General features: G+C 33.4%; 1 protein-coding gene across 2 annotated transcripts; it reads left to right on the plus strand.

Annotated features, from left to right (window-relative positions):
• Positions 1–20,298: 20,298 nt before the first annotated feature.
• LOC124356210 (coiled-coil-helix-coiled-coil-helix domain-containing protein 10, mitochondrial-like) lies at positions 20,299–24,478 on the plus strand. Of its 2 annotated transcripts, XM_046807396.1 has the most exons (3): positions 20,299–20,545; positions 21,404–21,730; positions 24,341–24,478. In XM_046807396.1, exons 1-2 carry the CDS (start codon positions 20,398–20,400, stop codon positions 21,718–21,720), a joined length of 465 nt encoding a protein of 154 aa, XP_046663352.1. In that variant the 5' UTR covers positions 20,299–20,397; the 3' UTR covers positions 21,721–21,730; positions 24,341–24,478. The 2 variants fall into 2 exon arrangements, with proteins under 2 accessions (XP_046663352.1, XP_046663351.1); XM_046807395.1 differs by lacking the exon at positions 24,341–24,478 and having other exon boundaries at positions 20,300–20,545; positions 21,404–21,781.
• The last annotated feature ends 47,611 nt before the right edge of the window (positions 24,479–72,089 follow it).

The raw sequence follows: 72,089 nt of genomic DNA on the forward strand, positions 1-72,089 counted from the left end.
AGAGAAGAGGAAACTAGAGCTTTCTATCTCAACCCAGAACAAAATTGCAGCTTATTAAACTTAATTAGGTTTTTAAAAACATGGATGGATCCTGCTCAACCTTCAATGGACAAAGATAGAAAAAACTCAGGACATCACTGTAGGAAAAAAGCGAACCATTTTTCCATAATGGGCTTTTTGGAAGGTCAGTTTTATAAATATAAAGTTACAGTAGTACTAGTAATTACAATTACGTTACGCAAAATATTGTTTAAATACTCGCGGACATGCAGGCCATAGTGTGGAGGTGCTTCGTCCTGCTGGTACCAAACTTCATTACAGTTGTTGGTTGCTACATGGATAGCTGGATTTACCTGATTTTGTAAAATGTCCTGGTATACCTTTCTATTAATGTTTCCATCAATAAAGAGGGCCCAACAAATCGATCCCTCACAAGGCAAGCCGAACGTTTAATTTTTCAGATTGTTCGATATGTTGCTCTCTCATTAAATGAGGGTTAACATCAACGTTAACCGTTTAACATGACAGTTGCTTTATCTGAGAAAACAATATTGTTTAATCAATTGTATTATTATTAATGTCCCGCATCATTATTTTAAAATATTCTACTTGACGATCATAATCATCCTCATTTAGCTCATAAAATGAAGGATTTTGTACGCTTTATAACCACTGTCATATAAAACCATCAAACTGATGTTTTGAGATATACCTAATATTATAGAAACATTTCTTGTAGAGGCATGAGAATATTCTACAGCAGACTGTAAAACCTCAAGTGTCAATTCTTCGTTTGTAGCCCATTTTGGTCATCTCGGTTAGGGGTGGTCTTTAAACGCTACCTGTTTCCTGTAAACGTTGGATTGTTTTTTTAAACTCCTGATTTAGATAAAGGGTTTTTATTAGGATAAGTGTCATTAAATAAATTACTTATCTCATCAAAAAATCTAACCTAGTCTCCGTAGCCTCGCATCGTCAGGATCATAATACGCTCTTGTTCACTTAAACACTCCATTTCAACGTAAATTATCACAAAAACACGCAGTAACTTTGTTAATTCCAACTATAAACTGAACATAATACTGAAGTTTCTCAAAACTGATAAGATAAGGGAGGCCCGCCCTTTAGCAGGTAATTACTGTAAAGCTTCAGTTTGTAAAGAAAGTGGTTGTCTATTGAAATTATTTACCCTCTGAATGTGGATGTTCATGTTTTTCCTCAATTAATTTTAAATTAATTTCAATGAGCTTACTCCATTTGTGAATGTTTTGAACTGGTTTAAAATAGAAAGCTCTAGCTTACTCTGTTCTTCTTTTTTATCAAGAACGTTCAAACAAGGTATTACTTAATGGATCTTTATATTTAAAAATTGTAACCCCCCCAAATTCCCATTTTAGGGAAATAGGAAAACGTTGTAACAGTTATTAAAAGTTTAATGCTATCACCTAGAAAGGTACCCCGGGTTCCATCCCTCTATCTTTATCCATCAAAAACTAAACAGGGTGTATTCCTACTTTTAACTCACTCTGTATAAACACTTTTACATTATGTCTGCTAACTTAAATGACGCTTTGGTTATAACAGTCATATATGTACGCTCTGATCAATAACTATACTATATAGACTAACATTTAAAACTTTGTAAAAGGATACGAATTCTTACTAGTGGTTGAAATTTCTATAAGTATTTGATCGACAGGTTGGACATGCTCCAAATATTTTTAGTGGGAAGTGTGAACAACATATTTGATGTAATTCAAACTTAATTTATCTTCGGCTTTGAGCTTCGAAACAAATGAAGTCATTCCATCTGAAAATCGTAGACTTGACCTCTGGCATCTAAGGTATACACCTACCTGAAGAGATACAAAAGATCAAAGATGAAAATAGTAATCTTTAGTGGTGTATATATTCTACACTTGTTACGAAAGTGAAACATAAAGGCGAATGGAGTATAAAATTAAATCAAACAAGATGATCAACCTTCCCTCTAAAGGCTTTGTGATATATCAAAACTATTAGTGGAAGTCTTTCACATCGTAGTCGACCTGACGAGATATAAAGATAAGATCAGTTTTGATATTTGTACTGGCAGCAGTAGAGAACTGCAGAGCTTGCATACAGACAGAAACTCGTATCTGACATCGAAACGATTTTGCATTTGATCCTACTTCTAAAACTTCACACAAGTGATCAGAGTGACTTGATATCTTGCCATTCAATGTGATTGGAAGTAAACGTATGTATACAGGAAGATGGGCACTTCGCTGAGGAGGGAGCGAAACCGGAGGGGGAATGAAAAAACCGAATCCTGGATTGCCCTGTGTTATATAATGGCTAAACTATTACGTTAGGCAGTTGGCGACCGTTCGTACAGCCTCATAAGTACAGTTTGGAAAACATGATTACTACTTTCATAATTTGTTGCAGAATGTATCGATCTTATGTATCTCTTGAGGTCCAGATGTATAATATACGACAGATCCAGGTGTAATGACCGGTTATTCCAAAGCTCAAAGCCGAAGGTGAATAGATTGAGAACTACACGAACTATGTTGAATAGGTACCTTCTCACTAAAATATTTGTACCATATCCAACCTATCGATCCAATCCTTGTACAAATTTCAAGCAGTAGTGAAAATGGGTATTTTTATCCTTTTTCAAAGTTTTAATTATTACATAGATATATGACTGATGTAATTAAACATATCATTTATGCCAGCAGACATAATGTAGAAACTCTTATAAATAAATTTACAAAAGCTTTTATAATCCGGACTGGCCAGTAAGGAAATTGTTTTAGCAGATGAATTACTCTTGAAAGTGGGTTAAATTATCATACAGTTTAATACTTAAGAGCTTCCACAAAGAGATGGACCAATGCACCCCTTTGAAATGCTTTCCGTTAACTATTAATTATGCAAATGTCGCCCGGACTGCAAATTGTTTAATGTAGAAGAGACATCCATTTGGGAATCTCTAAAATGGTTTTAAATTTCTAACTTTCGGCGATATTGAAGTGTCCTGCAATTTCCATATAGTGAACTTTATTTATATTGCATATATCTCTTGAAGTAATATTACAATTTGCTCTTTTACATAGTTTTTTATCTATATACATGGTGTTTCAAAATTACATTAACATTTTTGTTAGATGGTTAATCATACTAAAACAAAAAAAATCAGTCCAACACATGTACTACAATTCATTGTCTTCTATCTGCATATATTTTTGTATTTTTACGTAAAAACTCATAACTAAAAATTTTATTAGGGTACAGAACTACACCAAGGAAATCCCCCACACTCCCATCTCTGGGAACTGTCCCAGTATTTCGCATTACTGTTTAGCTATTTCAGACGTAAAACTTTAAAAAGAGACGATTAAAATATGTTTACTAATTTCTTTTCAAATTATTAGTTTTTATACATTTTGCTACATTTCATAAATACCATCGTAAATAAGAGAACACTGTAAGAAACATAAAACAGCCTGCTCAGTGATGAACTGATCAAAAACCTCAATTGTTAGTTGAAGGTGTCAAATGTCTAAAATTAAAAAAAATGGTTTATGCCAAATTGCATTCATTGTAGCTTAAGGAACTTATGAGTTATGAGTGTTTACGTTAAAAATACAGACATGCAGAAAAGTATTTTAGGACATCTGTTTATAGAAGCTCTTTTTTTTGGTATGCGTAATCGTTTACTAAAACTAAAACGTAATTTTGAAACAACCTGTATATAAACAGAGATGTCCTGATTGACTAGCTGATTAAACAACATCCAGCCAAACCCTACGGAAGATAGAGACATGTAATTTGGTATGTAGGTTTATCTTTTGCCCTAGATGGGAACTCAGGAATGATTTTTCTCTCGTACCTAAGGGCTTCGCCCCGCTGGCCTCCAAAGTTACAAAAATTACCATAAAAACTCCATTTCAAAAAAAATATATTAAAGAGACTGTAATATTATAATCATCTCTTCTATGTAACCATTATTATGTAACAAACACTGTAATATTTTTAATTAATTTAATTATGATTTAAGTTTCTTTACATTTATTGTCATGCAAGCATATAATAAGGTTGAATGTCACAACACTTACTACAATCTTTACTATGATCAATGTTGGCCACAGAGGTTATCGAGATAAATAAAGTACAAGAATTAGTAAAACACATTTTTAATTGCAAATGTTATGCTGTGAGGTTTTTTACGTATACCAACACCTCACAGAGTTATAAATTACGTATTCTTTATAGAAATTATACGAGTGTGAATGTTCATAAATACAAATTGGACACGGTACCAGATTACTGTTGGATAGAACCTATAAAACTGTAAAAAAATAAATTATACTGTTTTAAGATGTTGAATTGTTTTCGTGTATTCATTAAATACTCATCCATCGGAATATTTGCAAATCCGTCTACAATACGACGGGTCAATGAGTCCCTTTGAAGTGCTTTCTGTAACCATTAATTATGAAATATAGCTTGCATTCCAAACCGCTTAATTTTGAATTGAAATCTCTTTGGTACTGGGGACAATGATGTGGTTTAAATGTTTTTTAACATTAATGTTTTTCCTAAATTTGTACGGTGTAAGTGGACATAACTACTACAGTGTAAAAAACCAGGACTATGTTGAAAAAACATTTATTCGTCACGAAGAAACTCTAGATATTAAAATATTGGTTCTATCGATAAATTCTGAGGTGTGTAATGATCCATGGGGTATACAATTCGCCAATAACAGAGCTTAAATTTCCAACAGGGGGTGCAGGATAATTCTGCATCATAAAATTCCTCATTGCTTTCAAAAGAGGGGCAAGAAGGATTACATAAGACCTTTAAAAACCCTTCTTGAAGCCGTGACTGCATGGCCAGCATAGCGGCTTCTCACACCACAGCCTCCGGTTGGAATCCCTTTTAGAATGTTTGCTTGCTAACAAATAATCAGATGGGACTACCCTGAAGCAAAGTGATGAACGGTTTGGGACGGAGTTAAATATCGACTGCAAAGAAAATTGTATTCCTAGAGTTTTTTTACAACCACATACGCTGCATAAGATAGCCGTGCTAATTTATTCTAGGAACAAAACATAAAAACGTAAGAAAACGAAACATAAATATACATCGGGTAAAAAAACAACAATAAACTTAAAAAAAGACAGTGTTGAATACGTCTCAAACAAAAAGAGAACTATTTAGCAACATAAGCAACGAGGGAATGAGAAAAAAAAGTTAAGGTTCAGGCGGCGTCTGAGACAGTCAATGGAGGCTCTTATCTCCGGTAGATCGATAAGTTAGTTTAGAAACTTGTATAGGGACAATATAAGAATTAATCTCCGCTGGCAGATAGTTGGAAGTCCAAGGAAGATTTGAAGATCATTAACTGGTACTTCAAAGTAACGGAAGCCCATGCTTGTCCCAACCAGTAGCACCAACCTCAACCGAATTATACCCAAACGATGAGTGTATACCCATGTAGGGACTCCAGGCATCATACGAGTATGCTTACTCCAGTTATGTGCTTACAACTGTCTTGTAGAGCGGTGATCAGAGTACAAGTTGAAGTAAAGTCTCTGGACGATCTGAATACGAACACCAGCTGTTGGTACGCTTTGTTGCAGATATAATGTATGTGTCCTGCAGGATCAAGGATGAGGACACCACAATACCAAGGTCCTTGATACTATCAACCTTGGCCATGCTGGAACCACGTAGGACATAGTCATGCGTGAATAATTTTGAGCCCGTGAGAATGTGAGCACAGCACATTTCCCGGTTGTGAGTACCAGACTGTTTACAGCTCTCCTCAACTCTACGGCAGCAAGGGAACTTTTCTACTGAGTACAATCATCTGCAGCGACGATTCCTGCACTCATACATTCCCTTTAGTATAAAACTGACACGACTTAATTTAAGTACGCTTATTCGGTAGAGCCGTATTACTCTTAGAATGGAGCTATGAAATATGTGATGAGAGTCGGACGCGTATATTATAAACCGGTGGTGCTAATCCACACAGAAAGTATTTTCAGAGATACGTATTATTTATATATAATATATATATATATATATATATATATATATATATATATATATATATATATATATATATTAAATTGTATAAATGGCAATTGCCTTGTTTAATTTCAATAAACATTGAATCGCAAAAATTACTTGCTCCGCCGGGAGTCGAACCCGGAATTGAATCGGAAAAAAGTAAGCGCTCTGTGGTGTAATGGTAGCACATTCACCCGGCAAGTGAGAGATCCGGGTTCGACTCCCGGCGGAGCAAGTAATTTTTGCGATTCAATGTTTATTGAAATTATATATATATACTCGCCTTCGGCTCGCTGGGGGCTACGCCCCCAGGCCCCCATGATGTGCGCTTGCAGATTCGGATTTAAGACAGATTTGGTGATTAGTAAAATTCAGACAAGGGGTCATCCCAGGTAATTCCCAGGGGGGATTTTAATGTTAACAGGGGTTAAGACATCAGGGGGTTATCTGGTCATACCAGGAACTTTCCAAGGGTGGGTAAAGAGATTTGGTGATTGTTAACATTCGTACATGAGGTCATACCAGGAACTTCCCTGGGGGGGGTTTAAGAGATTTGGTGATTGGTAAAATTCAGACATGAGGTCATCCCAGGAAATTCCCTGGGGGGATTTTAATGTTACAAGGGGTTAAGACATCAGGGGGTTATCTGTTAATACCAGTACTTCCCTAGGGGGGGGGTTAAGAGATTTGGTGATTGGTAAAATTCGGACATGAGGTCATCCCAGGAAATTCCCTAGGGGGGGGTTTATCCTAGCTTAAAACTTAAACACTTTATTAAATAGCCATTAATAGGATGTTACCAGGGGTTAAGACATCAGGGGGTTATTTGGTCATACCAGGAACTTCCCTAGGGGGGGGGATTAAGAGATTTGGTGATTGGTAAAATTCGGACATGAGGTCATCCCAGGAAATTCCCTGGGGGGGGTTTAATGTTACAAGGGGTTAAGACATCAGGGAGTTATCTGGTCATACCAGGAACTTCCCTAGGGGGGGGGGGAAGTTAAGAGATTTGGTGATTAGTAAAATTCGGACATGAGGTCATCCCAGGAAATTCCCTGGGGGGTTAATGTTACCAGGGGTTAAGACATCAGGGGGTTATTTGGTCATACTAGGAACTTCCCAAGGGGGTTAAGAGATTTGGTGATTGGTAAAATTCGAACATGAGGTCGTGCCAGGAAATTCCCTGGGGGGGTTTAATGTTACCGGGGGTTAATTCAGACATAGGTTTCCAAATTTCATGTATCCGTTTTCAAGAATTGTACGGGTCGTAATGCTTCGCTGACGCTCAGCCAATTGATGTGTAGTGTATAATATTAATCAATAGATATTATACACTTATATAGAACAGTTAAGTTATGTGTTTGCGAAATTAGAAGACAAGAAGAATTTGATGGTAACTAAAGTCAGAGATTATGTTTGTATATCATAGTTTAATTTTCTGGATTTACCGAAACTTTTGACTTTGAGAGCGTTTTACGGCTTAACCGTTAGAGATACGACAAAATGTGGACTGGACCTTTCTTGTATAAAATTTAAAATTGAAGGAGGATTGTGCTGTCGGATTTGATCTACGACCTCTGGTTTAGGCAGTAAAGAGGTTGGTAGAAAAGACTGCACTGGCAAGCTATAGTGAATTAATTAGTGTAAACAAAATTAAAACTACCGCTGTAAATCGCGTAGTTTAGTAAATCCCATTGAAAATTTGTTTTGAGCTGCGACCAACGGTTCGGCCGCTATCGAGCCTGGAAGGTAAATGATTAAGTGAAAATTACGAAAATTTTACACATAATTGCGTTTTGCGGCCAAACCAATAGAGATAGAGCAAAAATCCACTTGACCTTTTTTGTAGATCACTCCATTCCCGACTAACGATTTTTTCTCAGATCCGAGCTAGCTCTAACGATTCGCCCGCTATCGGGCTTCAAAGAAAAGGCTGCAAGAGTGAAAAGTGCGAAAGTTTGCCAATTTTTTTGAGGGGTTTAAAAGTAAAAATATCCGGTTTTCAGACTTTTCCCGGTGGTTTGAAGGTAAAAGCTACGTGCGTGCAAAATTTGGTGTTTCCAGCACTTCTAGAAGTGGGTTAGAATTTCGTATACCCTATCAGTCAGTGAGTTACATATGCGGCTGTATATAATAGGGATAAACAAGCTAGCACTGAGCTCGAAAGGCGATAAAATAATTGTTCTATAAAATAAGATTGATACAATACCGTATGGTTATAAAAAAGAAACAAAATCTGACATATTATATGAATTAAATAAACTGTTTAAAAATATTAAAAATAACCTTTGCTAACGCTCAGCCAATTCGCGATGTGCTCTCTTAGCCACTTACACTAGTCACTGGTTTACGAAATTAATATAAATTCAATATGAAACTGTTATTATAAATTGTACCAATTCTATTCGGAAAAAATAAAAAACCCTTAAAATTGCCAATTCACAATAAAGATTTTGCCATTGAGAGCGTATAACAGGCTTACGGAAAGGTATACGACAAAAAGCTACTGAACCTTTTTTGTAGATCTTATTAATGGCTATTTAATAAAGTGTTTTAAGTTTAAGCTAGGATAAACGGGTCAACCAATATCGTCTCCAGTAAAAACATTTCCACGTCAAAATGACAAAATATTAGCATTTATTGGCCAAACCGATAGAGATAGGGCAAAAAGTCACTGGACCTTTTTTGTAGATCGTCTTATTTTGTATTAAAATCCGCTTTTTAATTTACACACCCTAACTTTAAAGATTTTGCCGATATAGAACCCAGAAACAAAATTCTGAAGTAAAACTTGAAAAAAGCGACACATTTAAATGCGTTTTCCGGCCAAACCATAAAGGATAGGGTAAAATGTTACTAGACCTTTTTTGTAGATCGCGCCGTTTCCTAAATCCTATTGAAAATTTGTTTTGAGCTGCGACCAACGGTTCGGCCGCTATCGAGCCTGGAAGGTAAATGATTAAGTGAAAATTGCGAAAATTTTACACATAATTGCGTTTTGCGGCCAAACCATTGGGGATAGGGCAATAAGTTACTTGACCTTTTTTGTAGATCACGCGATTTACTAAATCCCATTGAAAATTTGTTTTGAGCTACGACCAACCGTTTAGCCGCTATCGAGCCCGAAAGGTAAATTTTTAGACGAAAAATTTCAAAATATTTTAATGTAATCGCGTTTTGCGGCCAAACCAATGGAGATATAGCAAAAAGTCACTGGACATTTTTTTGTAGTTCACTTCATTCCTGACCATGAATTTTTCGTCAGATCGAAGCTAACTCCAACGGTTAGCCCGCTACAGGGCTTCAAAGGAAAGCCTGAGGGGGCAAAACAGGGGTCCGTTCGGGAATTTTTTTGAGGAGTTCAAAAGTAAAAATATCCGGTTTTCAGACTTTTCCCCCGGAGGTTTGAAGATACGTGCGACGTATCTGCAAAATTTCACGTTTCTAGCACTTCTGGAACTATGTTAGAATTAGTATGATTATATGTCAGTGAGTGAGTGAGTTACACATGCGGCTGTATATATATAGGATATATATATATATATATATATATATATATATATATATATATATCTGTATTCTACATAATACCTCAGTTTTGATTTTGTGTTTTTAACACAAAGTAGGTTCCCTCAATGTAAAAATATGATTTAATGTCAAATTTTAGGTTGAAATTCACTGGGTCTACAGAGAGAGCCAACAGATTATCTCTCAGGGGTTTTAGCAATAGAGCTTATTGCATATTAATTTTTATTCTTTTATATTTTTTTATTATTTATTTAATATCCTATATAAAACATAATGGTTTGTTCAAGAATTTTCCTAAAAGAAAGAAGATATATTCTTATAAAGAAAGAGATCTGTTATTTACTATTCGCCATTTCTATTATTGTTCGGATTGTAATGTTGAATATGAAGTGTGTTTCACAAGAGCTTAGAAAAAAACAACAACAAGAGTTCCTTTCACAGCTTTGTTAAGCGTTATCTGTGTGTCTACCTTTCCCAGAAATATTGAACGTAATGTTGTTACACGTACAAAATATTTAATTAATTCTAATTGGTCTGATGTTATTGCTCATGCTTTGAACATGTGTGTTATCAATTAAAGCTTCAAAATGGCGCTTCTTAAAGTTTGGCATAATTGTTATTTTGAACATTTCAGGCATCGCAGTTTAAAAATGGTAAAAAAAATCCACGAATTGAGTTATATAGGTTTCTTTTCAATAATAACAGCATTTTACCCCTCTAGGACGACCTTTGTTCTATACCTGTTATTCGAGACCTGACTGTCCCGTATTACAGGAAATATGGTTTACAGTAAATAGGCTTACTGTACTGGCTTTCTGATCTTTATTAAAAGAGCGAAAAATATCAGTCCACCTTGAAACTGATTTAGACCTTGAGAGGAGAGGCGAGACGTGGGGACCTTGAACTCTACCCGCTTAAATTTGAGCTATCGTTATCTTTATCGTTATCAGCATCTGTTTACCCTCCCTGTTCAAGATTACCGCGTAGTAGGTTATTTCGGGTTTGACGCACAACTGTTCACTTCCTAAATAATATGCTGATTCTAAAGAACTTGGTCTAAAATTCCTTTCAGGTAATCCTTAAAACGCTGTGCTGTCTGGAGAACATAAAAATCTGACATATTTTGGAACTCACCAACAGATACTGTGTAAACAGAGATTTAGTCCTCTATATTTTTTTTTGTTTTGATTGATTTTTCGTAAAAAAAGATTTATTGGTCTGCCGTTGTATATGTGTACGTGATGCTGTTTCAATATTTGTTTCTGTATTCGGTATACCCGTACATAAACTACATCAAACTATTGTTTTTTTATAAATACAGTCTCATTACATCAACCTCTGTTGGCTTCACAGCGCTCAGCAAATAAAGCTTGTTAGATTTAGACCTTTAAAATTCACAATACCGTCCATATAAGAAGCATATAAACATTACGCAATAGAATATTCTCTAGGGAATTTTTGTTATTTACTTTGTTAACTTCCTATTTTATCTCACGCTATAACAGACAATCGACAAAATTAATTATTCCTTGTTTATATTTAGTTACCGTAAATTATGGAACTCTGGTGAATAAATTGTTGAGTCACGGAAACAAACTTCGCCGACGAAACTTTCTTATTTTCCTCCAGATAATCTTCTTTCTCTGTATCAGAATAACAACTTGAGAAACAATGGTCGAGAACTAAACTTAAATCATTGTTGACGGTGACAAAATATTATTTTTTATGTTTTGTCATTACGTTAAAACAAACGAACTTGCGTTGCGTTCTAACTGAAAGATCAATAGATTTGAAAAAATGTAATCGTAAAATTTTCTCTTCACAAGGTGGTATAATAACTTACTGTTACACTTCTGTATGTAGTTGGCTCTGGCCTAGGCAAGAACGCCACACTTACTTCACATCATGCCATGACACCACGAGTCTGTTTGTGGAAATCGGCAAAGCTGAAATATTAATTTTGAAATAATAGAAATTAGATTTCTTTACCATTAGTACATTTAACATTTATATATATATATATATATATATATATATATATATATATATATATATATATATATATAATATTTTTTTTCAAGCGGATATATTTAAATAAACGAAATTACGTTGTGCTCTAATTGAAAAATCGGTGAATTTGAATTGAAGAAATCGTAAAATTTTAATTCCATTTTTTATGTTCGGTATATCAGTAACAGTTGAAACTTGTACCGATCAGATAAATATACGCTCTCATAATTCATTCACTACAATGTAAAATTATAGTTGCAGTAGCTTGATCGAGCTAATTACCCAAATAATTATACGCTAAGTTTGTCCAATGGGCGTTCCCATGTCTAAAAACAATACGTGCATTGTAACTTTTCATTAACTTTTATAAGAATTCACGTCAAATAATCTTTTGGTGATGAGTTTAATTAAAGCAACTAGTCTGATTATTTAAAACAAAACTAGTGGAGCAAATTTGCCTTATGGAAAATATATTATTTGAGCCACCTATTTAAGTCATGATTTATTTCAATAATCACAATGATGCTAAGGGTTGCATATCTCGCGATATTCTGCAATTAATGGTATAAGATATCACAGCAGGTGAGGCGTGTTGTTCAAACTTCAATACCAAACTACTAATACGGTGCGGTCTCAGCAGCGATGAGGTTCAGCAATACAATAGTGCTGACGTCACACCACCTCAGCACAGAGCAATGCTGATCATCTCCTTGTATACCCGATCACTGAACTGATTCACCCCGTCCAACTGTTGTGTGTTATCACTGAATATGGGATTTGTTTTAGAGAAATAATTTCGACCAATCGGATTCAGTAAACCACCAGTTGTTAGTGCAACGATGTTTACATTTTGATTGACGCTTTTTAAGTGATGGCAGTTGTAAGATTTCCGAGAATATGAAAACTTTTGACTCAACAAAACTTTTGCAGGGGGTATTAAATTGATGATACCACTTCTTGGGGACATCCCTCCTGATGACGGTCACGTGGCATGATTATCCGATATATAACGAAGAAAGAGAACTGAGAATGATGATTTTTAAAATTGATCACTATTAATGTAAAGTGTACTTAAGCTAAAAGTGTACAGTGGTGATCATTGCTTATGGCTTTTAGGGTTTCAGCATTAAGGATGAATGCACCAAACAGAACCGTACTTTAATACTTCGTCTTTGTGGCACTGCGTTTCGCGACGGGATTGGAAACCGATAAATGTACTTTCACCATAGTCATAGATTTAGGGGTGTTTTGTAACACTTATCGTTCTTTAATACGTTTACGATATATTTTAGCTGTCGGAGGACTTCAAGCCCTGGTGCGGTAGTGAGGGAATTTCGGATGACGAGATCCTAAATTTGTGAAATGGTTGATTAAAATTACCACTTTATAATAGCATGTACAAGGTTTAAATTCATCATACTGTGCCTACTCTCATTGATGTGTGTCTTATCCACTATATACTGCCAAGAAAACATCCTAAACTGTGGTGCCCATTTTATGTTCCATGATCCTCAAGAATATACAAAATGCATACATGACTTTCTACTAAGAACTACAACTTATTTATAAGATGAAACAGCTAAATTCTGCTCAAATGTTTAACTTTGGATAAATGAACTTGTTGCTAAACATATTCCTTTAGGCACTCCGCTGAGATACTGATGGGAATTCATTATCACCGAACTCGGAAAATGTACGAAGATGCAGAGAGAAAATTGACGGTCCTCGAGAGGAAATTGTTCACGGAGGGGACGATATATGCTTCCTGCTCTTTATATATGCTTCCTGACAAAAAAGTCTTTACGTATACGTACTGGTCCCTATGAACGCCGTGTCAAAAGAAACACTAATAATAGTAAAAAAAATTGTTATCTTTACTATACAGATTTAATAAGACAAGAAACTACGTTTGGGTGTCCGTAGATCTATTGAAGTCTCGCACAGAATGGTTCCAAATTAGAACTTATTCACAGCCTATGTTTGAAGTAATCTGAGTTTACCTTGTATTTCCGGCTATGCAATTAGCAAAGATATCTATGGGCCAAGCGTCACTTGCTACAGACTTCGGTTTGCTGCAAATCTGGCTAGGCATTTGATCTTACAAATAATATTTTGGGCAAAACCACTTGTTTGCTGTTATAGAGCTGTTTTCCGGAATCTAGAATAATAATGGAAGGAAAATTTTAAGTTTTGGACAAAAAAAAAAAGCTTTAAAACATGACGCGATCTTTATCAGCGTATTTTAAAATTAGAGTAGTTATTACTTTCTTATTATAATTATAACTCCTGATTAGAAAAGAAACACTTAGCATGAGAAAATACTTAATTATGTTTGTTGGGAGAAATTTAAGGTTGATGTTTGGATGAAGTTAGTTGTAAAGTTTCCAAGATTACTCGATCTTGAGTTGTATTTGTAACAAGCAGAGTTACGCCGTCGGCAGAAACAACAGACTCCTGTTCCGTGCAATATTCTGCAGGAATTATTGTACAGAACTGTGCCGCGTGTCGACTGGTAACTATGTTCAACTCGATATACTCGTACACATGTCACAGATTTGAATCTTAGACAGATATATCTGTAAGTAAAATGTATACAAAGAAAGGTTCAAGCAAAATTTAACCTGTAATTAATAAAGCTGTGTTTGGTATCATTTTAGTTACATTAGGAAATATTTGATTTATCTTGTGCAATTTGTTTCAATAAAATAGTTTGAGAAATTTAAGAAGGTGGTTCAAAATGGTAGGAATTAGGTAAGGACGATATGAAAACTGATTCTTGTACCGGAAATAGTTTCATTGAACTTCTTTCGCATACACAAGAGTGATTAAGTAAAAGACGGTCCACATACGGACATGTGATATGTGGCAGAAAATGGGCAGGTCCTAACTTTTAGGTGGGTGCCAATAAACAAATTTTCTATACTTCTTTATGGTTAAACCTCGAAGGGATATTTTGCCAAATTCAATAACGTAATTGAGAAATGTTTTGCAACTTTAAGTAGATTTCCAATGTTTTTAATGCAGTGACTAAATGTAAACATATTCTGTGAACTTAACAGTAGACTAATATTGCTGCAACAATTCTAAAGTATATTTACGACAATTATTATAAACTTTCTTCAAGAAATGGTAACATTAGTTTGGAAGTTGTTTTCCGTCAGACAAAGGAGGTTGGACACCCAGAACCAAAATATTTTTCTAAGCAACTCATTTAGACACATTGTGGTTGTTTAAATTATGACTTTTATTAAAAATTAATTGAGATGCAAATTGCTAAGAGTGATTTACTGTTATACACTCTCACACTTTGTAACCATATTCTCAATAGTAGCTATTACTGTATAGTAACAACAATAACAACTTGTATGGAATACAGTAGGTCCATTGCAGTACCATTGATTGATTTTATTTTGCCGTTTGCTTAGAGTGATTTACTATTAATAGCTGTCAACTTTGTAACAGCGCTCTCTAGAAGCTTTTGCTGTATAGTAACATAACTTTGCTTTATATGAGTTACGACAGGTCAATTATAGTGCCATTGATTGGTTTTATATTGCAGGTTACAGAGTGATTTACTATTAATAGCTGTCAACTTTGTAACAGCGCTCTCTAGAAGGTTTTGCTGTATAGTAACATAACTTGGCTTTATATGAGTTACGACAGGTCAATTATAGTGCCATTGATTGGTTTTATATTGCAGGTCGTACAGTGATTTACTGCTAATAGCTGTCAACTTTGTAACAGCGCTCTCTAGAAGGTTTTGCTGTATAGTAACATAACTTGGCTTTATATGAGTTACGACAGGTCAATTATAGTGCCATTGATTGGTTTTATATTGCAGGTCGTACAATGATTTACTGCTAATAGCTGTCAACTTTGTTATAGCGCTCTCTAGAAGCTATTGCTGTATAGTAACATCACTTTGCTTTATATAAGTAACGACAGGTCAATTATAGTGCCATAGGTTGGTTTTATATTGCAGGTCACAGAGTGATTTACTATTAATAGCTGTCAACTTTGTTACAGCGCTCTCTAGAAGCTATTGCTGTATAGTAACATCACTTTGCTTTATATGAGTTACGACAGGTCAATTATAGTGCCATAGGTTGGTTTTATATTGCAGGTCACAGAGTGATTTACTATTAATAGCTGTCAACTTTGTTACAGCGCTCTCTAGAAGCTATTGCTGTATAGTAACATAACTTGGCTTTATATGAGTTACGACAGGTCAATTATAGTGCCATTTATTGGCTTTATATTGCAGGTCGCAGAGTGATTTACTATTAATAGCTGTCAACTTTCTTACAGCGCTCTCTAGAAGGTTTTGCTGTATAGTAACATAACTTGGCTTTATATGAGTTACGACAGGTCAATTATAGTGCCATTGATTGGTTTTATATTGCAGGTCGTACAGTGATTTACTGCTAATAGCTGTCAACTTTGTAACAGCGCTCTCTAGAAGGTTTTGCTGTATAGTAACGTAACTTTGCTTTATATGAGTTACGACAGGTCAATTATAGTGCCATAGATTGGATTTATATTGCAGGTCGCAGAGTGATTTACTATTAATAGCTGTCAACTTTGTTACAGCGCTCTCTAGAAGCTATTGCTGTATAGTAACATAACTTGGCTTTATATGACTTACGACAGGTCAATTATAGTGCCATAGATTGGTTTTATATTGCAGGTCGCAAAGTGATTTACTGTTAATAGCTGTCACGCTTGTAACAACGGTTAATAGTAGGTTTTTCTGTATAGTAAGGCTTATTGGCTGACTCTCTTTACAATATCAAAAATATAAATTATTTCAAAAACAATCTTAGGGTTAAAGACTCCTAATTCTTGCATATTCCCGTTATTATACTAATAACTCATCCATATCATTTACTATTTTTCAAGTTGGCTTATAATAATGGTGCATATAATATAATGTAATAATGGAAATATGTTGACATATATATAAATGTAAACGCAGGAATATTTAAAACCTGGAGGGAATAATTATTCCACGGTAAGGTCCTGTATGTTATCATAAACTTTAATCATAAATGTACGCCGTTTTTGTATCAGACTATATTATTAAACACATAATTTATTTCTAACATTCAGTGATGTGCTACCAGGTGATTTACTATGATGTGTGTATTTTAGCAACTGCAAGCCTGCCTGTGTTGTTTGATGGGCAGTAGCCTCGATAGAATTGAATTAATGTCAAAATACCAATTTTTAACATATTAGTCTAACTCTGCTGAACGTGGGGATATTTTGGGGGCGTATAATTTAAATAACTCTTATCAAATTTTTATGAACATGTCAAATGTCTTAAGGTATTCTTCCTTAGTGTAAATTTCTTACTGCTCGAATAAATGATTCTTACTCGAAATAATACTGACTGCAGGTATTGATAATATACTCAGGATTCTAGATACTTTTTATCTACCCACTAAGAATTAAATGATCATGAACTTATGCCATAAAATAAAATGTACAAATAAGAGTATGAGTACACTTCATTATAAATTGAAGTACACTTCATTATAAATTGAAGTTCACCATGCTTGAGTTACACTTTGTGAAAAATTAAACTTCCATATTTGAGATCTAATCCGCTTATTTTCATAAAGCCCCACGTAATTTACAAATGGAAGTTTACCATGCTCGAGTTACATTTTGTACAAAATTAAACTTCAATATCTGAGATCTATTCCGCTTATTTTCATAAAACCGCACGTCATTTATAAATTGAAGTTCACCATGCTCGACTTGCACTTTGTAAAAAATTAAACTTCCATATTTGAGATCTAATCCGCTTATTTTCATAAAGCCCCACGTAATTTACAAATGGAAGTTTACCATGCTCGAGTTACATTTTGTAAAAAATTAAACTTCAATATTTGAGATCTAATCCGCTTATTTTCATAAAACCCCACGTCATTTATAAAATTGAAGTTCACCATGCTCGACTTGCACTTTGTAAAAAATTAAACTTCAATATTTGAGATCTAATCCGCTTATTTTCATAAAGCCCCACGTAATTTACAAATTGAAGTTCACCATGCTCGAGTTACATTTTGTAAAAAATTAAACTTCAATATTTGAGATCTAATCCGCATATTTTCATAAAACCCCACGTCATTTACAAATTGAAGTTCACCATGCTCCAGTTACACTTTGTAAAAAATGAAACTTCAATATTTGAGATCTAATCTTCATATTTTCATAAAATCCCACGTCATTTACAAATTGAAGTTCACCATGCTCGAGTTACATTTTGTAACTGATGGAACTTGAATCTAGGTTAAATAAAGATTGGTTACACATATTCAACCTTCAAAGTGTACGAGAGTAAATTCTTGTTGTACGTTTTGTAATAGGATCTCATACATGTCGCGTACCCCGTCTGGACAAGCCTGCAGCAATTTTGCTGTCGTAACAATCGGTAGGTGATATAATCTCGTGGTCGAACTCCATCACTGTATTGACAGAAACAGCTTGTAAAGAGGACTCTCGTGTTTAGTTTTCAATTAACTGAGAAGTTCTGTCCGATATCTAGTTTTCGGGATACTGAGTTATAGACCTTGAAATAATTAATTATATTTCCAAAACTGATAACTACCATGATTCAATAATCCGAATCCGAGTTCAATCATTCAGTCGCAAATGTACTTAACCGCTAATACTCATGTTCTGGATATGGGTATAATCCGATTGTCTTAACGTGTACTTAATAATAAATCGATTTAAAATAACTGTTTTGGTTCATTAAAAATATATTGGTCCCTTAAATATTTTAAGAGGTAAGATCATTGTTTAGTGTAAACCTTTAAACATAAAACTGCATTAAGTTTTAATGCTTTAATGTTAAGGTACATGGTACTTTTCCATTTATAGACACTAAGACATTTTACAAGCTTATATTTTGACCATTGCTGATCTTAATCATATACAATGTTGAAGATCGAGCTTTTATTGGATTGTCTTAGTTTAATCACTACATTGAAAACACGCCAACCAAAACTTTTTATTCTGTGAAGCCTTTCGATATCAAAGCTTTCTTCTTCAGACAGATCACAAAGGGAAATACAAAAGGTAAATTGGTTTATTTTTAATAATAGTTATAAATATGTGATTTTAATATGAATTTGTCCTATTATGAGATTAAATTCAACACAGAAGAAAGGTCTGCAGTCGCACACCACTGTATTAATACTGGACACACCAAATCGAAATAAAACCTAAAATTATTACAACATTTACAACATACTTAGATACTAGTATTTTATATGCATGGGAATCCCATTATATAAATCAAGCAAACAAAGAAGGTTCATTAAATCAAGAAGATGGACCAATACAAGATTCAATATTACTGTCATGAAATTTACAAAAAATATTCCAGTAATAATTTATTTTTATTTTACATCATACGCCACACAGCAAAAATTTATGTTAAAATCGCATTTGTCTAAGTATTCTTAAAAATAAACAAATTTACTTTTGTGATGTGTCTGATGAAAATAAGCTTCATATCGAAAGGCCTCACAAAATAAAGTTACCAGTATTGGTTGGTGAGTTATCAATGTAGTGATTTAGTCTCAAATTTGATTTAGCAAGACAAATAGTCCTTTGTATAGGACTTACCAAATTATCATTGTTTACTGTACTAAAAACTAACTACCAAATACCTTACTACTAAACTTGGAAGCACTTTAGTATTTATCACCATATTATAACTGCTTACAAATGTTTTTAAGTCTGTCTGTTGAATAAGAAATTTATGAAGCCGTGAGTCTATATTCTGTCTTGGTTCTTTCCGTGAACGTAATTTTATTACTCAATTGTTAGTAGGTACAAGCTGAAAAAGAAAGAATTTTCACTACAAAAGCTTGACAACCTATAACGGTGTAGATAGGATTAACCAACTGTGAGACGAAACAAATGGTTACTTAAGGAAATAAGATTTTCAGGGCATTTACCATCGTTAAGTAATACAACATATTCAGTAACACTACGTTTCGAAATCTGTAATCTGATCTCTACCTCAGGTGAATAACTAACATAAAACACATTTCATATCTAGGATAAAGTAAAAAATCTAGGACAAGCATAAGTCAGGAACCACAACAGCAATGTTGTATCTACTCCATGAACACCAACTCTAACATGCACTCAATAAATTTATTTAAATTATTAATTAATAAATATTAAAACTGAGTTACGCGATGCAGGTCACAATACGTCTGCACTCACTGGCCAACTATATAGAACTAACCAGAAGCCATCAGTTTTACACTATGTTCTTTGGATATTGCAACATCTAAAATGTGTTTGTTAAATATATCTCACCGCTGCCGCAAACAACAATTGGCTCTATATATATCCCATAAAATCAATATGCTGCTACATTGTATTTAAACTTCTGCATGGCCGTTTACGAGGCTGTCAGTTCTGACGAGGTGAAGCATTATATTCTTGTTGGGTGACTTAAACCTACCTCACGTTGATTAGTTTGGTAATTCCGGATTTATTTATAGCTCCTCGCGTCTCATCATAAATATGGCTGCCGGAGTTATTTATTAATTAACCTTCCACAGTAATTTTTTTGTTATAAACATCATGTACAAGTAATTCTCATGATTTATTACTGAAAATGTTTCTTTTCAATAAAGTTTGATATTGTTTCGTAGCAACAGTACTAATTCTGTTGAATACTATACCGTTTATTGTAAAAAGCCTGCAAGTTGTATTGGTGAACAGGTAAAGATGTAAATTCAAAGTAAAACCTCAATGTCACGAAGATCAGGAGGAGGAAGATCCTCGGGGGGCAGAGGAGGGGGAGGCTCCAGCCGATCCATGAGTGGGGCCAGTCGCCCCCCTCCCCCTAGGCTACCTCAGAGGAGAGAGACACCTTCAGCCCCAAAACCAACGTCACCTGGTAAGGGTAATTTGTTTGGTTAATGTGCAAATTAATCATATTATCCAAGAAAATGGGTAATACACGTTTTCCACTTAGAATACGATAATGTAACTCCCGGATTGAATAGAATACTAAAAGTGAAATGGTAATAATCAACACTATCCGTGATGAACATTGATGATTCCTAATTGATATGTAACGTAATAGGTCAAGTGTAGACGTTTTAATATTAATCATACTCTCGCTTTGGCAATAATTACGAACTAATTCACTAGAATATGAATATTTTTGAGAGAGTTATGAAGATTTTGTGTTAAATATTTAGGTATCTTGCGTTAAGTGTTCACAGAGTTCTTGGTATTGAATATAATGTCTAGCAGGGTTCACTTGTGGCTGGTTTGTTACTTACAGTTGAACCTGCACTGGGTGGAGCCAACACCGATGTGTCACCTAAATCTGGGCAATCCTATAGATGTCTAGGAGCTGTACATCACTAAAAGCAAAGTATGGAGTACAAGGGTAGATTGATAGATCTAGTCTACTGCAGAGGATGACTGTTGGCTCCCTAAGTGTTAAAAGCAGTGCTAGCCTAGACATAAGGGCGTGTCATCCCCTGACTACTTTGACTGGACAGGAGGGTATAGAGCTGGCCACCCCTTCTTCCAAAGAGACATGACTGAGATAAATGCCCTATATCCTTCCTCATGGATCTTGACAAGAGACGTCCTCTACCAATAACCTTACTCACTCAGAAACATTTATTCCATTTGAACACGTGCTTAACTTAATTAGAAAATATATTCACGTAGGTCCATCTTTAACATAATAATATATAATATTCATGCTCGAGTATGACGAAACTGTGCAATATTTCAGGTGACAAGCAACCCGCCAAATCGCAACCCCGAGGGTCAGCTCCAGGGGGTAGCGCGGCGGGGACATTCGGGGCAGCAGCAGCAGGAGCAGCGGTAGGCACCATGGTTGGCTCAGCCCTAGGGTCGGCGATGGCTGGTCCGAGTTCAGCTGCAGACAGTAGCCGGGGCGACGATGGAGGTGGATACGGTCCTGAGATCTACGGAGCATGCGCAGATAAGCTTTACGCACTGTTGGACTGCGCAGACAAGAGGGGTGGGAACTTGGACGCTTGTGGAGCTGCAATGGATGACCTTACTAACTGCCACAAGGGTGGATAATAGCCATACAGTTATGATATATGAAGGCGTAAAAACAATTAAATTGACCTTAACTAGCAAACATTACACATTTAATTGGTATAAAAAACGAACTAAGTACATCATGACATTAGATTGTTTTAGTTTCACTATTTTATCTTTCCAACTATTAAATCATCCATATATTAATTTTTCAGAGTATATCTGAAAACCTATGTTAATTTTTCTAAACATAAAAAGATAGGTAGATGATTGTAATCTAATTAGAAATATATTTTATAGTTAAGTCTTGGTTACTACAGTTTCTTAACAATTGCTCAATTAATAAACTAAAAGCCCTAAAGCTAAGCATTCTTAGAATAGAAAAAAATAGAATAGAAAAATTATTAATTTTCTTGAAAATATGTACAATAGTAAAATTATATAAACATCATTTATACCTTAAGCACAAACACAAACATTGCTCCTTAGTTGTAGACACAATTGACATGAAAATAAAAATAAAACAATGTAACTTTTTGTTAAAGAAATATGAACATGTCTTTTTTTATATTAATACAGCTAAGGTACATCAATAAACAAAATTCAAGAAAACAAAATAGGACCTCAAAAGGCAAGGAACTGCCTGTGTAGAGGCTCCAACTTTCTTAGAAAAACAAAAGAAAACAACACTAAAGCAAATGAAATTAACAAATAAATTCAAATACGATAAATCTTCCCATTTAAACTAAGCTTTAATAAAACAAATTTGAATAAAAAACACATTATATAATTTTCAAAGTCTAAAGCTAATTCAGTACATAAAACGCCATAAATATAAATTATAACCATTTCCAGTTATTATATCTTCCATATAGACTTCATGTTTGTACAGACTTAACCAACAATAAACTTAAAATTAATTATCAACTATTTATATTTACTAGAAAATCAACACTTTCAAAAGACAATAACCACATTTTTAATTTTTTTGAAAATGATTTAGAATTATTACAATTTATTATTACACTTGGCAAAACGTTGTAAATTTTGGGTCCTAAAAAGATGTAACCTTTTTGAAAAAAAGTTAAATTAGGCTTGGGCACAGTAAATACAGGTTCATTTCTTAATTTAGAGATATAACTACAATTTTTTGTGGTAAATTCCCACTTCTTACATAAAACAGCTTTAGGATCTTGAAAACAAACAAATGCTTCAGAGGAAGAATTTTACTAGTTACGAATAGAGGATACGAAGCTTCTGTCTTCACCTTTCCTGTCATTAATCTTAAAAAAAACTTTTGCAAAAGAAAAATGGGTTTGATATTTGATTCATAATTCCCACCCCAACAAATTAAACCATATTCCAATCTACTATTAACTAATGAGAAATAAACCGTTCTTAAAACTTGTTCTCTACAAATTGTTTTCAAAAAGTAAAAACATCTCAATACATTAGTAAGTTTGACTTCAAATTTTATATATGTTTCTTCCAATTTAACTCATGATCTAATATAACTCCTAAATACTTCATAGTAGTTGTCTGACCTACTATAGCACATTCAATATTGCATTTGGATTGAAAACAAAGGCATTTAGCACATTTATAAACTATACAGTCTTGGAATTTCTTCTCAATCCTAAAATTAAAGTTTATATATTTTGTCTTGGCAGGACTTAGCAGCATATTATTACTAGAAAACCACCATTGAAGTGCATTCAAATCAAAACTAAGGGAATTTTTGACCGTTTCCCAATCATCTTCAACATAACATAAGGCTGTATCATCAGCAAAAGAAGTTATGTGACCGTGAGAACGTGCATCGCAAAGATCATTAATATAAATTAAAAATAAGATCGGACCAAGCACAGATCCTTGGGGTACACCGTGTTTTATTATGCCAAAGTCACTGATTGTTTTACAAACTTTTACACATTGTTTTCTATCTGTTAAATAGCTTTGAAACCATTTTAAAACTTTCAAAAATTTATCCTATGATCCACTGTATCTAAAGCTTTCTTAATATCCAAAAACAGACCAGTAACCTTTTTAGCTGAATTCAAACCAAAGTAAACATTTTCTAAAAAAATTCTTAAAGCATCTTCTGTATTTAAACCATTTCTAAATCCAAACTGGTTTTTACTAAAAAAAATTAATTTTTTCAAGAAATTTTATTAATTCTTCATTACTTTCTCATAAATCTTAGCAAATGTTGAAAGGAGCGATATAGGCCTAAAGTTATTGCAATCATTTTTTGAAATACTTTTATGCAAAGGAATCACTACAGCCTGTTTTAATTTATCAAGAAATATACCTTTATTAAAACTAAAATTAATTAAATAATATAAAACTTCGAATATTTCTTTCAGAATGGACTTAATTAAAGTAGAGTTGATACCATCGATGCCAGGTGATGTACTGTTTTTTAATGAATTAATTGCAATTGTTAGGTCTTCGACGTTTACTTCATCCAAAAACATTGATTTTAACGTAAATTTCTGGGAAAAATATTGTTTATACTCCAAGTTATTAAAGTTATTTGGCTTTTCACTAGAAATATTTAGTTTATCAACAACAGAGAGAAAAAAATTGTTAAACTCATTTGCCACAACATGTGGGTCACTAACTGTACTTCCATTTACAATTAAGGTTATTTTTCCAGGTTTTCGAGTTTTCTGACCAGTAACATCATTTATTACCCTCCAAGTAGACTTTGAATCACCTCGACAGTTTTCAAAAAGAAGACTATAATATGAATCACGCAATAAAAAAATGATATCTGACACAAGCTTATTCCTAAGTTTTTTAAAATAAATTTTCAACCTAACGTTCTCTGGATGCCTTTTAACTTTTTCAAACAGCTTATTTTTAAACTTAATTCGACGGCAAATAAAATCATTCATCCACGGCTTTAACTTACAAACTATAGCCCTATTTGCAGTCTCAAATTTACTTATAGAAATTGCATGAATTAAAACATTAAGAAAATCGTCAAAAGCATTAGAAGGGTTAGGCTGACAATAAACATCCGTCCAATCCGTGTTAGCAAGAACCGATCTAAGTGTTGCGTAATTAATGCGATAAGAACCGGTGGTAGCATGAGAGCAAAGGTCAGCTGCACCTGCCGCCTGCACACACACACGCACACGCACCACAATCATACAATGATCAGTTATGTTGTTTGCTTGTACAACAGTCTTCTAGAGAATGTGAGTTAGGAGAGTTACTGTTGAACATATTAATTTTTACGTTCGAAGGTTCTTAAATTACGTTTTAATTGTGTTGACGAGGAGACTATTCTTTTGTCAAAGTAATTTAAGTTCTCCAGACTAAATGCTTCACTCGGAGGAATCTTTTGTTGAACGTCAATATTTTCCACTGGGTAAGACAAAATAGTGACACAGGCATGTTATAACAAATATTTTAAATCTAACTTCATTAAATTCACCATATGTACCAGAAATATCAGTGGAGTTGGCTGAACCACGCACACAAGTCTTTGTAGAGCTTTCCGATGAGAATACAAAACGTGCACCAGATGGCGCGTCGAACATCAAAAACATATCAGCGTTTAGCAAACGTGTTCTGTTCTGTAAGTCTATTTTTGCTAGACTCTAAAGTTTGTAACATGGGCATACAGATTCTTCTACGAACTCTGACTAAGGTTTTTAAAGAAGGTAACAATTTTACAATTATTTTTTAGCACTTTCGTGACTAAGCGAATGTGTTCCATTTACACTTTTAAATATCCTTAGTAAAGCTTACTGGTTGCAGTATAATAAGCGTCCAACACTCGTGTGATCGATAATACCGAATCATCAATATTCGTGCGTAAAGAATCCTCGCTACTACTACTTATACCAAATTAAGTCATATTTTAATTGCGTTGCGTTTCAAATTAGAGATAAAAAAGTAAGAATGTTCGTGAAATAATAAATTTAGGATATATGTACTTTAATACTATAAAAATAGCGTCGTAATTTAAATCGACATTATTGTGTAAAGGAAAAGTTCATTACGCGATAGAAACAACATATTCACTGTCCAATCATTCTTCTTCATTCTTTGAAACCCATCTGAGAACCGTAGTCAGTAAGGATAAAGTTTGGATCGATGTACATGAAAAGATTTCAGGTTGGTAAAATAAAATGACAAAATCTCCCTATTATTTACTTGAAAGAGCGCTTTAATACTAAAAAGCGTTAAACATAAGAACTTGTATTGAGTTGAGATCGTGTGTTAAACTGATTTTATTACAAAGTGATTAACGAATAATGCAACTCTCTGTTGAGTTTTGGACGTTTCCAATAACCGCTAATTAATTGACATCAGCTCATTTGAGGAAGTTAATTAAATTTCTCCATAAATATGGTTGAAACCTCCAATCAAAAGCTGATATGAGAGATTTACAGATTTTAGATAGGGACAGCTAACGCTTTTTTATGATGGAATTTCTCTTCTGAGTTTGAATTAATAATAATGGCATGAACCTCGTGAACTTTCGTAAACTCACACCGTTACCGTTTTGAACCAATTGAATACAAATGTTACTATATTTCATAGTAATTTTAGGATTAAAAACTTTTTTTAAATGAGTTTATTTTTACATTGAATTTCATGTATTTCAATTGACTTATATATTTATGTATAATTTTTATGTAAACAAACGTTTTTCATCTATGAACTTTTGACGAAGCGTCCTTGGCGTCAAAAGGCCTCACGCACAAAACCTATATTATTGGATAACTAACAAAGAAGCTGTTCCCATGTTCATGTTTCATAACAGTGTCTGAATTTTGAATAAAAGAATTGCGGAAATGCTTATTTTTCAAGCTATAAAAATTTCAATATTAAAGTAACGCTATTTTTTCTGTCTGTTCTCTTTGTAGTTTCTAATATTAATTGAAACACCGCAGTATAGCATTTTTTTGGCATATGTAAGCAACTAACATCGTGATAATAAAAATTAAATAACTAATTGGAAAAACCTTTCCAATTTTATGAAATAAAATTATGTGGAAAGAACCAATAACATCTCAAAAATATTAAGTGATCGGTAATACCTAGGCACTGCTCGGACTTCCAATTAACTTATAATTTTATATCGCCAACAACATGAACCTAAAATGAGAAAATTAAAGGAAATTAATTGTAGATTATAAATGCGAAAAGGAAGAAGTTAAGGACTGGCAATATGCTGGTTCTGTGTCTGACGCGTATACCACAGCACATGTTACAAATAAACAGACGTACTGAGGACAGGGGCGTATATAGAGAGGACTCACGGAGCTCAAGCACCCCCCCCTCCTACATGTTTGAAAAAAAATTGCACCCAGCAGTTTTTTTTTTCATACTAGAACAGAACAGATTTATATGGGCGCCAATTTTAAGAGGGAAGAGTCATGAGTGCCTGTTTTTGAAGGGTATTTTATATCTTCTAAACCATCCAAATTGACAGCCTCCTTACAAATAAAAACAAATTTATATATATATATATATATATATGCACCACTGGCTGAGGATAATTGTATTTCTTTTCAATAGCTCAGTTAAAAATAACATGACCGTAAAACTGGGAACAAAAAGTTGAAATAATATACTGACATACTTTAAGCTAACAATGTAAATGAAACTGTACCAGGCCATTAGTCAGCTAGGGGCAATAGAACAATCGCATATTACGTATGGGTTCAAAGGATAAGAAGGTCTGGTGTCAAGGGAAATACCCGGTGTGTCACAGCCACTGGTTTAGATGTGTTTCCCAGACGTTGGTAAGATATCTACGTATTGTCATTGAGTCCTCTTTGCATTTCTGATATGCCATGCAAATTCTATTCCTTCTCATTTTATCAAATCTTATATTATGAGTATATTTACGTAAGAATAACACACATCGATGTATCTCACGTCGGCAAACATCTAATAATGTATATTGTAATAAGGTATCGTTGGATATAGAACAGAATCAACAGGTTTAAATTATAGTCTATCGGCCAAGAGACAAATCACACTGTACAGTACATCACACTACACTGGAAATCGGCAGAGGAATATTTTCTAAGAAAGAAATTTATTGTCAGCCACGTTTATTTTGCTGGAGGTATCAAAAGGGTTACAAATAACAGACTATCATCTCAGATTATATTTTTGCTAGCTTGATACACGTAAGATCGACTGGTAGTTACAAAAATAATAGTTATGTCATCGACCGATAATTTTATAATGAGACTAAAAGTCGCTTTTTAAGGGTCAGTAAATAATTAGCCAACTTGGATTAAACATTATTTACGTGTCAGGAAATAATTTGTAAGTAAAAATATTTATTTATAATTTTTAACCCTTTTGCTACTCTTCCATTTTGGCTTCCACCAAATCTAGTGGGGATAATAAGCAATTTCTTTCCTAGAGGAAATTCCCTTATCGATTTAAAGAGAAACCAGGTCGTGCGCTTGTAAAATACAAATTGGCTCTCAACTCCTGAACTATTCATACAAATTAGGTGCCTCTACAACATCTGGTTTTATTCCAAACTAGTTATGAATATTCCCAGCCAGTAACTAATGTTAGTTAAGTTACTAATACTTCTTACTTCCGCATATTAGTGGACGATATTACTATGCTTATGTTGTGTAACGTTTATCTCATCACGTGGTATCCTTTGACTTGGTATTAATGAACCGTGACCCGAGACCACATCTCCTTCCCTAACAGAGAGTAGAGGGTGCCCCGTGCTGTGGGTAACGGTAAAAGCGCTATAAAATTACTTATATAACGATACCTTTAAAGCGAAATGAGAAATTAGCTAGGCTAGCAATACGATATTTATGTGAAATACGTGAACCTTTAAACCAATGGATATTTTGTACAAATTGTTACATTGTCTTCCTTATTTACACTAAAAAAGATATAAATACTTAAAATTATACAGTCATACTTAAAATCTTGTTACATTTGTTGTTGCAAATGGAACCAAATTTCTCTTTGTTTACAAGTAAATCGTGGACCTTATCAAGAAGGCTTTTAAAACCATTATGGTTAAGATTTATTTTACAGCCTTGGGGAGTCAAAAACTACAGGAAAGACCTTGTAAGTGTGAACCACTCAGGTTCAGGTGTATGAAGAGAGTGGAGGAAACTATTGTAAATAGATTTATTAAAAACCTTTTTAAATGTTCTATATGGAAATTTATCTGTTGATACGTTATTTTCTCATTTCATCAAACGAAAAAGTATGGATTTAAACCACAGTACAACTGATTATAGATATAAATATTTTTTTCCGATTAGTTTTAAATATGCTGATATAACGGAGTATCGAGAACCCACACCTGTATTCAATGTCAACCTTTAAACCATTGCATATTTTGTACAAATTGTTAAATTGTCTTCATTGTTTACACTTAAAAGGTACATATAATTAAAATCATGCTTTTTCTTTTGTTTCATGGCAATTATAAGTTACATTTGTTGTTACAAATGGACCGAAATTTCTTTTTGTTTACAAGTAAATTGTGGACCTTATCAAGAAGGCTTTTAAAACCATTATGGTTAAGATTTATTTTACAGCTTTGGGGAGTCACAAAATACAGGAAAGACCTTGTAAATGTGAACCAGTCAGGTTCTGGAGTATGAAGAGAGTGGAGGAATCTATTGTAAATAGATTTATTAAAAACGGTTTAAAATGTTATCTATGGAAATGTATCTGTTGATACGTTATTGTCTCATTTCATCAAACGCTAAAGTATGAATTTAAACCACAGTACACCAGGTTATAGATATAAACATTTTGTACCAATTAGTTTTAAATATGCTGATATAACGGAGTATCGAGAACCCACACCTGTATTCAATGGTAATGCCAGGGAAAATATAGCAAAGTACAAGGCGATTAACAGCTAAATGTGCAGATTTTGTTGTGTTCGAATTTCTTGAACAATTTATTTTTTATGTAGACATAGAAAAACACTAAAATAAATAAATGCTTGATAAATAACTTATTTTGAATGTGTAGCAATAGTGACTCTATATAAAATAAATTGTTTCATAATTCTTATTAGCATATTTTTACACGATAAAATGACCACTTGTATTGTCACTTGTTTCGTCCTTTTGTAAATGAAGTAGATCATGTAAAATTGACTTGAAAGGTCTGCTTCAATGTGGGATATTAATGATGGAATAATGCATTTAAAGAGTGTCACAAAAAACCGTTTTTGTTTATAAAAATAAATTATATTTTACACCATTTATTAGTATCGGAATAATGGTATTCATATTTATTGTCTACTCTAGTTGAAGAAAATTTATTTTAATTACATATTTATTTAATTGCATTTTATGTATATGCAAATTATTGATTATAAATAACCTTGAATTTAAGTAAATTTTCTCGTTTATTTTATCACAATCATTCAAGTGCCAAATTGTTTTTAATTGTTAAGACATTATTTGTGTCTCCTGCTCTTAACTATATATCGAGTATATATTCCATTCTGATTTCTCTTTGTAGTATACAGGTACGTTTATTTATGGGTTATAATTGTGTTTTTCCATACAGTACTCTTAAATTTTTTTTTATGATGAGGTTTAAATGAGAAATATAAAGTAGAATCCAATGAAAATTACTTATCTCAAAAATATATGGAGCGTTGTTTGAAAAGAATTTCCTTCAACGTCCCTTGTATTCTGTTGGTAAAAAACGCTTTAGGACTCAAAAACTCTGTTCGGTCCAACAAGAGCTGATAGAACCTCCCATTGTACTTACATACAAGGACCTCTGTGTTTGCTTCCGGAGTAACAGAGTGCTTAGAATTGAGGTAGAGACCGCCTCCTGTGTTCCCTCCAACGTGAAGTAGGGATTCCTCATCAGTCATGTCCCCTTCAAAGTATTGAAGGCACTCTCCCTCATAAAATCAAAGTATAAATACGTCACAGCACCTATCCTAAAAAGACCTCGCTGAGTTTTCATTGCAAAATTTCTAATTTAGAGATCATTCATTCTCGATATTTCATGTGGACAGAAAGTCAGTTACACAAAAAATAAAAGTTATACAACTCAATCTTGCAGAAATTAAATGTCATGAAAAACGTAATATCTACATATGAACATTATTACATTACATTAAATTACTCTCGACATATCTTGCGACATGATACACTCAGACTGTTGTTTATTGAATTGGATTTAAAATGAACCTTTAACTAATAAACTTACTTATACTACACACCATGTCACTATAAATGATTTTCAGGTGTTGTTATATTTAGGCTATTTGCGTTAATATATCACATGTGTATGTGCGTATTTAGTTGGTGTACAAATTGATTCATTCTGACATTTACTCGTTGCCTTCATGGTTAAGACTAATGTAAAAATATTCGCTAATGCTCAGCCATATTCCATGTCAAGACCCATCATCAAACCCAATGTTCCTCATACATAAATGAGCTTCATGCACAATTTCAAGTCAATAGTTCAGTTCTTTTTCAAGATAACGAGCGGACAGTTAGACAGACAGACAGACACACGCGGCGGACAGAAGTTAAATGTTTGCAGCCTCATTCGCTTAATCTCAGCCAATCAAGGAAGAACGTACAGTTGATAATTTAAGAACTGTAAGATGTACGTGATACAAGCGTACAGTGTTGACTATATTAAGCGATTGTGTGGCTCCGACGCTTGAAAATGTCACAAAAATTACATTACAAACACACACACACACACACACACACACATTGCACACATTATGTACTTTAAAATGTGCGATAGTTGTATACTTCCACTGTTGAACATAACAAAAAAATCATATAATTAAATATCTAATGTAAATATATTCTAAAACCGAATAAATCTAGTTTAAAAAAGTCTTACACACGTACTTGTAGTTATACCTTAAATCGTTACCAAAACCACGTCCATCAGTTTCCTGTCCAAACCACCTCCTATACAATTCAATTTCACGCTCCCCACTCCGTGACCGCCGTTCCGCCTGTCTGATGTCTGACACCGGTCTGCAGGATTCGGTCTGTCTTGTGTCCTGTCACCTAAGGTTTACAATGTACGTATTGCATCTTATTTTTCTGTTCAAAATCAAATGTGATGGAAAAATTCCCTGATGGAGATATTTCTTTCGCTACCAAAAACGATCCAATAAAATGTATTTGTTTTGTAATTTAAATCATCGTCTGATATATACTACCACATTATAAAACTACATTTATATAAACTACATGGTAGGCTTAGTCTGATATGGATATCGATAGGCTGCTACATCAGATAACTTAAACAATCTATCGAACATAAATGATTTTGTTACCATTCAAAACCTGTTACCATTTAGTTTCTGTGTACATCTTATGGAAAGATCTTACCTGAGAATTCTATAAGAATGGAGTAATACTTGGAGGTCATGCATTTGTAATATGATCTAAATGGAATAGAAAATAGAAATAGAATACTCGTATTTAGTTCAATGACATAAGGAAACATATGTTATTTATTATTTAACTTGATATATCAGTATGGAAATTTGTTAAATGCTTTTGTCATTAATTATTACAACATTAAAAGCCTGACGATTCTTTAATAGTCTTTCAGTTTAGACGTTATATTCAACAATCATTAAAATAGTTAGCAACGTGCTTCTCATTTCCAGTAACGCAGCAGTAATTTAATTTCATTAAGTTTATTTTTATCCCCATTCATTATAGACTTTGCTGTATTCCAACATTTATTCTCCTTCATTTTTTACAACTAATTAGAAACAGTAATACGACTTTGGTTTCCTTATTCCTTGTGAAACAATTTTAAATAATTCGATATATTGACTTTTTATGTCCAAGTTAGGTCCGTTTTTCACGTAAGTCTATTTTTAACATATTTTATTCAAAATATGTTTCCTATTTACAATTTCAACTATTCTAAGATACTTTACTTTCATAATTGAAACGGATATGTTATTCCTGGCATGCTAATTGATTCACTATGCATGAAAATTCACACACTGCCTGTGTAGTAGTTTGCACTCGCTATTTAAGCTACCTACTTTACTTATATAATTGAATCGTATTTGTTATTCCTGACTAACTGTGATAACAGACTTATTAATAGGATCAGAGGTATAAAATATTAGACAGTTACAAAAAGTAGTTTCTTCTCACTCATACAATACTCATCATTCCATCTTCCTTTCCTGGAAACAAAATAAACATAAAGACTTTCCATAACTTTATAGTCATTTTTTCTATGTTTAATTGGAATTTCGTGGTCGTATTCATTAAAAGTTTTTATCACAGCTACTATTGTGTTTCTTTTTAATAATTGAAGTTTTAATCAGTAAAATATTGTTACGTAAACCTTCATTATATTTCATAAGCATTTTTATCAGCTGTCATAACAGACAATATAATAAGCCAGTTTCATTCTTTAATACTAGATTGTAAATGTAAACAGCACATTAGTTAAACCCGTCACAATGTTAGGCAGTAGAAACATGAGAGATCGCTCATTTTAGAATCTTGCCAATTTTTTATATTTAGTTTTAATTATGACAAGAGAAGAGTACACCACATGCTGCGTAAGAGGCTTCTCCGAGTTTACATTCAACATTTCAACTCTATGGCACATTTCATCCTCGAGATGTCCTGTGGACAGATAAACAGGCACGAACACAATGATATATGAAAGACATTTTTTTAAACATTTCATATGTTTTTAAACTTTTAAATATAGAAAAAAACAGAAATTTTGCCATTCTACTGAGTGATAGATATCAATGAATAGACCAGACTAATCCAATTGTTAGACCATCATATAATTCATTCTTGTCTATGAAGGAAAGTCTATAAATGAAACCTTTCTCGAGATATCTTGCCACATGATATATTCACATTTTTGTTCATTCACTTAAATTTCGTAGTTGTTTTAAAAATATGCAAATTGCCGTGGGAGAAAGAGTACGACAATGCCCGATTCACTATGTTTTATCAATTATTATTTCTTTTTATTCAATTACTAAAGGTGCGACATATTGCACAGGTTTCACAGTATATGATTTTTCACTTAGTTTATTTATACATTATAGATATTAAGGAAATATTTTATTCACACTTATAGTAGAATAACTATTTTCTCGATTCCGTAATGGTTAATTGGCGAAGCCCATCAAATTGAAGGGTTGGATAATTTCATCTCAGTATGTATGCCTGTTGGTTAAATATGTCAAAAACTAACTAAGGCTTAAAAGTTTTGCACGAAGCTTCATTTCTATTGCGAACGAGTGTAAGAGAACTAAGTAATAAATTTTGATTTAAATTTGGTATTTAATTTTCTAATCTTCGGGCTTATAAGTTAGACCTGCGCAAAAGTTACAACTTGCCAGGCTAGTATAAATAATTCATATTTGTGTAATGTACTATGGATGGGTGTTATGTTCAATGTCGTGCCGGTGCAAACGTCTCCTACAGGGGTTTAAACTCCGCCCCTTCATTCATTAGTCGGTAGTTACACGGATGCAAATACTGACTAACTCTACTCGACCTTGTGGTGGGTGTTTTGCTCAATGTCGTGCCGGTGCAAACGTCTCCTACAGGGGTTTAAACTCCGCCCCTTCATTCATTAGTCGGTAGTTACACGGATGCAAATACTGACTAACTCTACTCGACCTTGTGGTGGGTGCTCTGCTCAATGTAGTACTAGTACAAATTACTAACTCAGGACTATAATGACGTCTGTTGCGACCAATGTGTGTTCAGGGTAACTCTATATAACTCTGAAAATGGCAAATGGCTCAGCACTGGACATCTGACTAAGCTTTCATGCAATCGGGCATACAAAATTACTCGGTTAATAACATAATATTTGATTTTTAAAATGTTTAGAATTATTAGTATGTAATGTTTTACTTTACGGTGTTATTGATAAAACCATTATTCTTTATTTGAAATTTGTTTTTGACGATGTAAGTATTGTGAAGGAACCAGGATTTTTCCAGATATTTACCATCGTTCAGTGATACAAAAAACTACGTTTCGACATCTTGAATCTGATCCCTTCTTAAGGCAATAACTTAATTAACACATAAATAAAAACTAAGTTAAAATGAACGAATCATACCAGAGCGTTGTGACTCGCTTAAAGGTTGGGACACACATAACCGCACCGTGCCCGACATGTGAGTCGGCCGATTGTCGGTGCGGGCTCGGCTCGGTTGCCGTGAGGCCACACATGTCCGTATGCAGTCCGAGCGCAACAATGTCACTGTTTGTACTAGAGCATGTTTCTTTTGAATTCAAAGTGACAGATACTTAAAAAATATTTGGAAAGATTAAGTATTGCTTGAGAAAAATTGTTAATTTCATTGTTGTTATGTTTATTAATAGCTGTGGTGAATGATACATTGCAATGCTACAGTAAAGCTTTGTACAATCAGCTTAGTGTGTAAAATTTGTAAATAATATCATTATCTTGGTTATATGTTTAATGTATAATGTATAATTCTTGTTCATTGTGTTTCATTGCAGTGAATTTTCGGTCAAATACACTATGAAACAGTATATTTGGTGTTTTTTGTGTTTAAACCCAAGAGCTATAGTGTGATGCCAGAGAGTTTGCCATGTTGCAAGCCCGTTTATAATAATTTTGTAAAACATAGTAAATATTTGTAAAATATATACTGGAGAACATACAAAAAACAAATTTTACAAATAATTATTTCTTTTATAGCTCCGAGGACAAATAATTTATTGCCAGAATTAGTAAAAAAATAGTAGAAACATAAATATATTTTCTAAAAAATTAGAGTATGGTTGATAGGTCAAAATGATATTGAGTATATGTTTAAGATAATAAATTAGTGTATGTATGATTAGTCTTGTCTGCTAAGTTATAATGATATTTAAAGTTAGAACATTATAAAATAATTATTTATAATATAATATTTAATGCTACATGTGTAAAGCCTAATATTTGAATTGTAAATCATGCATAAATCCTTTTTGTTTAATACAGCACAATAGTTATACTAAATTTAAACCTTGAAACGTAATAAGTACATTATTTACTACATAAGTTACAATAACTAATTTTTATCATTTCATTCTTGCTCGATTCCGCTATTTTTATTTTTTACCCTTTTTGTATATAGTATCCCCAACACAGGAACAGCCTCTAATGGGTACCGTACCTAAATTTCCCTTATTTTGTAAATCTATTGGCCTAATTATTAGGTTTAAGAAAAGAAAGAAAATCTAAAAGGATGTAACCTACTTTTTATATTTTATTACTCTAAGTACATAAATTAGAAATAAAGTAAGTAGAAAACATTTTTTTTTTATTTGTTATTTACTGCTATTGTAAATACGTTATGTCATAGTCTTATTTATTACTAAGCACTGGCAATAATATTTATTTGTAATATTCAGTTTGTTATTATGGGGAAATAAACGATTTATTATTATTATTTTTTTATTTTAACATGGGTTTTTCTTGTTTGAAAATCTTATTGTAAAAAAAAAAATATTTTAATTTTTACATTATTGAAGTGAAAAGAATAATAAATAAAAACTGTCATAGAGACATTCTAAATATGACTCTTACAAAATACCGGAATAAATTTATCAAGTAACTTCAAAACATCAAAGAAAAATACATTTTTGCTCAAATAATTACATGCTTGTTATTTTTTAATTAATGAAAATGTTTTATAGACTTTCTAATAGTTCGAATTTAGTTGTTTAAAATCACTTAATGTACAACATGGTTTTTCAAATTTGTTGTAATAAGAAAATATGCACAAATAAGAAAATATGACTAGTTTACTCTAATGTAAGAAAATGTAATAGCCTACTTTTATCAATAAATATGATTTTGTACGCGAACACAGGATGTAGAGTTAGTAGGCTATACTAAATAATTCAATAAATAGAACGTGTAGACTACTACATAAATAGTTTTAAAAAGAAGAACGCAACAGTATAAACAACATATGATGCCGCTCGTAGGACCGCACCGTGCCCGTCAAAATTCAAACTCCACATATCGGTGACGGTGCGGGCACGGTGCGGCCACGACGGTCTGGTGTCGGTGCGGACAAGTATGGACTTGCAGGTTGAAAAACTGCGCTGCAATTCTTTCACCGTATGACGGCCAGCATACGGCCGACTGACGTGTCGGGCGCGGTGCGGTTATGTGTGTCCCAACCTTAATCCAGGATTCAAAACCACCATGTTGTGTGTCAACTTCATTAACTCTAAAACATGCACTTAATAAAAACTAAACACAATACTAATACTGCATTCGCTAACTAACCACCTCCGATTGACTAAAGGCCAATAGCAAATGGCAATCGTCACGACAGAAACAAGATGGCGGAAAGGAAGGGAACAGGAGTGGGCCTTTTTTATTATTGTTTCATGTTAAATGAATTTCTTAAAACCATACTGTGACTCCGCATTGGTTTATCTAAATATCTTATCTGTTTAATACTTTTGGTTTTCTTTTTAGTTTTGACGTGACAACGTCTTAAATTAGGTTGCGGCTCGGAGTCACTCATGAAAAAGTGTTACGCCCGGTAACGTTACGATGCCCGTCCAGTGGGTCCGCCGCACGGGATCCGCACGGGATAAAGCAGATAACTGTGGGTCCGCCGCACGGGATAAAGCATATAACTATGTTTATTCGTGAAAATGTGGAGTGCTTAGATTCGTCATTTACAACAACTACAACAGTAAAGGTAAATAATTGTACACTGATATTTCATTATCGTAAACTATGATTGATTGATTAATTGTTAGATTGACACAAAAGTTGAGAAACTGAGTTTATAGGTTATGTCATACTATTGACAAATGTTGATAGTGTTAAGTAAATTATTAGTTTAAATCACTCTGCAATCAATCGTAATTCAGTCGATTGAGAAGAAACAGCGCGTACTGCTAGTCAAACATTTAAAATAACAAATTATAACCTCTAACCTGTCATAACAGTGCGACCAAACAAACGAACTAAACCGACCAATCACCACGCGCGGAGTTAGAATTTAACTGTGTTTAGCAAGAATTTCAAATTCCAATTTTAGTAAATGTTTTATTCAACTTTACCATTTACAATAACAAATTTTAATTAATTTCAAATTATGTACAATGTTTTAGGAAACAAAATATATTTCTATAGTTAAAATTTGTGCAATTCTTATTTTCATTCAATTCCTTGTTCCTATTGTGCAATTTAATAATATTCATATCAATAAATATTCTACCGAGAAAAAGACGTTGTCACGTAAAATCTTCGCCCGTAAAACCGACTTTCCTGGCAACCATAATTTTTTTTTTCAGAATGGGCAACCAAAGCAGGCTAATCTCTACTGATGATTGATTGATTGGTTGGTCTGCAAATTTAATTTCTGTAGCCTCGATTTCCTTTTAAATAAATAGGGTTCCCGATGTATTATGTTAGCTTCATCCCAATTCGTATGATGGTCTTCGGACTAACAATGGTGTGCAATTTTTTACTTTTCTGTTAGACCCTTTCTTTTGTTTTCTTTGTCTTATTTTATCCTTACGTTTAATGGTCTAGTTAGTTACAGAAATGTTATGTTAATGTTTTTTACACTTAGCACACATGATCCTACTGCTCTTATATAAGACATCTAGGTATGGTGTATGAACTATCTGAAAGATCTATATTAACGACGGCTTACTTCTGTACGAGTCACGTAATCATTCCTCTCCTGACCAAATTTAATTTCAAAGAAAGGATACGTTTTAAAAACAATTATCGCTAAAGACAGCAAATCAATGTGTTCCGTGAACAGTGTGTTTGCTGATTACTCTGTACCACTCAATAGCACTCCATTAAAATTGAAGTAGAAAGTGAGGAACGTTGGGTTTCTTTAATGGAGTTCTCCGATCCATTTCAGATCAGAATGGCTTTCTCGTGTTCTGTTACACGAATGTCCCCAATACATGGCAGATGCAGCAGATCTTACAGTGGAAATGTTTCTGTGCGGTTTACTCAATCTTTTATTTAAAGGATTTCACGGTATTCAACAATAGACAATCAATTATGAATATTCATTACGTCTGTTTCTAAATATTTTATAATAAGTTATTTTTATTCATTCACCAAATTCTTAAATTTTTAAATCTTCATACTTTACAGTATATTATGACGAATAATCAACGAAAACCCTTTTTAAATATTTTATTACCAAACACGTGTTTCGGTATTCAATCATTATCAGTGCAAATTAACCTCTAAGTAAATAATAAACAACTAAACATGCACATGTGGACTATATTAACCGAATTTAAATGTGTATGGCAAAGTAATAATTAATTGTGATTAGTATTCTGTATTTAATATTTTCTATTTTTCATAAATTGGTTTTATCTTTCTTCATATTGCTACCTAAAATGTTATGAGGCTCTTCATTATAATTTAGATATGTAGTAATAAATTCTTCTTTTGCGCTTAATGCATCTACTTTCCTTTCTCTATCTAGAATTTTCATTTTCTTGCCAATATTTGTCTAGCAATGGTCACTTTCTAATACATAATCATCAAAATTTGATTCCCAGTTATTTTTAATTTGATTATTAATATACAGTATAGATTTTATACAGTATAATAATTTGAAACATTGAAATACACCCGTTGCCTAATTAAAACTCTAATGTTATAGCATGTTTTATGGCACGGACTGTAATATATTAAAGAATAAAAACTTTTAAAATGCATTAATTTATAAACGTGCAACATAAAATTTTTAAAGAAACCTTTTTATCAATATAATTCAGCTCTTTTTGTACTTTAATTCCCCTTTCCGAGTTGAAGAATGTACAGGCACAACAAACTATCCCCCTGCTGCAGGGCATAATTAAAAAGCACCAATTCTGAAAAATAATTTACTGTTTTGTTTTATAAATGTACAAACGAAATTCCTCATCAACCCAGCAATCGTCATTAACCTGAACTTCATTAACAAGATCTCCAGCACTAAACTTCGAGAAAGCAACTGAGGGTTGAATACCTAGGAAAAACAGCTAAAAACATATTTATTGCGTATATAATCTATGTGCAAAGCCTGACTAATATTTTCATGGACATTATAGCCAAAACATTTACTCGTTTTCGTTAACAAACATAGTTTTTAAAAATTGAAGTTTATTAATCTAGGTTTACTGTGTTTAATGTGACAACCTCAATTAAGAAGATCAGATATATACAAACAATTGACAATTTTAGAAACTTCTTCGTCCTCCCACATCATATTTATTTTTGAAACCGATCTTCCTTTGTAATAAATTCTTTTGTTAGTCCATTGTATGTAAAGTTAAGTATTTCAACCTATTTTGTACGAAATAGTTTTTATGGAATCCAAAAATGTTATACTGTTAATATTATATACAGCTGAACAAGAAAACTTTATAGATTAAGGTATATATAGGAGCAAATATCATCGCCCAGAATAAGCGACCAACTGCCGTCCGGTCATAGTTCTTATTCCCTATTGGATTTCCTCAATTATTTCATCCTTTTTCAATAATATTAAAATAGAAATAGAGGAAAGTTGGCGCTTATATAGTGGAGTTCTCCGATCTATTTGTGATCGTGATGGATTTTCCGTGTTCTCTTACACAAATCACGCAAATACAGTGTGTTCCCAAATACAGTTCAAATGTGGCTTACTATTCCTTACTTTAACGCGTCTGAGATTTGTTTGTGGTACCTACATTCAATAGCTTTTGTTGGTTATTTAACTTGACATCAACTTCAAGTTCCAATTTGATTTCTTTATCACAAATATCATTATGTACCAGTAAGACAATCACATGTTATTAAAATTTTGCAAAAAGGAAACTACTTCAATGAGAATGATCAAAACTTTTTTTGAATTCACCTTTGTCATAGACCGTAGTCAAATGATCAAATCATATAAAGTTTTTTGATCAGTGTAGTAATATGGCTAAACAGATAATCACGTTGTACCTAGACATGTGTTCCAATAGTGTTATATTTTAATGGATTTTGTTATTTATCATCAGACAGGTATTGAGTGATATTGCATATTTCAATATAGCTTGCATAGTTATTGCTGATTACACTACTGATAGTTCTAATTAGCTTCAATAGATACATCGTGACAGTACATTTAAAAAAAATTGAAGTATCTTTCAAAAAGAAAGGTCCTTTCATAAAACCATTCCAAAATACATTTTCTGCACTCATAAACATTTAAAAACGTTTTAAATACTAGTTGTTACCCGAGGCTTTGCATGATTTTCGTAGGCTCTTTGCACGTGTGTGAACACTTCTAGTTCGAATAAATCATATTTTCGACGCCAGTGTTGAGTTTTCCTTGTTGTATTGTCTTGAAAATGTGCACAAAGTGTATGCTTATGGCATTGTAATTTGCATTGGTCAAAGTATTGCTTTGTGGAATAGTTGATTTTTTTCTTTTTCCTTGATCAAGAAAATATATACTGAATGTTCAGTAAAAGTTTTCCAATACTTTGTGATTTAGTTCTACACAAAAAATGAGAAAAAGATTCATATGAAGGTGTGCCCCAAAACCTTTAGTTTTCCGTCTATCTGCCTGTATGTATTTTTATTTTATAAATTTATATATTTTGAACCATTTAAGATAAAGTTATGACACTTGATAATTTATTATATTAGCCGTGGGTAGACCTTTTTGAAAATATTTTATTTTTATTGAATAAAAATTTTTTATTCAAATAACGAAAAACCGATATGGTTATAAAAAGCGCATTGGGTACCAACTATTTAGCCATGATCATATAATTTCCATCGGTAAATGTTTCAAAGAAACACGTCAACGCATAAGCGAGCACGATTACTTGATAGCTCTGCTTGTACAAGTCGGAAGCAACTAAGATTTTGTCTTTTGATAGGCATCAGCTGTTTTAAATAGGTTATACAAACTTTACATTATACCAACTATTTTGGAATTTCCAACTGTACTTTTTCCAACGAAATCTATCATCGCGTAAGCGAGCACGGCTACTTTAAAGATACGCTTGCCTAAGCCAGGAGCTACAAACAACTGGGACATGTTTGGTGTTCCCAAGTAATGTTTAGTGCTTTTGTAATGCTTTCTTCTTCCGAGCATAAGCGTTTTTGAGATAACAAAGGCAGTAGCTCATCCTACTAACACATCATACTTAGATATGACAGAAATAAATAAAACTTATACCGTAAAGAAGAATTAATATAAGTTTATGAATTATTATAGAAATATCGCCTACATTTAAAACCGGTACTCAATATTTAATACAAAACTATAATCTTGTTTTTGTAAAACATGAGAGGGACTTAATTTCCGAAGAGGATTTTTATAATTCCAATAACAACAGAGAGACTTAATTTAAATATAACACTAGAAGGTCAAAGTTATTATAAAGTGTGTATGAAGTCACCATCACAACAACTTTTAATATTATTGTATTCCGTGTTTAGTAGTTAGCTTATATTATTGTACAAAGTAACCAAAGTTCCTTTTATGTTCGGTAATGTTTTTAAACAGCGTTACGTAGTTTATGAATTTACATGTAATTAACTTGTTTGTTATTTAATTTGTGTGCAATGGTTTCAATAAAATTACTCTTATTTAATATTTTAACATCAATTTTTGTACTTTAAATCAATAATGTATGCCTGTATTCTATGTTCAGAGACTAAATGAAACTAAATTTAATAAACTTTAAGAACAAATCGTTTAGTTCTTCTGTATGAAGATCTATCTCAGCTTGAGGGCAACTTAGAAGATTATGTAAGTTCTTGACAGTTCTTGATAAGGGTAGTGTAACGTGATAAGGTTTCTTGTGTCAGCTGCAACGCCTCGGGTCACATAGTGGTATAACGTGGAACAGAGCATTTATAGGCATGATACTTCCATTCCTTCATTGGGTTTTCTTAATTAAATTACGTTGAATTCAAATAGGCCTACTAGAAGCGTAATTTTATAACTGAGTTATATATCAATGGTCAGTCCAATTAAATGTTGAATGTTTACAATTCACATGTAAAGTAATCAGTGACGTATGTAGAAAATTATTTAGGAGGGTATGACGCACTGGGTGGTTTAGGATGTATAAAACACCCTCTGAGACTCGGAAATCCTCCCTCATGAAATTATTTTAGCTTTAAGACCTCATAATTGGGGTCTAGCTTAAAAACATTACTGAGAGCAATTTTTATGTTGGTTTAAAAAATATTATAATTCGGTTGGTTGTGGGAGGGTACAGATTTATTTTCTATTTCAAATTTCAAATTCTATGCTCGAGTCTGCATCTGTGAAGATTTCACAAACTGGACTTGGGTTACTTAAATAATGGCTCCATAAATTATAAGTTTGATTAGTTGGGCACGTTTTTTTATTCAATTACCGTATTTTATGTCCATAACAGTAAATATCCCATACTTAAGCTTGTATTAAATCATTCAAAAATTGTTTTCCAATATTTATAATTAATCAAAATAGTTATCCTCCAAACAAAATCTACAAATTATACATTTTAAAAATATTCGTAGTCTTTAAAAACATAATCAAATTAAATATTTGGTTTTAAAAATATAATGTGTATAGTAAATTCATGTTTCTAATTTATTTATCTGAGAAATTCTCACATGGGCTGCAAAAGACTGTGCGTGAGAACGAGTAAAAACATAAAGTTTAATGGAATTTCCAACCTTAAGAAGTTTTAGTATAACTTAAAAGAAATTATTAAGTCAATACAAAATAAAGTCAAAATAAATTTTTTATCAAAATAAATAAGGAAAGTAAAGTGAACAATTATTTGGATAAAATAAGTGAATGGAAATTATTGGGAAAAGGAAAAAGGGACAAAACGAGAAACTGTTGGGGACTACGACCTCAAATGGTCATTGGTGCAACTCTTTGTTAACAAACGGACATTGGAAAAACTGTGTAAAATATCCACAATGCCTTATTATGGAGGATCATTATCTATATTTACTACATCATCATATTGGTCGCGCATGACTTTCCCCCAGAAGACACACACACGCACGTACGCACGCATTAACGCACATGTACACATAACTAATACTTACACACACTTGTTACTGGTACATACGGCATCTCCACTCTCACTATATTATCTCTTCACTGATAGATACTTATACGAGCCAAAATACGTATAAGAAACCTTTAAATTAATTTAAAAATTCATAAATTCCCCAGTATCGCAATAAAGAGCCCTAATATCTAACTAAAGTAGTATTTTAATCTAAAAGTAATTACACACTTCGTTACAGACTGTTTAATTAAGGCAGTATAAAGTACGCTGTTGGATCATTTTTAAAGCCTACCCTTTATTTGAATTCCTTACGTAATCACATTGTTTTCCAAACAAACATTTTAAATTTAATACTAATCTAAATATCTTAAATATTTTTAGAGACTTAAATACTACATAAATTATTAAGGAAGTTTATTTTCTGCTCTTCAGTTTTCTACACACGACGAAATTCTTGACACCTTCAATTAAAATCTTAGTAATCCAGGCAAAATTAATTATCATTAAGCGCTATACTCGTTTTCTTCTTCGTGTCCTGTCAGCGATTACTGGAAGGCTAGTGTTGCACGTTTGATAACTCATGTATACACATATTAAATTTGAATAGCTGTTTACCTTACAAGGAATTGTGCTGAGCGGATCGAGTTGAAAATTTTAAAGAACAGAGGTTAAACGGACGTTGGACTTTGAGGCTGAGTTAAAGATAGCGCAGGTTCGAATCCTGTCCGTGACCATTGCACATTTTATCAGTTCCATCGAACTTGTACTGTATCGACTATCATCCTTATTCTGTTTGATAAGATCCCCGCACAGGCCAGTGGCCTATGAGGACGGGCAGAAAAAGGCATAAAAGAGGCTTCTCCTTTTTTTTAAATAAAAACAAAATTCCAATATCATTATTGAGCCCATAGTATATTCAGTAAGAGTTTTGATTATTTTGGCAGTATTTGATTAGTATTGTGCTGAAATTCAAAGGAAATGTTATTGTTTGTATCAAACCACACCCTAAGATGTGCGGGTTGCAACGAAAATCTGTTGCTTCTACGCAAGAATTCCTTAGCTGAAGAGATGAACGAAGTTGAAACAGAAAGACATCACAAAAAGCTTGGCTTCTAAGTGCTTTTGCTCAAAGAACAAGTTTGCATTGACACAACCTAAATGCGTTTTGATGCTCCAGAGTGACAGATACTAAAAGGATGAGCGAGCTCTGCACGAGTTTCTGTTCTTAAGTTGGTAACCGACCTCTTTGTGACAAAGCCTTTTCGCTTGATCGAAATATTTTGCAAAATGGGAAAAAAGTTTAGGCCCAGTTTGTGACTGATTCTGTTTTAGTTCTAATTCGAAAGTCATCAGCATGACGAAGTAGCCGTGGAACTTGGAAATTTGCTTTACAGCTGGAACTGTTGGTTTTTCTTAAAATACCGTCCTGATTCTCGCGGAGTTGTAGAGCTCAAGCGGGTGGCCATTCGCATGCGAGTGTTGGATCCCGTAAGAGTTTTCCTGATCTCTTACAAAGCCTGAGATTGTACCTAGAGAAAAGCCGAAAAAGAGTGATTTAAAAGCCGACACATTTTGTTACAGAGTTGAGAGTTGGGACACCGATAAGCATCCCAAACAGCAAACATAAAAAAGAAAGAAAAACAGTCCCTACAGTGAAAATCTAGAGTTCTAAACTTAAAAGAATAATGTTTTGCTTGCCATCAAGGTTACCCATAAGACCAACGTAAAAGTATTCGCTTACGCTTAACCGAATCCCAAAGAGTGACTTGCACCATCATTGTACTCATACATACCGTTCCTCATATAGAAATGAAACTTCTTGCACAATTCCAAGTCTATAGGTCAATTCTTTTTCGAGATACCGTATCTAACACATATATAGAAAGACAGATACTGAATTTACCCAGCTCTACAAGTGATAGACTTCGTTGATGCTCAGCCAAAAAAAATATAAATTTTTATATTTTTTACCACTTACAAACTACTAACTATAGTGCCGAAATTTTGAACTTAGTATAAACAACGGACTTATTATTTTAATTAATATCCCTAGTTAAGATTAAAAAATTCTGGAAGTCACCACTATATAAGTAGGTGTATATTAAAATATGCATATGAACCCTGCCTCACAGGACATCCCCATATGCTTCATCTCTTGCTGATATTGGGCTCGCTTACCTAAATGGTTAGTATCCAAGTATCTGAAACGTAAACTGTGTATCCTTCCTGAAATAAACACACTACGGGTGAAAATAGGTTTGTTCCTTTCATTTTTCGCAGAAACCATAGAGATATCTGATTAGATTTTGCAACATTTTTGGTATTGGGTTTTTATTTTAACCCAAACTGGAATTTAAAATTACAATCTTTACATACATTTTGGATCTATTGTTCGTTTTTAAAGATACCATTATTTTAAGCTTAAAAATTTTAGAATTTGTTTAAAGAAATAATCTGTTAATTATAAGCACATCATTTTTAAACCTACAGAACACCTTAATCAGAACATATTTGTTAAAGTGTGATAATATATCTTTACCCATTCCTGGTAAAAGGAACATTTGTGTCGCAAAACTTACTCAACTGATAAACAAATAAGCTTAAAAACTAGTAAAAATATATTTTTTTAACTACCCCAAACTTCAGAAACATAAACCATGCAACATTAAAAAAAATATTCTGGGCTGCGATACGGAATAAAGAACAGAAAATAGATTCTTTTAATATTTTTAAAAGTGACTCCCTAGAGATAATTTATTTAAAACTTTTCAACATATAAATGTTATTTCCCCAGCTTGGAAATCACACTGATTAATTGGTTATAAACAAACCGATTGGCTCTGCTAAACTCCTAAATTACTGCAGAAGGAGGAAAGTCTGCTGGTCGTGACGTCACATTTGTTAAAGTAATCACCACGACACGCGACTTATCAACACTACTGATCTCTGTTACCATTAGAATCTCAACATTTCTTCATATAATACCATTAAAACACATTTAAGACATCTACACCTTTTCAAATCACGCATTGGAACACAATAGTTTTCTAGATCCAAAGAAACATGAATAAATCTTGAATTTGTTAACATCGCTAATAAAACGAACAAAAAAATGCAACAGTGATCTGATAAAGTTCCAATTATATAGCATTTAAATCAGTGATTATAAATAATTGAAACAGATATTGGACTTCAATATAATGCAAAACAAGATTAAAACTGTATAACGCAATAGTTTTGCTTTCTCTCTCTATACGTGGAATTCCAATATGGTCTACCGATATGGTCCGTAACTGGTGGTCTAGAGTACTGGAATTTCATTCCGAGTGCCAAGATAGAACAGTCATGGAGGACTAATTTTTGGAACTTTACAAAATTTCATAGCACTGTGTCAATCAATAAATATGTATTAAAAATATTTATATCAAATCAGTATATTGTACTGAAACATTATATCCACAATATATTAAGGAAAAAAGCTTTCAGATTGTTTACGTGTGTACCACTCGTTGCACTCAGCTGTTCGTTCAGACAACCTTCCTCCATGTGTTCTTTAACTGAGGGATGTAAACTACAGCTTGATCAATTAATTCTTCTTGATGAATTAATTAATTAATTCTTTGTCTAACGAAGGGGTTCAGATTGTTTACGTGTATACCACTCGTTGAACTCAGCTGTTCAGCTAACCTTCCTCCATCTGTTCTTTAATTGAGTCATGGCTACCAACCGTATGTTTCCATATTCATGTCACTGTCCAGTCACACCGCCACTATACTAATTACCATATACTAATTATATCAGCCAATTTAATTTGGGTTATATATGTATATTTGAAACAAACAGCATGTATATATTGGTGTTTTCAATTTATTAGCCAATCCAATGTAACGAGACAATTATCAATCAAACGTGTTTTATTAAAACTATAAGGACAACATTGATTGCTATTTGGGGTTTTATTTGCATTTCGTTTGAATGCCATTTCATTGGAACGAGACTCTTTTCACTCTTTACACGAATTAATAAATTCCATATTTGACGTAATGTCTGTATGTCCTTTATAGACTCAAGAACTATTTGACCGAGCAATATGAAAATTGGTATGTATATGTATTTTTTCCATGTAGAAGGTTTATATGCTATGCCCATTAATGCAACCCACCACCAGACTGCACTGCAAAATTTAATAGTTATCAAAGTGCCTGCACATTATAAACTGCAATTAGGAGACAGTTAAAAGTAAAGTACACTTATGTATATTATACTGCCAATACTATTAGAAGGCGCAAAGTTTTGATGTATATTTTTAAGATAAATTTCAGTTTCAACTTAAATCTTGAGTGTTCACTTTATAATATATGTACGTGTGCCATGACTATACACATACACTTTTGACAGATTTTATTGGTCGAGGCAACAAGGTAAACTTTACATCGGCGTTGTAAATATTATTCACTTAAACCAGATGTGCTCATATACGTGCAAAGCTTACGAAAAGCGTGCGATGCTGCGGGAAACAGATATATATATATATATATATATATATATATATGTATGTATAAAATATAAATAAAAGGAAGCATAGGCCGATGTGCGTACTATTTTAAAAGGTTAGCCAAGCAAAGAGGAATTATCTAACACTATTTCTATTACGATTCCCTTAAGATAATACCAAAACTCAAGCTCAGATCACGTGAGCTCTCGTAAAGGTTAGCTGTAACTTTGCTACTGTGATAATCTAATGTTAACCTAAATATATCACCTAATAACGTGTAGTAGATAAGCACAGGGTGTCCTCCAGATAAAAAGAAAGAAAGAAAACCAAAGTTATCTAATTATCATTATTATAATTAGAACTATTGATAATTTCAGAACGATTAATCGTGGATGAGATGTGGTGAGCTGCCATTGTTATCAGGCAGCGACAAAGCCACGTCAGTTATCGGCATAGCAGCGCTGAGATAACAATAGTGACTGGGGCTGAATGAGTGATCATCCTTCAATTGTCATTTATGGAACGTGGGATTAGAATTATACTGATGTATGCCATATGGTAATAGTTAGACGTTCTGTAGTTTTATTTGTGTTGTGGTTTGAGGTTATTGTTTAGTTTTAATGTAAAATAGATTCACTGCTGGTATATTTTGTAGCGGGATTATGTTAAGCATCGAAATGTCCTCTTTTATTGAACATATGTATTGCAACCACCTAATTACTCTATGTTTTCAATAAATGTAATACAAGATCCGTTTTTTTCAACCTCCGATCTTACGTCATGACGACCAGACACGTGGCAGGTCCGCGGTGTGCGCAGTGGTCGATTGCGCATCTTCCCCGCTACGATATTTGTCACTGCCCTGTTCAAGTAGTCAGTTAGCGTTGGGCTGCAGTCGCATGAACATAACCGTCTATATTCTCCTTTCAAATATAAATTGAGGAGTGTTATTTGTTTCCTGCAAGCAGAAGGGGATAGTGCAGTAGCAATGCAGCAGATAATGTGCCGTTTTTACGGAGAAATATTATGAGTGATGGTGTTGTACGTGAATCGCGTCAAAAATGTACAGATGGCTGAATGTCAAATTCAAGTAATGGCAAAGATGAAGCCATTCGGCGAGTTTTGTGGGTGTCAGTCAATATCGTCAGCACTCAGCAAGCACAAATCTTTTTCTAGTCTTAACTTTCAATAACAATAAAAAGGTCTGGACAATTCTAGAAATTCCAGAGACAAAGCACTTATTGTGAATTTACAGTTTTCTCTAATCGCTTTGTCAATTTGTTCATCAAGGCCATAACGGACGTGCATTCTTGGCCTCCTTGCATCTTGAGATCTGTTGGTACAAGTAAGATCAATACAATTTTATTGTATCTCTGAAAAGGTCTTGGGAACATCCAAAGTTAGAGTACAAATAAGTTGCTTCTAACAATACATAAATGCTAATTCTAAACAATCTAACGAAGCGGCATGGGTTTACGGAGTTCTTTATATTCCTATTTTCCTACAATTGTGCTTTCCATATAGAATGCATGTTAATGCGTAAATCGACAGCTGTTGCGTGCTGTTTTAATTCATGACACTAATGATTCTCCATTCCCTATATGAGAAATGTAGATTAGCGTCACAAACCACCGTAATGGCCAAACCATAAAGAAAAGATATTTCATTTCATTGGTATTAAATTTTTTGTACACTGCCCTCAATTCAAATATCGATGTAACAATACTAAACTGCTTAATGATTGCGTGAAAATCGACAGCTGTTGCGTGCTGTTTGATTTATGGCTGTAATGGTTCTCCATTCCCTACATCGGAAATGTATATTAGCGTGACAAACCACCATAATGGACGAAACGATACTTCATGTCATCGGCATTACATTTGTTGTACAATGCCACTCACTGCAAGTTTCAATGAATCTACATCGAACTGTTTAATGATTGCGTGAGAATCGACAACTGTTACGTACTGTTTGATTTATGACTGTAACTATTCTCCATTCCCCATATCGGAAATGTAGATTAACGTGACAAAACCACCATAATGAACGCAGCAAATACTTTATGTCAATGGCATTACATTTTTTTGTACAATGCCAATTACTGCAAATATCAATGAATCAACTGTATATTAAACTTACTCGTTTTACTACACAACGCCTATAAGTAAAGCCCGTCATCATCATAAAATTAAATGATCCCAGATTTCAAATTAATGTTGAAATTGTGAATGAAACCGAATATAGAGCATAGTTTTATATGCTCTATGAATTTATGAGAGGTTTCCTTTATTTAATTGTTTGTATTTTAATTATCTATATGTAGCATTTGCTACATAGGTAATTTAAAATGTATTTATTGATAATTGACAAACGGTTTTTAAAGAGATTAGAGAAAGAATGATCCTGTCTATATACTCTAACGAATATAATTAATTAACTTTTAAATTATATTTTTAAGTGCTGTTGAACTAATAAAAAATTTATGTAAATCCTCTCCAATGAGCCGGGGCTCAGTTTGGATCATTTTGTCAATTTTTTTTCCACCTCGGCCACTTTTGTCAGTCTGTGGGGGGGGGGGGGGTGATTCCGTTACCGTATTGATTATTTTCTGCCTGGATGGACTGATTGGTCGAGGTCAGGTTGTTGACCTTGACTGATTACCGACCAGCTGATTACCGGCAGCGGCTACTGGTCGGAGCGGTCGGACACGTTCGGCAGAGGCGACATGAATCTCTTACTCTCAACTGGTCTTCCTGATGCCCATGGCTGGCTAGTTCTCCGACTTTCGGCAGGGTTCCCGTGAATGCCGTCAACATGACTGGTGCGGCGAGTCTGCCCAATGGAAACAACTGGTAAACCAAAATTGAATGCCCGCGCCCTGCCACCGATACTGTACCGTCCTCCAACTGGACTGTCTCTGTGCTTCAATTCATCTTGAACAAGGTTGGAGCTAAAATGTGTTTTCCTTCTTCTTTTACTGGACTTGAGAGGATCGGGTTTTATGGAGCGCTGCCAGATATTATATCTGGAGGAGGGCCAGTGTTAAGTTACCAAAGTATTTATTTAGTTTAGTGACATGATCTGTAGGGGAGGATTTCATCTTTAATTCGGATTCGTGGAGGCAACTAAGACCCCGCCTCCTTCTAAAATCGGCTTTAAATATTTTTTTTATAATATTGGCTACAAACTTGAAACAAAATTACTTTTTTTTAAATAGTGGGCCTAGAAATTCGACCACCTTTTCCCTCCCCTCGGTTCATAATAATTACCAGTTTAAAATGTTATATTTATTACATGCCGTACCTGAAACTGTGTTATTTATATGTCACGTTTCTATTTATTATGTAATTGTCAATATTGGAATTCTATTTATTTTTGTTATTTAGTTTGTAAGTTACTCGGTGCACCGTGGTGCTGCAGTTAAAATATTTAATTTACTTCGTTTGCAAGGGGATTTATTTTATTGTATTTTGTGTGAGAATGTTTGCCATCGGATTAATTATATTATGTACTGGAAATTTTGTCTCTCTATGTCTCTCTTCCCACTAGTGGTATGTTGTTGTTTTTTTTATGCTTTGCTCCGAGTTTGGGAGGGGCGCCCTTCCGAGACCTCCTATTGCGGTTGAGGAGACTTCCGGTGAAGTCTAGTTTCGCTAACTCGGGACACCAATAATTCGTGAAAGAGGAAATACTTTGGAAAACCATAAATAATGTAAAATAAAAATTCGAGTACTTTATAAATACACATCAACTCTAGTCTAGACCATGTTTTCGTTAGATCACCACAGTTTCTTTCAAAAAAAGCACAAATCCAATGTTGAGAAATACAGAAATGAAAATTGAAATAAACGGTATATCTTTTTATTAAACATTTTATAATGTTATAAATTAGTTACGTGCTCTGTTTTGAACAAATCAGTACTGTTTTTGATTCTAAAGATAACATTTTCAAGTTATTACGGCTTACAGTAAAGTTTATCATTGTCCAAAAACAGAGGCTGCACTGTCTGGTGGTGACGTCACATTTGTTAAAGTAATGACCAGATTGATCAAGCAGCGACTTCTCGCCCTCTTCCCTTTCTGTGTTGCTTCCCTGTAAGGAAATGTTTTTATAGAGTGCAGGAAAGTTTTGAACTCATTCAGTATATAACTAAAGAAAATATTTCATTACGTTATAGTCCGTGTTGTGTTCACCGCTAATCATGTAGTAACACATTGCATACAAAATTAAATAGCTTCCCATTTTTACCCATTGACAGTTTAGCCGCTTTCATTTAGTTTTTTACCACTTATAAAATATCAAGCCATATATTTTTAGCTTTAAATGAGATCACTGATATTCATTATAGATCAAAGTAGGTAAGTACCGTAATGATTTAGCCGCTAGAAATACAAGTAATGGTATCAAAATCAGGCGTATTGTACCCAGATTCTGAATTAACAATGTGAGGGAGTCAATTACTTAAGTTCTATACTATTGTATTCAACCATATAAAAAGGGTTTGTTATTTACATTTTTATCTAAAATGGTAAAATAACTCAAAGCCAAATGTCATGTATGTAATAAACAAATTCAACTCTTTTTTTACTTTCTTTATACGTTTACATTATGTGGCACATTTTAACTAATTAAGTTTTTGGGGACATTGTATTTTATCTTCTATCGAACAGCTAAAACGTGATTGTTATTTAAATTTGAATCTAAAATGCTAAAATAGTTAAAAGCCAAATACCATGTACATAATAGATAAATTCGACTGGTTTCCTATTTTCAAATCGCAAGTCTAAAGGCGGCTTGTTGAACAGTTTAGCTCCAACTTGTATGGTAGAGCTTCGTATGCCTGATACATGTGCAGATCTAAACGCATCCCGCCCTCTGTTATTGTACTCATGAACGTCCCTGCCCCGCGTTACCTCACATTTTTGTTTTTTTTTTTTTGTTTTTAGGCCGATCCCCTTTTAAGCCTTATTCTGTCCGCCCTCATGGGCCAGTGGCCTGTGCGAGGAACTTATCAAACAGAATAAGGGGGAGAGTCGATACAGTACAAGGTCAATGGTACTGATAAAAAGTGCAATGGTCACAGACAGGATTTGAACCTGCGTTATCTCTAATTCAGGCCCAAAGTCCAATGACTTGCTCGGCCATCGGCACTCCCAGTTCTCTGAAACAATCCATACAGGATTCTCTGATTCCTATTTTTGCAATGATTCGTATTGCATTCTTCTAAAGGACGAAACACCTCTGGAAATGGACAATGTATTCCGTATGACATAGGTGGGTACACTAGGGCCATAATAGATCACTTTCAATAGGTTTATTCCACAAAATTCTGCCAATTCCTTCAAACCACACATGCATGTGGAAATTTTAGTAACGACAACGTCCACATGTTTTCCCCAGAACAAAGTTTTACCGATGTGAATCGAAATAGGAAAAACATAATCTGAGAAAAAAGTTATCGTTCCATATTTCTAATCCTTAGATACCCCATTTTGATCTCCACTAAAACTAGCGTGTCCTATGACAGGATTCTATCTAAGGAAAATTTCTCTGATGATTGCAAGAACACCAGGTTGTGTACTTGTACAGTGCTAATTGGCTCTAAGCTCCTTGACTACTACACGTATCTAAAAGCCACTTCAAACACTGTAAGCATTATTAGAAACTTGAGATATAATGACCAACGCTTGGGTTAGTCAAATATAATTCGACAACATGTTTACACTCAAAACTTGTGGTGAAAGGTTATATTTTAGAAGTTATACTTTTATCTGTGTATTTCAACGGGTAGTAAACGCGCGTAATTATAACCTCCAAACAGTACCAACAGTCAGTTGGTGTGTTTAAGCCTGTTAAACCCAAGTCTATGTAAACAAGAGGGTAGTGTGTAACTGTACTGTGTATTACGTGTTTTGACTACGAATGAGACTCAGTTGATGTTGGGTTAATTGTGAAGTGTTTATGTATGTTAAAGCCGCCATGGTGTGTAACTGAACTGTGTATTACGTGCTTTGACTATGAATGAGACGCAGTTGATGTTGGGTTAATTGTGAAGTGTTTATGTATGTTAAAGCCACCATGGTGTGTAACTGAACTGTGTATTACGTGTTTTGACTAGGAATGAGACTCAGTTGATGTTGGGTCAATTGTGAAGTGTTTATGTATGTTAAAGCCGCCATGGTGTGTAACTGAACTGTGTATTACGTGTTTTGACTAGGAATGAGACTCAGTTGATGTTGGGTCAATTGTGAAGTGTTTATGTATGTTAAAGCCGCCATGGTGTGTAACTGAACTGTGTATTACGTGTTTTGACTACGAATGAGACTCAGTTGATGTTGGGTTAATTGTGAAGTGTTTATGTAAGTTAAAGCCACCTTGGTGTGTAACTGTACTGTGTATTACGTGTTTTGACTACGAATGAGACTCAGTTGATGTAGGGTTAATTGTGAAGTGTTTATGTAAGTTAAAGCCACCATGGTGTGTAACTGTACTGTGTATTACGTGTTTTGACTACGAATGAGACTCAGTTGATGTAGGGTTATTTGTGAAGTGTTTATGTATGTTAAAGCCACCATGGTGTGTAACTGTACTGTGTATTACGTGTTTTGACTACGAATGAGACTCAGTTGATGTTGGGTTAATTGTGAAGTGTTCATGTATGTTAAAGCCGCCATGGTGTGTAACTGTACTGTGTATTACGTGTTTTGACTACGAATGAGACTCAGTTGATGTAGGGTTAATTGTGAAGTGTTTATGTAAGTTAAAGCCACCATGGTGTGTAACTGTACTGTGTATTACGTGTTTTTACTACGAATGAGACTCAGTTGGTGTAGGGTTAATTGTGAAGTGTTTATGTAAGTTAAAGCCACCATGGTGTGTAACTGTACTGTGTATTACGTGTTTGACTACGAATTTGTTAAACAAATTAAATTATTATTATTATTATTGTTGTTGTTAAGATTACCTAAATATTATATTTATTATTTAATATCATAATATTCCATTACTTGTATATATTGCAGACAAATATGTATAATTTGTTAAGTTTATTGTTAAATTAATTGTTATTGTTAAGTTAATTAAGTTTGTCTGAATTGTATATTTATTATTTAATACCATAATATTTCATTACTTTTACCTGTTGCATATTTATCCAGTATCACAAATAATAATATAATTTTATACTAGCACTTACATTGAATAGTAATATATCGACGAATACTACTTGTACGATTAACACAGTTTATAATAGTGGAAAATTACAATTATAGCACTGCTATAATATGTAACGTTCTGTGAAAATAAAGATTTTAATTTGAATGCCAAACCAACAATATATGAAAATAATAAATCACCACGCAACAAGCACTGTGAATAAATTGTCTAGCAATAATATTTGATCGTACTAAAAGTAAACTAAACATAACGTAGGACAGATATTGTACTTGTATTAATACCAAATATAATTTCTATATACTTGATCGTAACTGTTCAGAGACTGCGCGGTGCAAGTAAACTCCGTGTGGGAAAGAAACTTGTGCACGTTTCACTTGAAACGCAGGCCGACACAATTGCCGCCAATATCCGGAGTTTCAATGGGCCAAGTTGGCTGAGAGCTGTCTAGGGCACGTTTATTGTGCAACTTAAGCAAGATTTTCGGTCTCGACTCTCATATCCCACCTTTTGTTTCAGCACTGCTCCGCGCCGCGCGCTCACGTACGAGTATTCTGATACTGGCTATTCCAAGTTTTGTACTCCTCGATTCTCACCATCCACCATCCACTGGGTAGTATTGTTTTAGCCTTCCAAACTTCAAAACTGTTCCTCAGTTCGTGTTGGTACTTGTATGAGTTTTCTCAAGGGGAGTCAGCAATGCTTTGTTCACTGTAGCAGCGACCTGGACAATGTGGATAGAGAGCACACTATCAGAGGAAATACATCTTAAGAACCCTGGTGCCCACAATAATCTCGCAATCTGCATTACACTATTGATCAAGCACTTTACAATAATTTAATATTTTCCTAAAATTTAAATGTATTCAAATGTCTCTGTCTATTTCATGAACTAAAGCTGAGAGTGTTAACAGCTGATAAGTATCAGTTCACTTTATATTACGTGTCGTAGCGCAGTCTGCTGGATCCCATGTAAAACATTAAAAAAAATCAACAACAATAATTATAAATGAAAAATTAATCAAATAAACAATTTAAATTGGATCAAACTGTAAATCTAAACCATTCTCGAATCCACCTGAAGACACACAAAAGTTTCATTAAAATTGGTCCAGCCGTTTAAGAGGAGTTCAGTGACATACATACGCACACAAGAAATATATATATATATATATATATATATATATATATATATATATATATATATAGTGTTGACGATTTTATAAAAGATAAGACATTTTAGTTGCTAAGTTTGCACAATATCATTGTATATAAAATATGTTCAAGACGTTTGCTATCCATTTATATGTTTTTATGGCAATAAAGATATTTGAGTTGAGTTTGAGTTTATATATATTTGTGTGTAATATTTTACTCTATGCTGTAACAGTAATCTCTATGTGTTCATGTTTCATGATAACTACAACTGTGATTCTTTAAAAATTACCGTGTACAGAAAGTAATTTTAAGTAAATTGAAAAATCTTACAAATAATAGAAATGGTCGTACCATATAATTTATACTTGTGCTTTAACTTTGTTATCAAAACGCTCCATGGTGCTTTGAGACTCGCAGCTATTGAAGGTGGTTGCCATAATAACATCTTTGTTGTCGAACCATTTTAGGGCTATAATAGGAATGCCATCAATATCTGTTACCTTTTCCTCTTCAGAACCTCCATTTTTTTCTTCATCTCTATCAGAAGAAAATTCTAGGCCTGGGAATCGATTTATTCGCACAGAGCCTAGTGCAACAATGCTCATATTGGCCAATGTCTGGAAAATCATTTACTGGCTTGATTTGACCTGAGTATGATAAAGCTGTGCATAAGGCCCTTCTGATCATAAATGATCAGAACACAAATATGATTAAAATACAAAGATCTTCTAGCCCCACTTATGAGAATTTGGTGGGTTGTATTGCTTTAGTGAAGAAGAACCTCATAAAGCATTTGATCTTCTTATACTTATCTTGTGAAGCATCTACAAGAGGTCTAATTTTAAATAAGCTGTCAAGATCAGGGTCATCTAAAGAAAGCTACCTATCATTGTCATTGAAATGTAAATTTGACTTTATTTCTTTCCAACGACTTCTTGTCGTGACAAGGGCAATTTTGTCAATTGTGGTACTGAAATTCCGTTTCGTGGCAAATTAGAAATACTCATGTAAGCACATATTCCTATAGACTACTCAATTTAAACAGCATTTGTATTGAGTAGCTTATTAAAATTTTCGAGCACTGTACAAAGTTGCTTTGGTTTGCGATGTTTTTGACAACCAATTAATCGAACAAAAATATTTAAAATAGTACACTGGGCAGCCTAACTGATAATCATCAGAAAGTGCCTTATTCCACTCAGGAAGTAAATTTTTCACTCTCACCTCTAGGTACATCGAACCATATTGGAATTTCTGTTCGGAACTTTGTCTTCCCTCGGAAGTCCTCACCTGTTCATTTTCGGATTCCGAGGAGTCGGAAGAGCTTTCTGTAGAGGAAACAACATACATAAATACATTTCTTACTATATTGGTTGTATTTTGATTATATATATATATATATATATATATATATAAAGTGAGGTAAATAAGCAGGGACATTACTGTAGTCTATTATGCTTTTGTGCACATAAACTTAAATAATAGGAATTGCTTTCACCTTGAAAGGAAATCACATTGCGTTTCCGCTTTTATCCCTCTCTTGGCGTGTAATCTGGATCTTCATCCACGTCACCTGCGAGCTATCTTCGCTGTCATCTGGGGGTAAGAAGACTGTGGAAGACTGGAATGCAGTCTTAGTACTCATTCCATCTAAAAAATAAACGTATTAGCTAAATTAGAGGCAATAGAAATGAATGAAAAGCCTAGTCACCTATAAATCAAGGTATGTTGGTTAGCAAGTTATAATATATTGTATTATCCGTTTTGTGCACCATACAATAGTAAAATAGTTGCATAATAGCCCATTGTGCCACCTATGGCACAAAGCCCACATGGCCATTATCTCATATATATCCTAGATTCCCTTTTATGGCACTAACCTAATTTTATTCATAAACACTTACGTAATTTCAGCATACACTTTGTGAGCACGTCAGATTTATTTATTTATTTATATACGGAGAACTCCATTTTACAGATAAGTACAACTAAGTTTAAAACTAATACAATATTATGGCAGCAGAACACAAAGTTATGTTGATTTGAATACAAGTTTTTGCTACATTTAGATTTGCCACAATATATTATCTCAGTACATGATCAAAGACAGAGAGATTACGCATCGATAAAGACAATATCAATAACAATATAATAGTAATATTGAAAAAAACAACAATAATAATAATATTAAAAAAAACAACAATAATAATATCAAAAACAACAACTATATATCAAATAACAAGAATAAATGCTAATGTGAATACAATAATGATAAATAGCAAATTAGCAACAATTAATACTAGTATGAATCAAAAATTTTGCTAGTATATAATATAATGAAAGAATAATAACAATAATAGAACAATAACAAAAAAACAAACATTCACCGGGGAACCTGACTCTGGAAGATTCCTGTGATCGCAGATTGGCTGTCATCAAAGAAGTCGAACTGGCGACACAGCTGGTTGCCCAGTCGATGTAATCGTGGAAGAGGACCGTGCATGATGTAGTTGGTGGGGTGCGACCGACCAAAAAACAGGTTGCATGAGCGGGTCAATCTTGAAGCACGTAGATCAATGCGACAGAGTAGGTCAGAACAATCGACCGTGCCACGAAGAACTCCCCATAGGAAAAGAGCATCAGCTTGTTGCATCAGATTATAGTTTATAAGTTTATGAATGTCGTTTGATTTTATAAAGGTGCAGACTAACCTTGAAAGTGGAATAAAAACCTCTGAATTCAGGAGATATCCTTGCAATACTCTTTTTTTGAGGTTAGGAAAAAACATGTCACTTAGTAGTCCTCACAGCAATCACCAGATCACTCCGTCTGCTTACTTTTTATAGAGGAAGGTGCCAGTGATCCAAAACTACTTAAAGTACACATGCGTATTACGTTAAAGAATATTTGTGTGCCATAAATGGAACTGTGGTCATTAAGAGGCCTAGACCAGTGATTTAGTGAGGCCAGCCACGTTGTTTCAGGTATCTCCTCATTGGTTGAATTCAAACAAATCAAGAAGAGCGTAGCGATTTATTAACATGTTGTTACATTATTTCAAGGTGAAAACTATTGTAAATACAATGTAAGAATTGGTTTAAAAGTAAGTTGTAATAGATTTAAATCCTAATTGATTACCGACCGAAGGTTAAACAAAACAGGTGAATCCATTCAGTACGTCTTGAGGAGATAAGTAGCGAGGACGTTAACTACTTAGAAAATGGACAACTTTTATTCAACTATCGTGGTTTTAGCAGTCTTAATAAAATTTATTCAATATAAACTGGTGGTTGCCATTTATGATGGCGGCTGCAGTATTGATGTGTCTTCATAAAAAAACATGTTACACGTGAACCATTATTTCGTATAAAACTTAAGGTACTATTTTTTTTTTTTTTTTTTTGTAATACAATTTATATCATTGTTTGTTTCTTTATATGCAGCTTCCAGAATATATCACGGAACACATGTATGAAGTCTTAAATCTCAACAACTTTCCAGGGAAAGATTTTTGAGTCCCAAATTTTGGAGGGTATTTCATACTTCCCAAACCACCCATTGTGAAAACCACTAAAATAGTTTTCTATAAACGCCACTGCGCGACCACAAGGGCAACAGGTACAGCTAATATATGCTCTATGGGACTGAAAACTATTGTTTTGGTTTAGCTTCACTTAAAAGTAAAAAAAGTATAGTTAACATTTATTTGAATAAAAAAGTTCGATATGTTTTCACAACTTTTATCGCAACTGTTGATTTACATTAGTGTTTACTGAAGTATCTTAAAGAGTACCACAATCCAGCAAAGGTTATAATCCTGAAAACACAAGGACTATAGGCTGTAGGTGGGCCATTCGATATATGGTGCGATAGCGGTGATATTTATAAGGCTCAGGAGACTCGAGTTAAGGCGCCCTCATATTTCAGACACGCTTAAAGTTTGTTACTAACTTTGTTACTGAGATAAATATAACTTTCTTTTTTATTTACCTAGCCAATAAAACGTGTATGGGAAAGAAGGTAGGTATTGCTTCCTTAGACAATTTTACCGCGTGTATCATAATTCATACGAATAATTCCTAAAACTAAAAACTTGTATGCTTGAGAGACGATTTACAATATATACTCCATGTATAATCACTCACATACACACGCGCGCGCGCACGCACACGCACACACACACACTTCTTAAGCTCAAAAGCTACTTAAACTGGATTCTTATTTTGATTACATCAATTATAACAGTTAAGTACATGTGAGTTGATTTGATAAAATATTATATGCAAGATATATTCTCAAACTTTCCAATTCACATAACTCACATTTTGTTACAATTTTAACCAAGTCTTTCTCAGGAAAATCAATTTTATAAAATTGTCGTTTGAAATAAAAAAAATAGAAAAAGGTAGAAATAAAAATTACATTTTTTGACGGTTGAATAAAAGTAAAGCAATTTTTCACAAAACTTGTGGTACTCCTAATCAAGTATTTACTTTTACCATAGACTACCCATAACCCACTTTTCACTTTCTGTATTCAATTTTCATTTAAAATTGATGGTTAATACTAAAATAAGAAACAATTTTACTAAGAATAGTTTTTTATTATTGTTGTTTAATCTTTACTTATATTGGCTACAATTTGGTACATATGAAAATTACGGATTACCATAGATTCTCATACAGATAACATCTACAATAGTTCTCACCTAGAAATCATAAAATATCCTTTTTGAATATTGAGTTTTGATCCAGTTCACCTTCCTTTTATTGCTGCGTCTGGTATCTGACGCTGTCTCAGACTTGACTCCTGGAATTTGGAGTCATTCTCAGACTTGACTCCTGGAATCTGGAGTCATTCTCAGACTTGACTCCTGGAATCTGGAGTCATTCTCAGACTTGATTCCTGGAATCTGGAGTCATGTCAGTCTGAAGAGATCCAAAGTAAGTCGGCGACGAAGAAGCTCAAAACAAGTGCCAGTCTCATTGTCTCATCAGGTGCACAATTGAGTGCACTACGATGTTTCTGACACGATCTCTAAGCACGGTAGAGCAAACTAGTTTTCTTACCTGGTGGAGCAAACATACTCGTATACTAACGTGTTAACAAATCGCTACCCTCTTGATCTGTTTGAACGAGGAAATATCAGAAACAACCCTCGCCCTCGCAAAATCATTGGTCTAGTCCTTAGTTTTTTATCTAGCCAAGATATATGCCTTATATACGTGTATTGAAATATATAATTGACATTATGTACAGCACTTTATTGTAGGGTTAAAATTATACAAAGAATGAATTATACAAAAATACTATGCCCTTAAAATTAAAATGACGCCGATCTTAATCCTTAATATCTTTGATTGTCCTAGTTACTGAACTAGTTCTCTAATTAGTAGAGTCAAGCTATTATACAAGTGGAGTAGCCTACATGTCGCGTGAATACGTGTTGTGTATTACAGGTAGGAAGGTTGTGGCACATTTCTTATCCTTCAAAAGTATGATTCCTTTTCTGAACTATTTGAATGAGTTTGGGAACGAACATATCTAGTAAGGTTACAACAACTGTTGGGAGAATTGTATTATAACAATTACTTTATTTGGACCAATTATGTCTAATTACTAAAAATTTGAAAAAAAGCAACCATTGTGGTCGTTTTGTTATTTCGAGATATCTTAATTTTTTATTGATGGAAAATATTGATCTGTTTTGAATTCCATTGCTGGGAGCCAATGTATACCTCCACACCGTCATTTGATACCATATTTTGACTTTTACCCACTGAAAGAATAGGTTTTAGAAATTAACTGCTGTATGTATGCTTATTTGAGCTTAACTTAAACTCCTGCAGGGAAAGTGATGTGTGCCGAGTTCAATTATTTATTGTCACCGCACTTGTTGTACGCCTACCTGATCACCTGTTTGTCCGTATTTTGTACAAGACAACCAGCACGTTGTCTAAAATTAAGTACGGGAAAAATCTTGTTAATCGAACCCTTTTAAGCGTTGTTTTAATTAACTTTGTGAACTCTAAAAACAAAGAATGCTTAGTCTATTAGTTGTCCGACTAAAACTATTTTTAGATATTAATGACTGTAAGAAAAATCTTTAAAAGGCGAGCTTTTTCTCAATTGATTATAGTTCGTATTTTGTATCGAAATGTTTAGTTATGATTCATCAGGTCAGACCGTACTCAAGTTTTGAGGTATCTATTATTAACGTTATTATTGAGGTATCTATTATTTGATCGCAGGAACTATTATTACGTTTAACTGCACGATATAAATAAACATGATCGAAATTGTTAAATGAAAAGTAAGATTATTATTTTAATAGTAATAGTCCCAGTTTCTTCGTAATTGTAATGAGCGATACTACAAATTTAGTCCATAACAGCCTTACAGTTATTAGATTGAGCTATCTCGTCCGTCGATAAGTTATCTTCATTCGTCGGTAAGGTATGGCGAGGACTCGGTAAAATTGTCCGAAAAACCGGTTAAGTTCAACCCCCCAACATTATGAATTTACCGCCAATAAAAATTCTTACTAATATAATTCAGTTTAATTTTTCTCATTTATACAATTATTTAAATTATATAATGCAAATTTATGATCAGTTACAACAGTCAATATATCAATGTTTGTTCTTGTTTTATTCTACAGTGTATAATCTAAACCATTGTTTGGATAGGAAATATAAAATAAATAACTTCTTCAACTAACTTTTTTTAGAACAAGAAATCACCCCCCCCCCCCCCCACCCCCCCCCCCCCCCACCCCCCCCCCCCCCCACCCCCCCCCCCCCCCACCCCCCCCCCCCCCCACCCCCCCCCCCCCCCACAACAATATTTTGCTTAACGTAATTGTAATTACTAGTACTACTGTGACTTTTATATTTATAAAACTGCCTTCCAAAAAGCCCGTTAAGGAAAAATCGTTCGCTTTTTTTCCTACAGTGATGTCCTGAGTTTTTTCTATCTTTGTCCATTGAAGGTTGAGCAGGATCCATCCATGTTTTAACCTAAATTAATTTTAATAAGCTGCAATTTTGTTCTTGGTTGAGATAGAAAGCTCTAATTTCCTCTTTTCTTCTTTTGATCAATACCTCTCAAATGAGGATGTCACTTAATGGATCTTTACATTTAAAAATTTTGTTCCGCTTTCCCCCTTCCTTTACACAATCCCATTTTGGGGAAATTGGCAAAGTTGTAACAGTGACTAAAAAAGTCACTTATATTTCCTAGAAATGTGTTCAGAGTTGAAACTAAAACCATGTGTATTCATACTTTTAATTATTCACACTGTATATATATAAATACAACAAAAAGATTTTAGAATCCTGACTGGCAGGTAAAGAAGGAAACTGTTTTTTTTTATGTTTTTTTAGCAGATTGAATTACTCTAGAAAGCCAGTTAAATTTATCATACATTGTTAATACTTAAGAGCTTCCACAAAGAGTTACTAATACTGCTAACTAAACTTATTAGTTTAATGACAAATTCGCGTTGATCGACCGAAACTAACGTTGGCATTTTTATACCAGGAGAAAGTTAGTAAAAAAACTTTAATTGGGTTGTTTGCTATTTAGTACGTTGATTGGCCCCGACTAATTAGACTTTTTGTTGCATAAAATGTTTAATTGACATGTTAATAGTCTCACAAACGTATGTGTTTTTAACAGTGCACCAACGAAATCATTGCAGCCTAGAATATATGAAAAATAAATGTAAATAAACAAATTGTTAGTGTTATAGTATAGTAATTAAAAAAATTTTAATTCCTGTTTATGGTGGTGTAGGACAAAACGTGTAGGGCTGTTTCTGGCTAAACGGAGGGATCCCATTGCAGTCCAAGTAAATTAACTGATGCTTATCTACTTCCTGGTATTTAAATTTTGCGTTCCATTAAACTGTACATGTATTTAAAGAGTTCGTATTTTTTTAATGAAACTAATGCAAATTACACTTCTTATATACAAGGTGTCGCGTAACCTCTCTCTGAAACAATCGTTATATTACATTATTGCACAAGACCCAACACTTTTCAGCCTATATTTCTCCCTATACTTAAATAGGCCTTAACATGTCCTTTTACAATAACTACGGTATATTCGTCTCACAGTTCAAAACTGTAGTCCATTACGCTGCTATAGTTTACGAATTTTAATAAGTCATCTTCTGGTGCCGGTGTCAATAAATATTCAAAGCAAGTATTAATTGCTCTGATTATCGTCATAGTTTAAAATTCAGGAACACATTACAAACATATCGAATAAATAAATAGTACGAGAAACACAACATTTTAATAGACGTATCACACACGAATATTTAAACCTAATAAAACATCACTGCCGGCAGAATACTTATTGCACAATGCAGAGCTTGTTTGTCGCACCAAAACCTCCTCTAAAATCACTTTATGTTATTATTCCTTTTTGATAAGAATTGTAATTAAAACCATTTGAAAAAATGTTATATTATAATTAATTAGTAAAATTGCTGGTTTTAAGTTATAAAAAGTTTATAAAGCATTATTGGCTGTAATTTTGAACATATTGAAATATGATTATAATAAATTATTTTTAGTAACTGGCCTTGGTACTCTAACCAGTTAACCCAAATTTGGTTATGATTTAATTTATAAGTCTTTTAAAATACTAATGCTTTTATAAACAAAATTACACACACACACACACACACACACACACACACACCACGCCCCACGCGCGCGCAAACACACACACACACACACACACACACACACACACACAAACAGATAACCTAAGTTTCATATGATGCAATGTATTGGTCTTCACCTGAGCAATAGTGTGATATACCTTTGATCAGAGAGTTACGGGATACCCTGTATATTATGACATATTGGATCTGCCATTGGCAATAAAGAAATTGTGTTCAATAAAACGCAAAGTACTTTTTCACCTTTGTTGTGTTTATGACATAGTCGAGAGTTTGATTTTGTTCTTCAAAGATACAAAATAATGATTCCATCTATGCAACAATTGGTTTCACACTGAAACTATAAAACAATTTGGTCGTTGTTATATTACTAATTGCGATTATGACGTCATGTTGCAAAGTGAAAATAATAGAAAAAAGGATACAAATTTAAGTACTCTTTGAATGTTTCAAACCAAATGAATATTTTTCCGACCTGTAATATACAACAGGGGGACAATGACATTGCAAAATGTTCAGTAGTCTGATTCAACAAGAGATCATACAAATACTCGACTAGTAACATCAACATGGTTCTTTGCGATAACGGTAAACAGGCAGCTGGGGATTCAATGTAATGGCTGGAATATTTAGTATTATAATCATCAATGCATCATACATATAACCAGCAAATATAGCAACGTGGATCTTTTTCGCTAATGGTAAAAAGGAGATGTTTAGGACTGGCGTGTTTAGTAGTATAACCATTAGGGATCATAAATAATGCATAGTTATTACATCACACATTGTTATTGTTTGCTTACAATGATAAGCGTGATCTGTTAGATTGTGAAATGTTTAGTATGATCATCAAGGTACCATACATATCAATGGTTATTACAATCAACCATCGTTATTGTTGCTACAATGATAAGCGTGCTCTATTCTGATGTGAAAATTATTTAGTCTGATCATCAAGGGGACCATAGATACTCAATGGTTTATTAACATCAAACATTGTTAATGTTGCTACAATGATAAGCGCGATCTGTTAGATGTGAAATGTTAAGTCTGATCATCAACGGGACCATACATATCAATGGTTTATTACGTCAACATTGTTAATGTTGCTACAATGGTAAGCGGGAGCTGTTAGGTGTGGAATGTTTAGTCTGATCATCAAGGGATCATACATATACATGGTTATTACATCAAACACGGCTGTTGTTGCGTCAATGGTTATAGAGAGCTAGGGGCCAATGTTTAGGGCTTGAATATTTAGGAGTTTGATCATCAAGGGACCATACATATTACATGGTTATTTACATCAACACGGGCTGTTGTTGCGTTCAATGGTTACAGAGAGCTAGGGTCCGATGTTAGGGCTTGAATATTTAGGAGTTTGATCATCAAGGGGGATCATACATATACATGGTTATTACATCAAACACGGATCTTGTTGCGACAAAGGTTATCGAGAGCTAGAGGCCAATGTTAGGGCTTAAAATGTTTAGTAGTCTTGATCATCAAGGGCCCATACATATACATGGTTATTACATCAACCACGGCTCTTGTTGCGTCAATGGTTATCGAGAGCTAGGGGCCAATGTTAGGGCTTGAATGTTTAGGAGTTTGATCATCAAGGGACTATTCATATACCTGTGTATGTCGGCAAGTGTCTCTACTGCGAGGAAGTTAGACATTTTTTCGATCATATTAATCTGTATGAATCGTTTCTATCACTTGGAATGAATCTCATGGTATTATAAACATCATTTTACTGCTTTACTTTGAAATAGTTCTAATATATTACTGTCAATATTAATTATTAAATTAAAATTATTTGACAAGAGTTGTTTTACATTTCCTGCCTTTCTTCTAATATTCTCCAATAATTCCATCACACAAAACATTGGCCCGAAAAAAAAATGGGGTTTTTACAAATTTCTGAAAAAAAAAGTTTTGATTTATGTTTATTCTATTTGCTAGTGATATACTTTTTAAGCACTATTTTACAGTCATAAATCGTTTCTAAATGTTTCTAAAATCTTATCATTGTTTAAACGATAGGTTTTTCGTAAATAAGACAGATCTTTTAAATTTTAATACAAATCGGATTACGTTTAAATCCAAACCAAGATGTGGAAAATTGGGTTCATAAATCTTGTTTACAATAGGCAATAGATTGTCAAGACTTACAAAAAAGACGACTAAATGTGAGAGTAAAGTATACGAAGACAATTCTGGGGAATGTCGTCTTTCTTAATATTGCTGCACTGATAATCATTTCGTTATGTGGTATGAAGCATTATGTTATGTATATTATTTTTAAATAATATACATAACACACTGGTGAAGATGTTTTGAAACATAAATTAATCTATACGTAATACCTTATCATAGTAGACTAACTTCTAAGTCAACTACTTGTTGAAGTGTAAGGAAGCTATAAATATTAGTACATAATTAACAAATAGAACTTAAACAAAGTTTTAACACACATCACCAAAAACATAATACAGGCTTAAGCAAAGACTTTAGATACCAAAAATTAAAAGGCAAAAATTATAGTACAATGTAATATACATTAATTTTTTTACTTATAGTCCAGGAATAATAAAACACTTTTCACTATATACTCACACAAGCTGGTTTTTTTCGTTAAATCGATGATGAAACAATTTCCCACAACAGAAAAGTGATGCTAATTTTTGACGGAGGTCAAAATGGGAGAGTATCAGAAGGGTTTTAAAAACACGAAAAGATTTGCTGTATACTATTCTACCTATCTTGACACATTTAAAACCAACCGTACAAATGTTAAGACAATGGCGTTCTGTAGCGGGTACAACGGTTATCGCAAAGATAAACCGGATCAACCAACGTCGAGCGTGGCTGCTGCTTGGATGAATGACCGCTGGAGCGGATCCTGTCCTTGCAAGCAGCCCGCCTGCCCGGCCATTGGTGGTTGGTTCAGAAGTCCACCTTTAAGCCGTTGGTCTCCAGGTTTAAGAGTTAGAGAGGGCTTCTTAGCCCTAACTTCGACTGTGTAAAATAAGACTACTTTACTTTACTTTAAGACATGCATATAAATGTTTCAAACCAGCATCAACGCGCGCGGTATACAAACCTACTAGTGGCGACTTTCATTTCTATTTAGGTAGTTGTCTGACGATAATATAACTATCATTACGTTTATGATATTTATCAATTATACGTTAAAAAGATTTTAAAGTGTGAATAAAACTGGGAAAAAGTATAACCGGAGGGAAAAATAAACGTTTTCATATTCTTCCCTCCCATTTTAACATCCACTAAAGTAATGTAACTGACAATTAATTTCTTTCTTATCGAAAACTTCTTTATCGAGTTTTAAGAAGCGTTCTATACTTTTAGTCTCTAAATTGATTGGATGTTGGATGTACATCATTCTCCAGTATTGGGTAGTTTAATTTTTTTATGTTGCTCCTGACTGATACTGGATCGTAAGTTTCGACAACAAATTAGTCTGTTTTCAAATTTTAATTGTCATCGTCATGTATTGCCCATTTACAAATCATTTTGTGCAACTGTAAAAACAGGTGGAAGGATGCATGCGTAAATTCCAATTACACAGTTTGGCGTTCCTAATGGAATATTATTATTCTCGTAATTTCGAAACCACATGTCAACTACCCTAGTATTCTAGCCTCATAAATGTGTCACTAAAGCTGGACCGGACATAAATCATACCTAAAGATAACTCATTGTGGAAGCAATACAAGTCGACATTTACTCCCAGTTATAGTACTTGATATAGTCGTGTGTAAATTAACCTCCTCGTGATAAAAAAAAAAAGAGATAAGGAACGAATCCTCGAAACGCCATGTGTTTCAGACATAAATCGATGGAAAAGGTCCAAAATCCTGTCCCAAATCATTATTGATTAAAACAATGCTTCTTAATGAAAGAAAGCGTCTTTTAATTGGATGATTAATTAGAATTTTACTAATTTTTTTCCAATCCGAGTTCGTATATGAATTTCAGAAATGACCAAAGCACGAGATCTTCAGTATCAAAGTCGTTTAGAAAGTATCATCACTTTTGAAAATAATCTATAACTCCGGACGGCTGCCACACCGCTGGGGAACTTATTGTGTACTGGCTGAGGTATATCATAGTGACAGGATTCCTATTACAGGAAAGTATCTGGTATCGAGAAGAAGCGAAGAAGTCTGTCACGGTTATATATAGCTGCTACTGTCAGCACGATGTGATTGTATCCTTCTTCAAGCTACTTCTATTTCGTTTTTGACAATATGGCGTCGTCACATACATAAGATATATCGAGCCCATTATATGTAGTGATATCTTTTACACTGCTATTATTGAAACTACACAGCCACCTGCCTAGCCATCCCCTTACACGTGCGGTTTAACCCTGTGAATGTGTAATCACTACATTGTGTAACGGCTTAAATTAAGCACTGATCCCTTCTTTAATTGTTAATTTATTTAATAATTTCATACTCAAATTTAGATTCTTTTAAAATCTTTCTACTCACTCGGAAAACTGTCATATATAATAATTCTCCTATAACTTTCATACAGTACATGAAATGCAGCCTATTTTCATTTATTGTTTTTAATTTATTCATTGACTTCCCGGGACAGATTATCGTGAAACTCATACACATAATACGGTAATTTTCGATAAAAACTGGTTCTTTCATGGTTATTTGTAATGAATATGGAAGATTAGAAAGGGTCTTTTTGTAAAGAATTACAATGACAAATTCCCAAAAACCTTTCATCGAGATAATAGGCATTTCAAACAAAGTTTTTAGAAGATGGTGTACAGTTCAAATTTTAAATTTTTAAGGTAGCCTATTCATTGGTCTGACACCAATTTGCTGTTGTATCAAATATCGTTGTTTCATGGGCTCTAGGAGAGAAGGGTAACATCACCTTTAAAGTTGAAATTGAGTGGTTGGAGAGTTTCTATTCACTGGCAACAAGTTTACAGATAATTTTTGTTATTATGTTTCAGACATTATTGGTAAGAGATATTGTTTAAATAAACAAGGCGTCTTACAAATTATTTTCCAAATCAAAAATTAGATTACTTTTATGATAAGTTATTGAAACGAATATCTTTTTTTCAAATCTATACTGAGGCATACTACAAATTTTAGAGAGGAAAAAAATTTCCGTTAGAAACGAATTGCTATGTCAGGTTAGTAAGGCTAAAGTCCGTTTCTGTGCTGAGACCATTTACTTATTGCTTTTTATAAATTACGCTAAGTATAAAAAAACTTGCATCTCCCATAAAAATAACCCCAAAAAAAAAAATATTAACCCATAAAATAGTTTACAATATTGCTTTTTATATTAAACATAATTATTGCCAATTATGGCCGTGGTTTCATAACCAAGGTTTGTTTTTGGACATATCATGGTATGGAATCATATTGGTAGCAGATCCGATAGTTTGACTGTAATGTTGCAACACAGTCTGTATAAGCTCTGTAAACACCGTGATAAGCGTTGTTTGGAAGTGTGGTGTTGTTTGCCTTTCTAGATTAACATCACTTTATGTTGCATAGACAAAGCAAATGACGCCAATAATGTAATTGTTAGTTACCGTGTGGGTTTGTAAGAAAATATTTCTCAAAACTCAGGTCATTGTAATTGCTAACATATTAATCCCGAGCTTATTACTTTTAGATTCATGTAAAATAAAGTTTTAGGTTTTATAATTACATAATTAATATATATTTTCTTGCGAGGATTAAAAAATAATTGAATGAGAACGTATTCATAGTTTGTAAAGTAAAATGTTTTTAAATGTGTCCAGAGTAGTTGCAGAAGTAATTTCAGCATTAATTACATAAGAAGAATCATGTTGGAGCTTTGCACAGTCCTTTAAAGTCAGTGTAGTCAAAGGGAACACAAAACCTTCCTTTATTTGTTTATTAATTAGGCTTAATTTATATACAATCATAAAGATTTTATTAATTGTGCCATTAAAACATTATAATTCGTTTGAAGAAGTAGCTTAATGAATTATAAGAAATTAAAAATCCAATTAGCCCAATATTAGCCTAAAAGAAATATTATTTAAAAAATGCTCTATATAATCAAAGGATGGGACAATTATTTCCCGATTTGTCTGTAGTCCAAATAATAAGGTCTTTATTATGCTTTCCGAGGTGGTATTTATATTTCCTTAGGAAAATACTATAAAGTTAGTGAGAGTTCAGTGAATTAATTGAAGTTGTATACACGTTGGAAGAAGATTTATTTTTGCAATGTGTTTTAAACACTGATATAAATATGTAACATGAGTATTTTTGGGAGTGATCAGGGATTGAATGATCAACGTGAATATATTTAAATTTATAGTAAACGTTAGCTAGTAACTTTGTCTTTAATAGTATTTAATACTTAATATTCGCTCAAATGTACAGTTTAAAGACTTTTTTAAAGTTCTAATTTTCTTAGCTAGATGTTTTATTACTCTATGATCAATAGCTGTTGCAAAAATGGTTGCTGTTACTATCAAGCTTACTCTATGCTTTCACCGTATAAATTAAAAGCAAATTGAAAATAATGGTTAAATTAATTTAAACCTATGGTAGTACTGTCATAAAAACAATATTTACACAGAACAGTTGATTACATTTAACAGACTCTTTCAGTTAAAACGCAACTTTATAGACCAGTGGGGCGGAGGTATTTTTGGAATAAGAATAATCCTAAGTTCATAACATGGGACTCTAAGAAAATTCATGTAAAATTTGAGTCCAATCAGCTAAATCAGTGGTTCCCAACATTTTTGTGTTTGGCGACCCACTTCCAAATGTTTTT

This window comes from Homalodisca vitripennis, chromosome 2 (genome assembly GCF_021130785.1).
Source record: "Homalodisca vitripennis isolate AUS2020 chromosome 2, UT_GWSS_2.1, whole genome shotgun sequence".
Taxonomy (NCBI): Eukaryota; Metazoa; Arthropoda; class Insecta; order Hemiptera; family Cicadellidae; genus Homalodisca; species Homalodisca vitripennis.

Excerpts from the sequence above, each read along its gene's own strand:
- LOC124356210 (XM_046807396.1), top strand. The coding sequence starts at position 20,398 with ATGTCACGAAGATCAGGAGGAGGAAGATCCTCGGGGGGCAGAGGAGGG. Across the intron at positions 20,546-21,403 it reads CCCAAAACCAACGTCACCTG|GTGACAAGCAACCCGCCAAA; the intron begins GTAAGGGTAATT and ends GCAATATTTCAG.